General features: G+C 34.3%; 1 long non-coding RNA gene across 1 annotated transcript; it reads left to right on the forward strand.

Annotated features, from left to right (window-relative positions):
• Positions 1-42,670: 42,670 nt before the first annotated feature.
• On the forward strand, positions 42,671-51,053 carry LOC149227355 (uncharacterized). Its single transcript, XR_016247126.1, has 4 exons — positions 42,671-42,817; positions 43,125-43,230; positions 43,349-43,407; positions 50,933-51,053. It is a non-coding gene; the product is annotated as an uncharacterized LOC149227355 (long non-coding RNA).
• Positions 51,054-72,089: the final 21,036 nt, after the last annotated feature.

Raw genomic sequence — 72,089 nt, forward strand, 5'->3', positions numbered from 1 at the left:
GAGACTATTCGCATTATTTACCTGGCGAGGGGTTTGGGATTCCTCCCTTGGTGGTTCTTCCTTTGGTATTTCTTCCTATTGTCATCTCTATTGTAGATTGGCTACCTTGCATTTTGAGTCGCTCTGCTTCCTCCTCCCTGGCTGCTTTGTGGGTCTTCCTGCCTGCTTTCTTCGAGGGTCTCTCATAAGACTCTTCCTCTAAGGAGTCTGAAGGTTCTGGAAATTTTTTCTTCTTTGTTATATCTGCATATGAAAGCCTGGAGGGCCTGCCATGAGGAGAGCCAAGCGATGCTTCTCCACCTCGCTCTTTATTTGCCTGTGGTTCTTCGGCCTGTGCTGGTATGATCAGTTCCGTTTCTGGGGGTTCTGATGGAGAGGCTTCTTCAGAAAGTGGGATCTCATCCGTTTTCTGTTGGGTTTCATTTTCTTTGCTGGGTTTTCCTTGATTATTCCCCTTTGTGGCTCCTTTCCCTGTTGCTTTTGCGTTGCCCGTTTTCTGGATTGTAGTCCATTGATCTCCCTTGGGGGGATGGCTCTGTTCTTCCGTTTTTTTCTTGCAGTGTTTTGCGAAGTGACCATAGCCATGACAGTGTCTGCATTTGAAGGGGATCTGCTCATAATCCAGCTCCTGGATATGGGACCATCCTGCCACTGTGAGTTTTATTGCTTCAGGTAGTCCTTCTTCCAGATCTACTTCCACGCATATTCGGGCGCAGGAGTATTGGTCTTTCCTTACGGCCTGATCAATGTATTTGCCCAGAGAGTTGCCGATGATTTGGAGAGATTTCTGGCTCCAGCAGTGTAGGGGGAGATGGGGGAGCCGCACCCACACTGGAACCGCAGAAGGGACATCCTGGGTCGGATCGAAATCTGGAGACCATTTATTTAAGTATAGTCCCTGTGGCCCCATGAAATATGGCCCGTTCCTGAAGATGAGGCTCCGATCTTCTGCTGATTCAAAGACAAATACAAAGAAACCTTTGCCTACGAAGTAAGATTTAATTCCTTCCTTGATCAGAGGGGTCTAGTTTCTCTTGATCCAGTCTTCTACAGATTTGGGCGATGGCCAGAGCCCAGTGAACTGTCCTATGAGCCCTCTATCTGCTAGATTCAGAGCTGAGCGGCAGGTTTCTTCCTCAGGGAGAGCCACCGTGGGAATGCAATCTTTTTTCTTGACGAATTTCTGTTGTTGAGCAGAAGGAGGGCGTCTGTTGCATGCTTCGATTATTTTCTGAAATTCTATGACTTCTGGAGGGAGGGGGGGAGGATCCGCCTCCCCATCACCAGGCATGGCTGCCAAGGGCCGCAGCTGCTTAAACGATCGCTGCACCAGATCAGGGACGGCGCAGGGGCTAGGTCGCGCTGTGGGCTGCGCGGGTCCGATCCGAGCTTGTCGGAGCTCAGAGCCAGCGTTCGTAGGGGAAAACAAAACCTCTTTTTATATTTAGTCCATAACCCTCGTTCTATTTATGAAGGCTCAAGAAACAGGTTTTATTTAAGTGATTCCTATGGGCCAAATACCATATTTGTAAAAGAGGTATGGTAAATTAATAAAAATATAAATAAACGAGAGGTATGGTAAACAAATAAAACATTTTTTTTATATTTACTCCATAAGTCACCTTATATTTACGAACACTAAAAAAATGGGTTCTATTTAGGTGAAACCTATGGCCAAATACTATGGGACAAATACCATGGACTAGATTGTTATTAATACCATGCAAAAAACCATTATTAACCCTAATATTAGAATTAATAAAAATAAAAATGGCACATGGTATTGACCCATGGTATTCACCAAAATGGCACATGGTATTGACCCATGGTATTCACCAAAATGGCACATGGTATTGACCCATGGTATTCACCTGGAATGTAGCCTATTTAAATGGGGGAATTAAACCAGCATGTAGCCTATGCTAAGATTCACTAGGACTTTACAAAGTTTTATTATTTAGTGAAAGACTCGCCAAGATCTTACAAGATTTTATAATTGAGTAAAATATTTGCCATGCCTGGTGAGAGATTTGCCAAAAAATTATATATACATATTATATTATTGATAAAATCGCCTTCCATTTTTCCTATATACCATGGATATTCGCCCATTTATTATATTTATAAATTTAGGGGGGTTCTTAAAATTTTCCCTGCTCTTTTCCCAAGCTAAACTAGTTTTGGAGTGAGTTTGAATGATCAGCAGGACATCTATAGCTTGTAGCTTTCTAGTGTATGTTTGAGGGAGAACATTGTTTTTTGGTTTGGTTTGAGACTAGAGGGAAGAGGCCTTAAAACTTCCATAGCTGGGGCTATCCATGAAGTGCTAGCAAAAGTGTGGGAACCCATATACGTCAGAGGAGACCAGCAACATCAAGACATTGGTTGTAATCTCTTTCTGATTTATATGAATACAAATATTGATTGATTTCCTACATGAAGTGTTATTTTACATATTTATGGCTTAATGTTCCTTGACCTATTAAGTAGGCTAAATACAATATTGTATGCTATCATGTTTGTTGTAGTTGTTTGTTTGCTTGTTTCAGGTATTCGAAGGAAGGAAACGGAAGATAGTTGAAGTGAGGAAGCAAGATCATCACCAAGCAGAATAGCATTCTAAGAGGTAGGCCCTCTTAATTGATTCTAGCTTAAGTAGATTTTCCGTAGATTGTTTATTTTTGGCTAGACCCACTCTCTCAAGCTAGACGAATTGTTTGTGTCTGCACTAAGAATTTACCTGCACCAAAAATTGGCGAACATAACAGGGAGCCAATCCTTCTGTTTGATTGATTGTCATTTTATGGTTTTGTGTGAAATTTTCTAGTATCACCATATCCCTTTAGTGTTCTCTGCTTTTCCTGGTTTACTACTCTGAGCCTGAAATTTACAGTGGCAAGTATGGTTTTAGCCTTTGAAATATTTTATTTTTTTCCTTGAATCCTTGGTCAGAGCATTTATTTTTCTGATAGTCATGCCGATTAGCGTGAGTTTTTTAAAAACAGTCATGTCAACCCGTATCTAGCACTTGTTGTCAGTTAGGCAGTCACGTCGATTCCTTCTGATTTCTGTCTCTCAGCATATTTTGACTATGTTCTCCCTAACTGGTAAGCTCTTTTAGTTTGGTTTGTATGCTTGTTTGATTTTCATTTTCTTCACTTGGTTTCTTGAGTTCTTGGATGGTGTATAACCCTAGGGTATCTAGGTCATCACCCATTCACCTGTTTGCGTGCTCAGCAAGTCAAGTCGATAGTCAAAGTTGCTCCTTGCATTTCATTTGTTAGTCCTTTTATTGCTTTGATTTCCACTTAACAAGTTTGAAAAGTTCTGTTTGTTGATTGAGAATCTCTTTTCAGGCATAGATCACATTGCTCATCTTGTTTTTGGCTGAGTCTTTTCTTCACTAGTTTTAAAGGAATTCTCTTTTGTGCTTTGCATTTGCTTGTGATTGATTGTATTGGAAATGTCTCATTGAAATGTGCAATGTTTGTGGAAGATTCATTCCATCATTTCATTGAAAAATACATAATTCTAGTTTGCCGAATCAATATGTTACATTAGTTAGCATCATTTAAGACTAGAGTTGCATAGTCATTTGCATTGAAAAAAAAATTAATTCTCTTTACTAGTGGAAGGACTGCTTGAAGTGCGTTTGATAGGAAAGATAGGAATTGGAAAGAGTTTGTTTTTCATTATTTTGTTTTCAAAAGAGAAATAGTGAAAAGGTCATTTTGCTTTCAATTGCTTGTTTTGTTGCATTTGAGTGTGTTTTCTACTCTCATTAGTGTAGACAATTCATCGAATTGAAAGGGTCTTATCTCATTTAGCTGCATATAGGTGTTTTTCGAGTCACATCAATAAGGCTTGAAAACTGAGACATAATTTCAAGATAAACTCTAAAATGTATTCAATTAACATAAGGTGAATTTGAAGCCTAATGATCACATTTTAGAAGGTTTAGGCTAGAGACATGTTCAGGCGTCTTTAAACCTAGTAGCTGTCATTCACTTCGGCACTAGAAAACACTAGTATGGACTTGTGCTCCTCATATCGTCGCCGATATAAAGGGAGACCCCACTAGGTCGCAATCCTTTATCCATAGGAAGCCGATTCTACCACCTTGTAAACATGATACTCCGAACACAACATTCAGGGAGATTGCCTGCCTGTATTTCTCGATTCGCTGGGAGGTATTCTGCAGTTCACGGTTACCTAGTAATCATTTTTTCCTAGATCATCCTAAGTAGTCATTTTGATATTTTTGACTCCCTAAATATAAAATATCACCTGAGAACTTGTCCTTTCGAGCTCGTTTCAAACCGAAAGTGATAGAGTCACCTTTGCTTCTTTCTCAACTCTAAAAATATGAAAGAGCATTAGTTTGTTTAAGCATCTTAAAAAATTGTTGCCCATGATTTTATAAAATTCCTGTTGGTCTTTTTCTAAACCATATCATGAGTACACCTTTAAATACATTTTAAAGCCTTGAAATCAATCTCTCTTTTGGTTATTTGAGACAAAGTCATCGTGGCGGAACCAGCTAGTTCGCCTAGTTCCTCTTCCTCTCCTTTGTCTGAAAGATTGTCTGAGGAGCCTTTTCCTGAATTTCTGCAGTCGCTTGAGGACCAAGGTGTTGAGCTTGGAATTGTTCTGAGCATTCAACCTTTTTCATCTCGTCCTCCCCCTTCAGATATTGGGTCACTTTTTGACATTGACCCGGAATCTCTAGATAATCCTATCAAGACTCTTGAGAGTCCACCGACTTCTAAAGGTCATCTTGGAATGGTTGTTTATCTTCTGAATCCTTTGTTCGATCCTTCTGTGATATCACCTCAGCGTCCGTATTCCCTATACAATCAGCTAATTATTCCTTTTGAATTATCCCCTCGAACATCTTCGGTCGTCCGTCATCGCCTGTTTTCACCCATGGAATTAGAAGGCAAAATCCTAGTCTCCTCTCTGGGTCACTCGGAGGTTTCCACTCCACACATAGTCGATGAGCAGGAATATCCTTTCCCTCCTGAAGTTTTTCCTTACACGAGAAGCATTCCGACCAATGTTCCTCCTGATTTACCGCGTAGTTACGTGACTTTAGCTCAGTTGGTTTTAGGCACTCCTACTGCCTCATCACTATATCACAACCCTATTTGGGCTTCTAGCACTATTCTTACCACAAGTCCGTTCATTCAGAACCTGACCTCCCAACAGACGATGATTTATGTAGTTACTTCAATCCCAGTGCAACCCACCATTCAAAATCCTCTTGTTTCATTGGTCCAAGTAACCCGTCTAGTTCAACCGACGATCTCAAGTCATGTCACTCTTAGTTCTCCGATCCCTCCAGTAAGTGGACAAGTTGTGCCACCGCCTAGGGGGCAAAGTCCGAATGTGTCTATGATGTCTGGTATAACCAATGTGAGTGGGTCACAACCTCACATGGTTGGAATGAGCCAACCCTCTTCGGGTGCCATTTTAAACCCTGTTGGTCCTCTTGGATCAAGTAATGTCCAGTGCCAACAGTCGAATCCTATTGGCTCGTCTGGGTCAAGTAACATCCAGTACTAGCAACCTAATATGGCTCATATTCAGTACCAACATCCTTATGCTCCATATGGTTCACAAGTGATGGTTAATCTGCCCTACATCCCTCAACCTGGACCTTATGTCCAACCTGGTCCATCCGCCATGTCTGGTGGGTATGGCCAAATACAATTCAGGAACTTTCAAGGTGTCATTCTAGGAACTGTTCAAGTACCTTTGTAGCAGCAAGGAAAACTCTTGTAGCAGCAAGAGTAACCTTTGTTGAAGCAAGGGCCATCCTTGCAATAGTAAGGCTAGATGATGTTGCAGCAAGGACAACTGCAACAACTGCAGGGGAAACCCTTGCAACAGTTGCAGCAAACCATGTAGCCACAAGTGTAGTATGAACCGCAATCCTCCCAACCTATGCCTTTGCAAAGTCAACCTTTGCAGCTGCAAGGTTAGCCCTTGCAGCAACAAGGTTAATTGGAGTAGCAGAAACCCTTATACTCATATTAATAGGTCCAACCCTTGCAAGGGAAAGGCCAAGGTCAAGTCCTGCAGCAGTAGGTGCAAAATCCTTATGTCCAAGGGCAATAGGTTCATCCTCCTTTTGTCCAAGGACAGTAAGTCCAAAATTGTTATGTCCAAGGGCTGCAAGTGTAGAATTGTTACATCCGAGGGCAGCAGGCCCAAAGCCCTTTCGTGCAGGGGCAGCAGGTCCAAAACCCTTATGCTCAGGGACATCAAGTGAAAAATCCATATGTCCAAGGCCAGTAGGCTCAACAACCTTTTAACCCATATGTTGCTTATCAACAGCCTATGGTTGGGCAGTTTTAAAGCTTTTAAGGTCAGAATCCTCCCTACAGGCAAGATAACCTACAATGGGGGTAAAATCAAATTCCATATGGACAAAATCCTCCACTATGGGGACAAAATCCTTACCAGCAAGGATGGGCCCTACCAGTTGAGCCCCCTTATCAACCTCAAATGCCTTTGAATACCCAATTGTCATTCTTGGCTACACTGGAATTGCCAGATGTGTTTAGACTCATGAATGACACGATTCTTCATTCACCATACTGGCCTCTAGTTCCATCCAAGATTCCAACCGATTGTCCGAAGTTTGAAGGAAAATCGAAAGAGGATCCCTAAGCCCACGTGATGACATATCACCTCTACTACTCCTCGAATTCTATGTTGATGATTACATTCGTCTTCGGATTTTCCAACAACTTCTTATAGGTGCTGCAACTAAATGGTATATCGAGCTACCTCAAAATACCTATCATGACTTTAACACTCTCACCATGGCCTTTCTCACACATTTCCATTTGTCGGTTCACTATGAAACTGGCACCCATCTGCTAACGTTGCTCAAGCAAGACAATGTGACCCACATCTCTGATCACATCCATGAATGGAGATGTAGGCACCGTCTGATTAAGTTTGAGATTTCTAATCAGTTGTTGACCGAGTGTTTCACCAGATCATTTGTCAACAAAATTGCTGAGGACATTGCTATGGGTGGATGTGTCACTGAGGAACAAGCCATCGTGTGTGCCTAGTATCTAGACCTCATCTATTCACAATCTGGCACGTTATATGATGTGTTACCCGATGCACCTATACCATCATCTGATCTGATGAAATCTAAGTCTTCAACTACAACTCTTGTTGATGGAGTAATTGGTTCAATGACTCAGACCCCTGCAAAATCTTCTTCCAAACAGAAGTCGGTCTCCAACACTGCTCCCAATGATTCCTCTTGCAATTCATCCAACCCTAGTAAAACCTCGGAGGTTCAACCTGTCCGGCCTATCGTAGCGGATAAATCCTCTAAAGGTAAGAAGAAAGGCAAAGGCAAGGGTAAAGTTGATGCCTTGAAACAGGGTCCTCCTAAGTCATCTGCTGGTGATGCTTCCCAACGGAAGCCCGAGTATCCATGCCTCATCTGTGAGGAGGATCAATATACTAAGGATTGTCCCAAACAGTCCGAAGTTAGTCATTTTCTCAAAGGGACCCCCGCTATCCTGAAAGAGCCCTTTCCGTCCCAGCAGACTCATATGGTAGACCAGCCTCAGTCATCCGCTTCCACAAGTTCAGAAGTGTTCATGATGAGTACCCTGATTAACATGGCTACCAAGTCAAAAGATTATCAAACTCCTACCTTGACAGTAGGGAAAGAGAAAGAAGGTACTCCTTCTTCTTCTGCCCCGTCAAGTTTTGGTCCTCTCCATATAGAGAGACCTAATCCCGATTCCTCCATTCAACCACCTTCTCGAGTTGTGCTACGAAAGTCCTCATACAATCCCAATGCTCGATCTGGTCAACATTATAACATTATTGAAGATTTGGCTCAAGCGCAATCAACTATGTCTGTTCTTGAGGTCCTTCAAAGCTATCCTTCTCAGAAAAAATCATTACTATCAGCTATTGGGGGTATTGATACAGCTGACTCTAATCTCATCTATTTTGACCTAGAAAACCATGTTCCACGTTTACCTCATTAGATTGTCTTTCTCATTCAGGTGATCATAAAAGAGAAAACCATTCATAGGACCGCCATCAATTAAGGTTCTTCTACCTGCATCATGTTTGTCACTTATTGGAAGGAAATTGGTTCTCCTACTCTGAACCAGTCCCCTAAGACTTTGGATGTTTTTTACGGATGTGATTCGGGACAATTCGGTGTCCTTCCCAACCTTGCCATTACTTTGGAAGGCAAGATAGTACACGTCGAAGTAGATATCATTGATGCTAATCTTAACTACAATATTCTACTCGGACAGAGTTGGACCCATGTCATGCATGTTGTAACCTCCTCCCTTTTCCGTGTCATTCATTTTCTCATCAAGGGAAGATAGTCATAGTCAACCAACTATCATTCTTTGCCTCTTCCCCCTCGAATGGCAATGTTTTGTATGTCAAGCACACTGGTGCTCTTTATGAGAGTGTGGGGGCAGGACTCTTTATAGATCCTTCCTTGATGGGCATTTTTACGCTCACACCTCCTCATGTTTCCTCCATTAACATGATTTCGTTCAACTCTAATCCTTGGTTCATTCCTTCGTTGGTTCTTGTTGATACATGGGGCGAGGTTATGCCGTTAAGTCTCATCTAAATTGATTACATGGAAATTGTTTTGGCTTCACCTTCAGTATCCTATGATCATCCTATTTCAATAACATCTCTCGATGTGTATTCTAAATCCCTGTGGTTTGGTTCTTCAAAATCTCCCAATCCCTTAGCTGAGGCTTTCCTTTCTGACAAGAGTATCATGGAAGTAATGTCTCTGGAGGAAGTAACTTGGAATGACACTCATCATCATTCCTCATTCTTCCCTGGCCCGGCGGTCATGTCTATGTGTATTGAGAAATTTGCTTCTCTACTGCCTATTGACATGTCATTTTATCCTGACATAGTTAAGAGCTTTCAACTAAGGGAACCTTTATCTCTTCATAGATTCAGGTTGTTTCTCCCTCCTCGCATTTTTCTCGATTGTTCATTATTGCAATGGGTTTGCCATTTTATGACTCGTAATCCTCCCTCGCCTAGGGGGCATGGGGGCACAACCTTATATGAGTTCTACTCTATTATTTGGACGTGTCGATGCTTACTCATCATGTCAACGGTAAAATCCCAGTTTTCATATGTGTTGATTAATTACCCGAGTCCGAGCATGGACTCTCTCAAAAAGTACTATGCTTAGGTCATCTTGCATGGTTATGTTTGTACAATAGTGTGTTATTCACTTTTGTACAGTATGGTTTTGTGTGTTTTTTTCAAGAAACTTTCCTGCTTATTATATTTCTACCTGCTTTGCAGATGTCAGTGTCCCCTCACATCGATTTCGCTAATGCTGCTTGCCATAGTACCCGAAATCTATCATCCGCGGAATTGGACATTTATGACCCCCATGGTGATTTGATTAATCTTCAAGGTATTTGTCTAGGTTGGACAACTAATAACACCGCTGAGTATAGCACAATTATCGAATTGTTGTCAGAAGCTATCGCTCTTGGCATCCGAAACTTGTTTGTCAAGCTTGATTCAAAGCTTGTCGTCCTTCAACTCAACAGGCAATATTCCATCAGAAACCCTCAGATATTGAGAATGTATCTACGTATTCGTCTACTGCAGATAAAGTTTGATTACATTACATATCATCATATTCCTAGACACATGAATACATTAACAGATGCATTAGCTAATTATGTGTTGGATAAACATTTGCGAAACATGTAAAAATGCAAAATACAATTTTTTTACCATATTAATCAAGGGAGTATAGCATATATATATATATATATATATATATATATATATATATATAGATATAGATGTCGATAATGTTTGTCATACATCAAAACCCCAAAAAATAATATGTGTATTCAAATACATCGGTGGCTCACAGAACTTATACATTTGTTGTTCGCAGGCCTCAAAAATGTGGAATTCTAGACCTATGCACTAAATAGCATGATGTTCATGATAGCATGTAATTGCTCGAACTATACGACTTAGTAGTCGGCGGATCCGATCTAATACACCCACCATATGCCTCTAATACTAGCATGGGACATCACCCATCCGGGCATACTCTGGGATACCATGGGTCAATCCCTCAAGGTTCCACGTGATATGCTCCTCATTATCGCTTCCTTCCTAATAAGGAGTGACATCAAATTGCCTAGCAATGCGCATGGAAATTTGGGACATCCTGGCAAGGTGTTCTAGTCCAACATCTGCATTTATAAAAGCCAAATGTCATGAACACATATATCTCAAAAATAATTAAAAATATCAAAAATTAAAATTGTTTATTTTTACCTCCATCAACATAATCCTCCTCCTTTAGGAGAGGAATATCCGGATCACCGCGGAAGTCGGTACTACTATAAGGTCAATCCTCCACTATGATCAACTGTCGTCTTAGCCACAAGAAGAAGGCGGGCTTATAGGACATCTGTTGGGCCCCAGTAATCTTGGGAATCAGAACATTCCAACGGACCATCTGTGGGTCTTGCGACAATGGTGGTTCCACCTTAGCTAGTTGGTAGTGGAACAATAGAAATCGCTCCAGGAAAAAGGTCACTAGAACAGACCCATATCATAATTGCTTCAGGTTTCCCACCTTAGCTTTGATAGTTAGCGCTTCATGTTGACCTTCATAGCTTCTGCCTAGTTGAAGATAGTGGGCATCGTATAGTAGATAGCATACTGAAACTTCGACTTGTTGGTCTCATGCTGTGCTTCAGCCTGAGCCACTCCTATGGTTAACAACAACACTCTCAGCATAAGATCCTGAATAGTCATGATCTCAATCTTTCCACTTTTTGATTTGAGTGCTTCTGGGCAGTGTTCCACAAGTAACATGGTCACACTTACCCCAATCGGCCTTGACCCATATAGATTGACTCGCTCCCCACTTTGGGACAGTCATGTGATAAAATAAATTTCTAAAGTTTCCAACTCCATCTCTTGGTCACGAATCATGAAAACTTCCCAATTCATGTCCCAGAGACTAATCAGATACCATATCAATTCGAGTTGAGCCCGTAGACCTGGCGTAAGGAAGAATTTGAGGAGCCCACAGTTCCTCAAAGTATTCAAGCAATTTGGGTCAGCGACTGCTGAGTGTCAATATCCTCATGCTCGCGTTCCTTCCAATCCACCATTTTTCACGATTTTTTCCCTAGCAACAAAAACCATATAATCAAGTCAATAAACATCTTTGGCCAGAGAAATTTGGATTAAAATGGATAAATTGGGCAAAAAACTGGAAAAAAAATCATGATGCCGACACGAATATTTTAAAAATAGTAGCACCAGCAGCGCACTTGACAGTCTTCATAACCCCCGATCAGCGCGATTCTGTGCCCGAAAATTAGGCCAACTGAGGGCAATATTTTTTTGACAAAACCTCCTCAAAAAATCCAAAAAATGCTTAAAAATAGGTAAAATAAGTATGAAAATGGAGCTTAAGGTATTTTCTCTTACTTGCAACTAACCGCTCGATGGATGTCCTCCCTGATCTCCCGCAATCTGCTCCAGAAAAACTAGGGCACAAGTGGGTAAAAATCTCTTCACACAAAGGTAAAATGGTAAATGGTAAAAAAAATTACTTTTTCCTCCTTTTATTCATTTTTTCATGAAATATTAGGGGTTTTGAATTATTTTTGACCTATTCTGCATCAGAAGCTGGATAATGCATTTACCATTTTGTGCAACAATAGGTGATGGATTATCGTTGATGGTATTGGAGTCATGTTTAAGCTCTATTCTTGACTCGTAAAACTCAAATGAAAAGCTCGCCAAGTATTTCTCCCTTTTTAACTCGTAAAAGAGAATAAAAATGTGGGGTTCGCTTTCAAGCTCTTTTCCAACTCTTTAAATACGAAAAGTTTTCTGAGCTATTGTTGTTTTGAACTCGTTAAAGGATGCGAAATGTCATTCACCTAGTATATGTTTACCCCTTTTTGGGCTGGAATGAACTATTTACCAAAAAGGTACTCCTTGACTGAAATGGTCAAGCGGATCTCTCAAGTATCATTTTCTACCTTTTCGGGCTCGAGAGACACAAATGTATGAAAAGGGACCATGTGGGGTTTCTTTTGTGTCTTTTTCAAACACCCTAACACATGGAAAAGATGCCGAGTTACACCTTTTTCGAACTCGTTAAAACATTAAACAACATTTGATTCATTGCCATGATGAACGTGAGCTTCTCCTTCCTATGGCTCATTAAACTTACTAGGTCGGATTCATCTGAAGGAGGAACTTACAGTGCAAGCACATGCTATCCCCTTCAAGATTACGATAAAAAATAATTGGGGTACCGCCAGAAATGGTGGGGGAAAATTGGAAATCCTATCAGTCGTGTTGGTAGCTCACCCTTGAACATGACACTTTTTGTCTCGTGTCAGGGTGGGATATCCTCCTTTTAATCATTGACCTTCCTAGGTTAGGCCATTCATTTTTTCCTTCCATTTGATCTCTGCCACATCATCATGACCACCGATCCTATGGATCCAACAACTGTCAAAATCTAGAGTTGTGTCGCCGATATGTTCAAGAGTTAGTCCTTTTGCAGTTACACTTGCTCCTGATTCTCTGTATCATCTAAAATCATTTGCATCCCTTTGTCTCGTGTCAATGATGTGGGATACATCATGTCCCTCCTTTGACATGGTCACTTCCTATTGACTTCAGCTCATTATCTAGGAAGCTAGCCCAGAGACTCCCTTCCAGTACCTTAGAGCTTGCATGCCCTAATGGCAAGTTCTTTGCACTTGATGACAAGCTCACATCATTGGATTTCGATTGGGTTATTTCACGAGTGTTCAATGTCAGTTCCTTTATTCACATTCTGTGAACTGCGCTGCTGGTACCTTGAGATCCACGTCATTATTGGTGGTTTCTCTCACGCTTTTTAACAGCTCACATCATTGACTAGTAATCAAGCAACTTTCTAGCATGTTCAACTTCAACACATTCATTCGCTAGGATTTGTACTTTGGTTGAGTCGTTTGGAGCGCAAGACCCTGGGCTAAGATTACACAAGTCCAGGTTACAAGGCGATGTGACATGATCATGTTGATATACATCTCTCTTTCAGATGGATGGTTACGACCATACCATGAGTTGTTAAATGTGATCCTCCTCATTATTGGACGGTTGCGACCATACCTTGGTTTCATTATGATCCTCTCTATTAGGTGGCTGCATCCATACCATGATTCATGTATCACTTGTCATAGTTTTCATTGATGTATATGTATCTATGCTTGCTTGCAGGTTTTCTGACGATGGACTCCGGTTCTCCGCATCCACTTGTAAAGCATTTCACCCCTCACTCTAGTTTGGCCTTCACGCTTTAGGGGGCATCTGTTACATAGCTTTTTGTCACTCTCCCTATACTCCCCATCCATGATCCTGGAAGACCTCTATAGTGAACCCAACATTCTTTCCCATCATGCAGAAACTCCCAATATGTTCCTCTTCATGAGCAGAATAATTCCCCTTTGCATCATTTCCGAAGAATCTTCCTTTTATCCCAGTTTACAAGGATGGTGCTACTAACCAATTTCTTCCTCGCACCAATTTTCAGACACTAAAACTAACCCTATCTCCGTAAGGAGTGACTGAGCCCTTCGCCAATCGCGCCAATCCTCTTTTGGCAAGTTTTTTAAATATGGAGTCGAATCTTCCTGCTCTAGAAGCTTTGTAACAGAAGTCTGGTAGATGGTTGGGTTAAATGGAGCCAAGGAAGTTAGTTTGGGCTCCTTTCCCCTATTAGTATGTAACAAACTCAAGAGATAAGACTTTCTCCCATGATGAAAGGAACCATCTCCCATCCATCCAAGCTATATAAACCTCTCTTTTCCCAAGCTAAACTAGTTTTGGAGTGAGTTTGAATGATCAAAAAGACATCTATAGCTTGTAGCTTTCTAGTGTATGTTTGAGGGAGAATAGTGTGTTTTGGTTTGCTTTGAGACTAGAGGGAAGAGGCCTTAAAAATTCCATAGTTGGTGTTATCCATGAACTGCTACCAGAGGTGTGGGAACCCAGATACGTCGGAGGAGACCAGCAACATCAAGGCATTGGTTGTAATCTCTTTCTGATTTATATGAATACATCTATTGATTGATTTCCTACATGAAGTGTTATTTTACATCTTTATGGCTTAATGTTCCTTGACCTATTAAGTAGTCTGAATACAATATTGTATGCTATCACGTTTGTTGTTGTTGTTTGTTTTCTTATTTTAGGTATTCGAAGGAAGGAAACAGATGATATATGGAGTGAGGAAGCAGGATAATCACCAAGAGGAATAGCGTTCTAAGAGGTGTGCCCTCTTAATTGATTCTAGCTTAAGGAGATTTTCCATAGATTGCTTGTTTGTGGCTAGACTCGTTGTCTCGGGTTAGAGGGATTGTTTGTGTCCGCACTGAGAATTCACATGCACCACACTGATGACAAAGGTAGATGTGAACCTGTGTACCACAATTCTAAGACTTTGGGAATACTAGGAAAATTTCTAAGAAGGTGGTCACCCTTACATAACGTGAAAGGAAATTTCACTTTATGGGGATGATTGGAAGATTTTTCTACATCGGTTGCATCCATAGAAATGGTTGCTTGGTTGCCCCCTTACTTATTTTTCTTCTTCTTCTTCGTCCTCTTCTTCTTTTTCTTAGCTTCCTAGTTACTAGAATCCAGACTTTCACTAGGAGAAGAGGAGGAATGGGGTGAAAAAATAGGTGAAGAAGGTGAGGGGTCAACTTTAGGATCAACATGAAGTTGATGTTGTTTAGGTGGAGGATAACTTGGTTGAAAAATAGTTTGGGCACTCGAAATTACTGAGGTCGAAAATAACCAAACCGGAAAACCAATGGTAAAACCAGGAAGGGAGAAAGTTGCCATATAAGGAGCACTAACATTTCCAAAAGAAGGAAAAGGACTAGGATTCTCGTCACAAGGGTTTCCTTGGTTCATGAACTCAAGAATTGTTGCCATTAGTCTCAATCTAAGATATAGTAAGGATTATTTCAACAGTAAGGATGTTTTTCTGCGATAACCTCACACCTACAGGAATAGGAAACTTCAACAATTTACTATCCTGCATATTAAACCTTGCAGTATTGTCTCGACATACTTCCTCTGGTTTAACCAGAGCTTCTTCTTTTCCTGGTCTCTTTTAATTTCCATGCCCAAAATATAGCTTGCAGCACCAAGATCTTTCATGTCGAATTTGGAGGACAATTGGGTCTTCAAATCCTAGATAATTTCTTTGTCATTTCCAACCAGCAACATGTCATCCACATATAAGACCAGATAAATAACATGGTCACCAATTAATTTAAAATACACACAATGATCTACTTTTCTTTTGGTGAAGCCAAGTCCTTGCATAAATGTATCAAATTTTTGATACCACATCTTTGGTGACTGTTTTAACCCATATAGAGACTTCTTTAACTTGCATACCATTTATTTCTTACCCTTCACTACAAAACCTTCAGGTTGCTTCATGTAGATCTCCTCTTCCAGATCCCCATGAAGAAATGTTGTCTTCACATCCATCTGTTCTACCTCAAAATCAAAAGTAGCAACAACAGATAAAAGTAATCTAATAGAAGCTACCTTGGCAACAGGAAAAAAATATCACCAAAATCAATTTCTGGCACCTGGGAATAACCTTTTTCTACCAACCAAGATTTGTATCTCTCCACCTTTCCTTCTGTATTTGTCTTCTTCTTGAAAACCCATTTGCTTCCAATGGGTTTCCTTCCAGTTGGAAACTCCACGAGATCCCAAGCTTCATTTTTGTGCAAAGATGCCATTTCATCAACCATGGCCTCTTTCCAGAGTTTTCCATCCTTTGAATCTACTGCTTCCTTCACATTTTTGGGATCATCATCAGTAACAGATAAAGCAAAATTTTAATAGAAAGTAGATGGACTATACCTTTTCGACTGCCTTCTTTCTCGAACTGATCTTCTCACACCCGGAGTTTGTGGCTCTTCATCTTTTGATTCCTCCTCTGTTGTAGAGTCTGATTCTTCCTCCTTAAGCTAAAACTCTATCTTCTCAGGTTCCTTTGGTTGGACTTCATGTTTAATAACATATATCACCTCTATGAACACCACATCTTGATTGTACACAACCTTCCTTGTTCCTGGGTTCCAAATCTTATAACCCTTTAAACCATCCTTATTCCCAATAAAGATGCACTTTTTTGATTTACTATCCAACTTGGTTATTTTTTCCTTTGGAACATGTACATATGAATCACATCCAAATACATTCAAATGTGAAAGAGGGGGTTTCTTACCAGTCGATACCTCTTGTGGAGTCTTATCCTCCAACGCTGATGAAGGTGATTTGTTGACCAAATAACATGATGTCTCCATCACCTCTTTGTAGAATTATTGTCCTAACCTCGCACCACTAAGCATGCTTCTTGCCCTTTCCATCAACACCTTGTTCATTCTTTCTACAACTCCATTTTGCTCAGGTGTGTATGGAGTAGTCTTTTGCTGTGCTATACCACACTTCTTACAGAATTCTTCAAATTCATTGCTGCAAAACTCTCCACCGTTATCTGTCCTCAACTCCTTTATCTTCTTCTCTGTCTGGTTTTCCACCAGAGCCTTAAATTTTTTAAACCTGTCAAAGAGTTCAAATTTCTTATTAAGGAAATATATCCATGTATTCCTTGAGAAGCCATCTATAACTGATACATAGTACACAGCCTTACCCAATGATGGAACCTTCACAGGTCCAAACACTATGCACAAGTTCTAATATATGTTAAGCCCTCTTACCACTAGAGGGGAAACTCACCCGATTCTGCTTCCCATATAGACAATTTTCATAGAAATCAAAATCCAGAGGACTATTACTCATACCTTCTACCATAACTTTACCATGAAGTATTCGAAGGCCCTTCTCTCCAATATGTCCAAGCCTTTGACGCCATAGCATGGTATTCTCTCTAGAGACCACTAGATTTTCTGCTCCACCTTTAGAAACCACAGAACTGTTGCACCCATAAACAATAGTGCTACCTTACAGTTTGTACAGAGTTCCAATTTGAACTCCCTGCATCAATACCAATGCCCCCCAAACCATCTTGCGGGTATCCTTCTCGAACACTGTTTTTACACCTGCATCATCCAGCTTGCTTGCAGAAATCAAATTTCTGGCTAATGCAGGAATATGTAGAACACCCAGAAGTGTTCTAACCCTTCCACCTTACAACTTCAACATTATTTTTCTGCAACCAATGATTCTAGCCTTCTTGTCATCCCCCAAGAAGACATCACCAACATCATATTTCTCATACTCGCACAACCATTCTCTATGGAGAGTGGAGAGAAAGGATGCACCTGAGTCAATCAACCATGCCTCATGATCTACATGTGTACTTGAAGAAGCCAGGTACACATCCCCTCCTTCATTTAAGGTGGTTTTCGCCTCTGCAGAAGGAGCATCATTAGATCCATTTCCTTTATCAGGAGCTTTAGATTTACAGTCCCTTTTGTAGTGCCCTTCCTTTCCACATTTCCAGCACACCACCTTTACAGGTTCTCCTGGAGATTTAGATCTCCCACTCGATGACTTATTTTTGTTTCTATTCTGGGACCATCCTCGTACAGACAAGGCATCACCATTATGGCTCTCCATATTTTTCCATCTCATCTCCTTTGTCAGCAAGGATGAGACTATTTCATCAAACTGCAAGGTAGTTATATTGCTACCTACTGCAATAACCAGACTATCCCACGAATCTGGTAGGAACACAACAAACTAATGCACTTACCTTCATCTGAAATTTTAATATCAACAGATAATAACTGACTTACCACGGTATTAAATGCATTTAGATGCTTTGTCACCAAGTCTCCATCTTTCATCCTCATGTTTTACAGTTTTTCCATAAGAACAGTTTATTCATTAAAGACTTAGATTGGTACAAAGACCCTAACCTGTCCCACAAAGCCTTCACTGTAGCTTCCCCTAATACATTCAGTACTGAATCTGAGACACACAATCGCATTGTGCTCTTTACCTTCTAATCCAACTTCTTCCATTCTTCATTGGACACTCCTATTGGTTTAGTACCCAGATCTACCACGATCCACTGATCTTTATCCACCAACAGATCCTCCATCTTGAGTTTCCACAACTCAAAACTCTGACCATTGAATTTCTCTATCTCTATCTTTCCACTACTCGCCATATTCTTTCACCACTAGAATCGATCTTGCAGATCTCCCACTAAACAGGGTCTACCACAAGCCCGAGCGAAACCCCTCAGCAAAAAAGGCGTCCCGTTGAAGCCAAAACACCTCTGATACCGAATGTAGGTTTTAACCCTATACAAAAATTACCTACATACGAATTCTAAAAACACAAAAAATAAACAATGCAAGAGCATAACACATAAAACACATATACATAGAGATTTTCCCCTGGATCCCAAAACTGGGACTACCAGCTTGATTTTTTGTTATATTCCTTTCAATGTTACAATACATATTTATAGATGCTAAAGCACCCAATACCATGGACCGAAAACCATCGCATCCAAAACCATGGATCGAAAAACCATTGCGTCCAAAACCATGTGCGAAAATCAAGCACAAAACCATAGGTAGGTCTGCCCAACCTAATATAGGGTCCAAAAAACAAAATTTTGAGGGGGATTACCTGCACCCCTCAAACAACTTGTGACCCCCACGCTGCGTAATCGACGCAATGAAGGGGGGGCTCCGCCCCCCCTCTAACCCCCTGGTTAACTACTTGGGCTAGTCGTGGAAAGAATATAACACAACCCAACAAGGAGCACAGCTTCGTGTTAGGATTATGTAATGCATAACCATTCAATGAGAGCATTTCCATATACTTACCATACATGGAGTGCTTGCGATATACCCGAAAGTACTGGAGAACGACCCTATATACTTTCATACATGGAACGACATTTCACCCCCAGGATACAATGTAGATAGTTAACATCAACTGTTAGGTTTATGGATGTTGGAACATGTCTCTAGCCTTAACCTCTAAACGTTTGTGTTAAGTTCCAAATGCTCCTTAGGTTAATTGAGTAAATTTTAATGTTTTTCTTGAATTATGTTTCAATTTTGGGCTCAAAACAATGTCACTTGAATCCCTAAGATGAAACTATATGAGAAAAGGAAAAATTTTCATTTCAATGAAAGCTAGACTAATCAAGGGAAGAAATTTCAATCAATAATGCATCCAACAACATTCCTTCCACTAGCTCCCAATTTCGCTTTCAAAATGAAATGCCCAAAAGTAAAATCGATTTCCACTTTTCACTATCCTAAATGAAACTTATCGAAATAAAAATGATGTTTACTTTACTAAGATGCACTTATGTAAATGATGTTTTTCTTTAATTTTTGAATACTCTAATGCAAATGAAGCACCAACTAAAGAAAAATTAGTATTTCATTAAAATTCTCTAATGAAACTAATGCATTAAACAAAGCAACACCAAATCCAATTCAAAAGCACCTAAATGAAAACATTTTCACTTTTCTCTTTTGAATGAATAAGAAATGCACTCTTTTCATCTTGTATCAAACAATGTAATCTATGTTTGATAATCAACAAAGATGATTTTTCAAGTGCAAGATGACCTAATGCAATAAAAAAACAACTTTGCAAAAGACAAGCCAAAACTAATGAAAATTGACATTTTGAATGATTTTAACAGATAATGAGATCTAATCAATCATCAAACTACAAACTTAGTGACACTTACAAGATGCAAGTGACAATTAAATGACCTAAAATCCCTAGAATCAATCCAATTTCACTCCAAACACTTGAAAGCTCAAAAGACAAGAATTTTCTAATCAAATAAGATAATAAGACAAAACACCAATAAATCCAATCACAATGGACAAGAAAAAGGACCTCAGGGGCTAAGACAAACTGGATTTTGACAGAGAAACCCTAATTTTCACCAATCTCTGAGATCAACGTAGATGTAATGGCCAAGCTCATGTTGAACAAGGGTTTAGTGTGACTATTTTAAAGGAAAGTGCACTGGCGGCACGATTATCTGAATCAAAAACGAGTTGGGCAGGGAATAAGGAAAAAAACAAAAAAAAAATCAACAAACACTCCAGACTCAACGCTCTAAGGTAGTAATCAGTGACAGTACAGACCTATACAGGCGCAAACTAACTAAGAACTCAATGGTCGGTCAAACTGATCAAGAGATAAGATCGAAAAAGAGATTGAAGATGTTATAGCTTCTCCAACTGAGTCGTCATTCTGTTGTGAAGGAAAATCCCCAATGCAAACAGAGGTGATATATCTAGCCCAATAAGTGGGTCTAGCAACAAATGAAGCAAAATAACATACACTTTCCTAGCTTATGTTAACAAATGAAGAGAGAGAGTGACCTACCTCACTTTGATGCTAATCACTCAATCCTTTGGAGATGACCTTGATTCCTTCGCTTCCAGGCTTGCTCCTTAATTGTTCTGCACATCCGAGTACCTGCAAGAAATATCAAAGAGAAATACAAGGTACAAGAGCATATATGGCATACATCAAACATAAACTACTTAATAGATCAAGAAGTATTAATTAGCTAAAAGCATAAACATTTACACAATTATGGAAAAGTGAACATCAAATGTATATATTAATAAGCTAAAAAGGGAAGCATACAACCTATGCCTTGATGTTGGAGACCTCCTTTTGGTGGATTTCCAATTCGAAGCAAAGACTCTTCAAACACTCCTCCAAGTTTGAATGTGCAACATTTTGACATAATTTCAGTATAGGAATGCAAGCAATCAATGACCAATGATGTGGGGATGGAAGGGAGTTGATTTATAGGAAGGGAGAGGGAGTTAGGGATCCACAAAAGAGGGAAGAATGTCCACATATCAAGGAGAAGGCCCATAATGATAAGATCAATAGATCCAAAAGGGAGAACTCAACCATATCTACAACAACCAATATCTAGCTTGTTGTTCTCAAAGTTTCTAGCATATGAAGCTTCTCCCCCATTTTGGGAAAACCTGTCAAAAGAGGTTCAGTGTGGTTTTTCATATCAAACCCCACGCTAGCAACGCTAGGGTAAACTAGTGTAACCTTCCATCAGCATGGGCAGGTAGTGAAGCAAAGAGCGATAGCCCTAAAAATTAGGGATTTAGCTAACCTTCTTCAGAATTGACTCAGGACAGTTTTGGTTTGGCTTTTCAGGGATGTTTTTATCTATGTATCATGACGGATATACTTCACAGTTGTCAACATTTTGGCACTTCAGGATATGGAACAGGAAGTGAATAGGAGGTGTGACAAAATATTGTGTAACACTAACAACCATGTCATAGTCTGTAATCAACTCATAGTCACTAGTCATAATGCTACAACTAACACCTACTTGCACTCATGTACATATGATTTGTCTCAGCATATAATATGTTAGTAAAACCGTTTTAGAACAAGATCATTCCTTCATGCAATATTATAGACACATACTCATATCATGTAATTAATCAAACATTCAGGAAACCTGTAAACATACCATGTTAGATAAACTCAATAGACAACATAATCAAAATCATACCTCAATGTATCTCAGGGGAGGCTATTACACTTGAAAACTTCAGTCTAGATTAGTATGACACAACATCACAAATATATCGACTCATACTCGAATATCATAACCATAACTATCTGAATAGACAAATCTAGATTAGCATGATACATATAACATCAAGATCTTAAATTCAATGACCACAATCTTCATGTGTATGATTGCAATGCATATAACAAAAAGTTACTACCATTCATGACTATCTAACACATATGCATATGGCCACACTAATAAACTAATATCTATCATGCATGTTTATGAGAGATTTTTTGGCGTAAATCACATGATATTTCATTTGTTGACACATTTCGAACCAACTAGTGTTGTTCATCGTTAGGACAAGTTGAAGAATCAGATCTAGATTGCATGTTAAATAGTTAGAGTAGAACATCCAATAGCAAACATTTTTGACCTAGAAACAACTATGTTGACTAACTAACGGTTAAATTTGACTAGGAAACGGCTAGTTGGACCAGACCGAGGAAAAGGGGGGGCATAACACTATATTTAATTAAAAATTAAAAATTAAAATAAGTTAAAGTTATGGATTTAAATAATTATTAAATTAATAGTTAGTTATACTATTATTAATTAAAAGTTCATGGGACTATGAATTCACATAAAAGGTATTAACTATTTTGTATTTATTTTTAATTTTTATTCTAAATATACATATAAATATTAAAATAAATTAATTTCAGTATTATATAGTAAGAATAAATCTTTAATATTTTAAATTATCAATTCCCAATCCAACCGTCCAACTTTTGCTTCATGGGAACATCCCACCCCTACCATCTATCCAACCCAAACACTGAAGGTTCAAAAGGTGTCCCTGACAAAAATGGTTGAAATAAGGAAACACGAACTATGCTACTACTATGACGACAAATATTCCCTGAGACATAAATGCAACTAACCAAAATTCTTTCAAATCGACGCCACTGACAATAGCTTCATAGAGAAGGTTCAGACAACTTAACTAAATGAGGAGGAAGAGGGTGATCCCAAAACAACCAGAGACATTGTCACAGATACTACAACTACACTAAATGAGTCATTTGTCTCACCCCATGCCTTGGTAGACATTTCTTCTCCACATACACTCAAAATTAGAGGTTTTGTTAAACATAGGCTAGTAGTGGTGTTGATTGATACTGCCAACACACATAACTTTTTCCATAAGATGGTAGCATAGGCCATTCATTATATTGTTAGGACGGTATCTAATTTCCAAGTCCTTATCGCCGATGGAGGGACCATGAAATGTGAAGGATGCAGTGAAAATGTTGAGCTTTAGATGGGAGATTATCACCTTAAAACCCACATGTTTTCCATTGAAATGGGTGGTTGTGACATTGCTCTTGGCGCCAAATGGCTTTGCACACTGGGCTCTATCACCATGGACTTTGAAGAGCTCTATATGAGCTTTAAGCAGAATGACCACTCTCATACACTACAGGGACTCTAGGTAGGTGATCCTACTATCATAAAGTCACATCAAATGGAGAATCTTTTAAAAACGGCCATCATGGGGTGATCATGCAATTCAAAGCCATCCACACCATTGAATCCACTATTGCTAACATTTTTCTAGATATGCAACAATTATTGGATTACCACCAGCGGTTTTTTGACAAACCCAACGAGCTTCCACCCTCTAAGGGTGAACAAGATCATAACATCCCTTTTCTTCTGGGTACCCAAGCACCCAATGTTTGCCCCTATAGATATCCTTTTGCAAAAAATAATGATATTTAAAAAATTATCAAGGAACTCCTCAAAGAAAGTGTTATTCATCCCAACACCAACCCTTATGCATCCCCAGTGGTCATGGTTTTAAATAAATATGGTGAATGGTGCATGTCTCCAGACTTTCATGCCCTCAACAAGCTCACTATCAAGGATAAATTCCCTATCCCAATAGTTGATGATCTACTTGATGAACTACAAGATGCCAATTTTTTTACCAATTTGGACCTTTTCTCGAGTTATCACCAAATACGGATGAAGGAAGATGACATTTCCAGAAATCCTTTAGAACTCATGAAGGCCATATGAATTCTTGGTAATTTCATTTGGTCTTTGTAATGCCCCATCCACTTTTCAAAGCCTCATGAACCACCTTATGAAACCATATCTCATAAAGTTCATATTGTTCTTTTTTTATGACATCCTCATCTACATCACAACATGGGACACACATCTTCAACATGTTGACAAGGTATTGCAACTTCTATAGAATCACGAATTAATTTTCAAACTATCCAAATGTTATTTAGGCATGGAAGAAGTGGCATACTTGGGACACATTATGGGCCACCCCGAAGTAAGAGTTGAACCTAAAAATATTTAGGCAATGCAAGACTGGCACCAAGTAAAGACCTTGAAGATCTTGAGTGGATTCTTGGGTCTCACAGGATACTATTGCAAATTTGTCATCAATTATGGATTCATTTCTAGGTCCTCACTAATCTTCTCAAGGAAAATGCATTTCCCTAGACCGATGCATCTCAGCAAGCCTTCTTGGCTCTCAAATAGGCCATGTGCTGCACACTGATATTGGGCCTACTAGACTTCACAAAAACTTTTGTGATTGAATGTGACACTTTAGGTATGGGAACTGGAGCAACATCAATGCATGAAGGTCAACCACTAGTATTCACTAGTAAATATATTAGTGGTAATAATTTGTTTCAATCTATGTATGATAATGAAATGATGGATGTATTACGTGCAATAGACACTTGGTGACCACACTTATTGGGGAGATGTTTCCAAATCTACAATGAGAATCATAGCCTGAAGTGTTTCTTGGAATAATCTCTATTGTCTCTGTAACAAAATAAATTGCTCACCAAAATGTTAGGCTATGATTACGAGATAGTATACAAGAAGGGACGTGACAATGTTGTGGTCAATGCCTTATCTTGCCAATTTGAGGAAGATGGAACCCTTTCTCCCTCTCTCCTACCCATACCAACTTGGCTTGAAGAGGCCCATCATGAATGGTTCTTCGACCCCTCTCTATCCTAGCTCATCAATAGATTACGAGTAGACCCTAATCCCTCAGAGGGTTACTCTTGGAAGGTTGATATTCTTTGCTATAAGGATCATGTGGTGCTCTCCTTGAAATCCAAGTTCAAAACTCACATCTTAGAAGAACTGCACTCCTCGCCCGTTACAGGACACTTAGAATTCCAGAAGACTTATGCATGTGCATACCTCTATTTCTTTTGGCTTGGAATAAAACAAGAAATTCTCACTTTTGTAGATGAATGTGAAGTCTGCCAATGCAACAAAGGGGAAACAATCAAGGTACCAAGCACTTTACAACCCTTTCCGCTACCTTCTTCTGTCTGGACAAATGCATCCAACGATTTTATTACATGTCTCTAAAAGTTAGGAAACAAATCAATCATCATGGTGCTTGTTGACATACTTTCCAAATATGCTTATTTTTTGCTTTACTGCACCCCTTTATCCCAACATTAGTGGCTCAAGTTTTCATGGATCAAATTATCAAACTACATGGTAAGCCGACTTCCATTATGTCTGATCAAGATCCCACTTTCACCAGCAATTTTTTGCAAGAACTGATCAAGCTATAGTGAATGAAACTCCAAATGAGTACCACTTATCATCCCTAGAAAGATGGCCAAACATAATCATTCAACAAATGTCTAGAGACCTATCTATAGTGCTTCACTTTATACAAGCAACATCAATGGGTACATTGGTTGGGCACTTTATCTAAATGGTGGTATAATACTAACTATCATGAAGCCACCAAGATGATGCGATATGAGGCAGTGTATGGCCAACTTCCACCTTCACCCATTTCTTATCTCTCAAGATCTTCTAAAGTGTAGGCACTTGATATGCTCCTTCTGAACTGTGCCACCATGATCACCCATCTCAAAGATAATCTCCATCAATCTCAGAATCTGATGAAGAAACAAGTTGACCAACACTGTTCAAAGAGGTCATTTCAAGTGAGTGAACATGTTTCTCTATGACTCTAGCCTTACAAGTAAACCTCTCTCAAAGAAAAGGGATATTAGAAGGTAGCCCCAAAAGTATATGTACCTTACTAGGTAATTCAACATATCGACGCAGTCGCTTACAAACTAACATTGTTGCCCACTTCAAAAGTTCACCCAGTCTTACATGTATCCTGCCTCAAGAATGTCATGGGGAACAATTGTAGGGTTTAGATAATCTTGCTAGAAATGGATGAGGAAAGTTCACTTTGGCTTAGACCTGAACAGGTCCTTGATGCTCGAGAAAGACATCTTCGTGGCTAAATGATCAAGGAAGTACTCATCAAATGGAAAGACACCTCTAGAGGATGCGACGTGGGAGCCAACCACTATTCTTAAGTATTTTCCACAGCTTCAAGCTTGAGGACAAGGCTTCTTTTGAAGGGGAAGGGCATGTTAGGGGCCAACCCTAACCCCTTAATTTATGTAGTAAGCCCAAGTGGCCTCATTAGAGTCATAATTAGTTATTCGAGTCAATAAAACCCATAAGTGATTATCCACATTAATAATGGTTGTAAGTGGTTGACCCACATTATAGAAAAGATACCACAATTAGTTATAAACATGCCATAGTTAATCAATAAGGTGGTTAATCATATTGTGCAAGGGACCACAAGTAGTTAAGGTTTTGGATGTCATGAAGCTATATATAGTCTTAGATATCAAGGGAAGTCTCATCGATTTTTATTGTAATTGAGATATCCTTTGTTAGAGGTTGCCCCCTTGAAGAGGAAAGTGAACATTGCATTCTACTTTTGAATTAAAGAATACCTTTGTAGTTTGTCTCATTTCATGTGTTATTTCTATGTTTTTAGCAATATTGTTCTCGTATTTCTGGAATTCTGATATTCTTCATTGGTCAAGTGCATAGCTAAATTTCCTCATTGAATTTATTGATCTCTATGCTCGAAATTCTCACCATTTCCTTTCACCATAAAAATCAATTCTATAAATCTCCCCTATAACAAGGTTTTCCACATGACTGGACCAAAACCTTTAGCCACAAAGGCATCCCCTTGAAGTCAAACTACTATGATACAAAATGTTGGTTTTATCCTTGTATAATTAATTGCTAAAAATAGATCCTAAATAATAATAGTAATAAGATACAATGATGCTCGCACATTCACACACACACATTTAACAAAGAGATTTTATGGTAGAAACCTAAAACTAGGAAAACCAAAAATATTTTTTGATATATATATATATATATATATATATATATATATATATATATATATATATTGTGGCATCCATAAACCACCAAACAATTAATCCCATATTAGAATACATTTGTAGATGGCTTGGCGGTTTATATATATATATATATATATATATATATATATATATATATATAGCTAGAGAGAGAGAGAGAGAGAGAGTTATCCTTAAACTTGCAAACCATTAATCCCATATTAGAATAAATTTGTATATCCTTAACTAAAATTACAAAACCATGGGCTAAACCATTATGCACCACAAAGCTACTAAAAGTGTTATCACTAGCATCTATGATGTGGTTTAGAGTGTTACCATTCATAAGTAAGAGGGGATGTTTTGGTTTAGAGTTGTTGCTACATTGAAAATAGTGTGCCTATTGGCTTATGTCTAATGGGATGTGCTCGAGCATAGTATGAGCTAGGATGAGGGTTTATTGCATAGGAATGCCCTACTGGAAAGGGTGGAGCTGAGAGAGGAGGAAACAGGAAAGGTAATGAGTTAGGGGCTAGCAACCCAACTCAATTTATGACAACAAGATGAGAAAGCGGAGTATAAAATAACAAAAAAGAAAAATCATGAAATGATTACCAAGAAGGGAGTTGAAAAACCTTTACTTGGTATAGTTGATACTTTGTTTTGTATATGACACATGGCACAAACATGGAAATGTGTCTATTGAGATAGGTGATCTTATTGCAAAAGAGAGAGGCAATATAAAATATGTTTAATTATCAACGAAATAGTACCTTTTATAGATAGTTTTACATCATGGTCTAAATTTTTGCTTCATAGTGAAAATAAAAGAAAAAAATTTTGCCAATTGGATTTTACATCCACCAAATTTTGCAAAAAACTGTCGAAATTGTAAAGTATTATTTCACTCCAAAAAACTAATTCCCAAGAGACAATTTTTTTTCTAGGCAATTGTAAACATATACATGTAGAAAAGTATGAATTTTAAAGTGATAATATGTTGGTATGTTCCCTTCTATGAAGGGCCTGTGATAGTACTCATATGTGGTGTTTCCTTGAAACTCCATAACCTGCCAACTGTCCTACTCAAGATTTAAACCATCCTTTGAGAGTCGATCCTATTGTGAGTTCTTCTCCTTGTAGATATGATAACATGCAAAGATATCAAAAAAAGTTTTTAGTCTCAATAATTCCGTTGGAATTGGAATAATTAATATATTCCTACATGTTGTGTATCATTGGTCCAATTTATCACTAGAATTGAATCACCTAAAACTTGAATGTGTGCACATCATTTTTCTTTAGCCAAAATCAATAAATTTTTCTTGCCAAGAGTTCTCCTATATTATTTGTCCCTCTTCCAAAACCTATGTTTACTTGGAAGAAATGATTCCTAGAAAGGTATAGGAAAAAGCCACCCCCATATTTTTTATTTTCCTTTTGTGATGCCCCGACAAAATATGCCCATGGCTTTTTCACGTCGGATTTTTCTACAATGAAGCAATGAGGTGGGGGAGAGTTTTTGGATTGTGGAAAGTATGAGAAGATTGCAAGGCCTTTCGATGCCACTCAAATAGGAATGTAGGATATATCCTTAAAAAATGATTTGTTCCTAGTCAACCATACCCCCCGAAAAATGATTAGATGCAAAGCTCTGAAAGATTTAGTGTTTGGGGATGAGAGCCATCATTGCCAAGAATCCTCTAGTGAAGTGCATTCCCATGTAACAATTTGTCTTGTTCCACACTGGTTTAGTAAATGAGCAATTTATGAAGAGGTGTGTGGTAGATTCCTTGTTCATTTTGCATAGAACACACCAACTTGGACCAATCTTGTCTCTTTCCTACATAACATCCTAGGTTGTGATACACCTCAGTATTGCACCAAGAATGCTGCAACTCCCAAGGCTGCCGACTTTAACTATCAACCCAGGGTTCATACAAGGTTAAGAGGTGTCGGCACTATATGTGCGGCATAGAATGTGTCCTTCCTTTGATGTCATAATGTAATGAGTACATGTATTGAAGTCAAATCCTAAACTAATTATAGAAAATGGAATGTTCGAAATGGAATCTTAACCTATTGAAAGAAAGAAAGTATAAGGAAAGAGACAGAAATTCAATGCTAAATCAAACCATTTCCTAATTAACTGCCTATAAACTATTCTTTGCAATAATGCTAAATTATCATGGACCAAATGCTACTATCTAAGCAAGGAAGTGAGAAGCGTTAAACGTTACTAATGTACAAGTAAAGGGACTAAAACAAATCTGTTTTTGTCTTTTTCATTTTCATGCAAAATCAAATATGCAAACTAATTTCTTTTGGTGATATGGCAGGTGAATTAAGAATGTTGGAGGTTGGATGGAATGGTTAGGAGATGGTTGGATGGTGTGAGAGACCCTTAGGAGGCTTTTGGTGACTTCCTAGAGGTTTTATGTCAATTTAGCCTCAAAACAGGCCATTTCAGGAAAACCTACAGGATGTACTAGAAACCTACAAGATGATCCTGTAGGAATTACAGTGAACCTACAAGATACAAACGAGAGAAAAATGTGAGGTGTTGGAGGTGATGGAAAGCTTAGGGAAGGTAGTAGATGGGTGGAATGGAGTGAGAAAATGCCTAGGATCACTCAGAACTCAAAACCAAAGTTGGGAGATGGATGGATTTGTTCAAAAAACTTGGTAAAGTTTCCTTTTGAAATGATGAAATTGGTGAGGGTTTAATGACCAAGAAAATCAAGTCCAAATTCAATGAGACAATTTTTTAGTAACTAGGATGTCTTAGGTCCCTATTCCAAGTGGAATCACTCAAAAGCCCTTTGTTACCCCATGAAAAATAAATAAAAACATTACTAATCGAAAATCTAGAAATTCAAGAACTAGTGAGCTAGTAAATCTAATAAATGTCTAACCAAATAAAGTGAAAATTCAATGGGATAATTTTTTTTATGAACTATAATGCTTTTGTGATCTAATGCAAGTGGAATCAATTCGATTGAAGCTCGTTAGCATGCTCTAAAAATAGCAGAAATTTATTGTTCTTTGCTAAAAAGGAGGTCCAACAATCTAGATTTGAGAATAAGAAGATTAATCTAAGCAACTCAATGATTCCTATGAGCTTCCAAAGCTTTTTCAAGGATGAAATAATGCTTATGATCCTGCAAAAGAACTTACATCAACCATTTAACTCAATCCTACAACAAGAAATCATTAATTCTAAATGCAGAAATAGAAAGAAATAAAAACAAAAGATGCATGTGAATAAGCAATGAAAAGAAGGAAAGAAAATGATACAAAAGGGCTCTGAGGTTCCTGGGATGGCCAAGTTCAAGGAAACTCAGAGACCTATGGAGGAGAACAAGATTTAGAAGCTTAACATGACACCAATCTTTATTATTTTCATCAATAGAATTACATCCCTGCAAAAAAATACAATGGAGCTGCAAAAATACAAGTTCTCTCCATAATAACACTAATAAAAATATTTTTCACCAACTCTTCATAATCTACCCAATATTCTCATAATATTCCACAAAAAAGAAAGAAAATATTAGGCACAAATATTCAATTATTCATAAACCTTCCTAATGAATACATTAAAGTTAAAAATAAATTATCTAATGCAAAAAGAGAGGTTTAATGTGTTGAAGGATTGTCATAGGCCTTAATCTATGTTTTAAATTAGAGGCATGGGCCTTAATTTATGTCTAATTTAGAGGCCCATCATACCCCCTTCTGAAAGTGTTGTTCATCCTCTGAGCAAGTTAATGACCTTATTGTGCCTCATCCATGGCCTTGGTGGCCTCTCTCTTGTGCATTAAGAATCTTGGCTGTAAGCTCTGCAAGGACAAGCCCAAAAACATATTTGTTCAAAGAAAAATCATTGTTTCTTGAGACCATTAGCTTTCTTTCTTGCCCTTATTCAAGATGAGTTATTGAATATTTTTTTTATTTGATAAGGTCTTCCACACTCTTATCAACCTTCTACTACCTTGTCCTGCCATTTGGACACCTCTTGTAGGATTTCTGGGTCATTGTAATTCCTATAGGATCATCTTGTAGAAAACACAGTCCTTTTGTAAACTGAAGTAAGGGAGTGGGAAAAATGACAGAAATGGTGGAGGAATGAATGATAATGAGTGGTAAAATGAAAATATGAATGACAGGGGTCTCTTTGTGATCCTCCTTTCCTCTTTGACCGTCCTTCTTGCTGACATGCAAATGGAAATTTCATGAAAACGGAGAGGATGCTCTCTTTATTGTTTTTTTTTTTTTTTGACCTATGGAGGAGAACAAGATTTAAAAGCTGAACATGACACCAATCTTCATTTTTTTCATCAATAGAATTACATCCCTGCAAGAAAATACAATGGAGCTGCAAAAATACAAGCTCTCTCCACAATAACACTAATGAAAATCTCCTCCTCCAACTCTTCATAATGTGCCTAATATTCTCATAACATTCCACAAAAAATAAATAATATTAGGCACAAATATTCAATTTTTCATAAACCTTCCTAATGAATATATTAAAGTCAAAAATAAATTATTTAATGCAAAAAGAGAGGTTTAATGTGTTGAAGAATGGTCATAGGCCTTAATTTATGTTTTAAGTTAGAGACATGGGCCTTAATTTATGTCTAATTTAAAATCCCATCAGGTGGGTGCTTTATTCCCCACGATGCACCACATAAAGAGCCTAGCTTTTATTGGACACTCAGATCTCCAAATAAACATCCACCACCATTTTGGTTCTTCTAGAGCTCTAACCCTATTCAACTCTAACCATATTCAACTGAATGCGCGCTCATTTTGAAATGTAAACACCAAAAGAAGAACAGTCTAAATTATATCATCCTCTATATCTAATAGCCTAACTTGTCCTTCTATGAAAGCCTCCAAGTATGCATTCCCAACTCTTATGAAATCATTTTAACTTGTCCTTCTATGAAAACCTCGAAGTATGAAATCATTTTATTAATAACGTTATTTTTTATCATTGTTGTTATAATTAAATTTAAAAAAAAAAAAAAAAAAGATAACCAGAATAATAAAATAACAATAAAATGATAAAAATTGATATTATATTAGCTAAATAGCTCTCCAGGTGAGATACCTCAAGAACAACTTAGTTCATATAGGCTTTCTCTCAATCAGGGTGGTTTCAACCACTCCCTAGATAATAGGATCTCAATCCTATCTAAAGAAACAAACACCTAAACAATAATCTAAGTTTAGCTTTCTCCATTAATTCCAACACTCCCACTTAATGGAGAAAGGGTACTGAACAATAACATATGCCTGCTGGTCTCAGTCTCAGCTAGGCTTACAATTAAAACATGAAACGACTTGGTAACAGAGTTTTCATTTTAGTCTTCTTGCAGTAGAGCCCATACTTGTTTATCTTCAATCGAGGCTTCATCTTTTCTTTCCTCACCATGAGGTAGTGATATCTCTTCACCTCATTTCTTCCCTAGAGACGTAATGCTTGAACTCTTATCCTCCTCGATCTTGATTGTAGGTTGGTAATTGATAGTACTTCAGAATGTACAGGCTTGGTAGGAGAATTTTTCCTCTCACTACTTCCGATGTCCAACAAGTGAACGTCAGTCATGTTATCTTCAACATTCATGAGATCATGATAATTTGAATTCTTTCCAGCTTTGTCTTCTTTTGCCAAGTCTTTGCAATTAGCTTGATGTGGCTCGTCCAATTGATCTTTCAACACTTTGTTCCTCTTCACACCCTTCCTATAGAACAACTAGTGAATCTTGCTCAACAAACTGTGCCTCTTGATTCTCGTGGTCATCAGCAGAACCATATTGTTTTTCTGAAATTTCTTCTGACTTGAACACACTACCCATGCTAATTCCAAATGCCAACATAAGAAAATCATCATCAGCAGAATCTCGCTTTAAAATCTCATGAGCACTTTCCAACTTTCACATCCGCCAGGAATGAGGCATATTACTGCTAGCACATGCCTTCTCCTTTCCCAGGTCCCTCCATTGTATGCCCAAGCTCTACCTCCATCCCACACTTGGAAAGTTGCTTCCCAAGAAGCAGAAGCCTTAGACTGTAAATCAATAATTCCCACAGCACTGTTTTTGACACCCAAGGCCTGGTCTATCACCAACAGTTCAGCCTCAAAATCTTTCTCACTAATACGCCCTGATTCATCAATGTAAAAGTTTTCAATGACATATAGGCAAAATTCACCTATGAGAAAAATCCCGTCATGTTTGGCAAGTCCAAGAACACGCTCACAATTGTACCGAAACCTTATCTTTTCACCAGGTTCTAAATAAGGCCTAATCAAATGCTGGCCATTATCATGGACTTCTCTTCCAACTAGAGCAGAAAATGAATCCCCATTTTTGAACTCCTCTGCTTCATCATAAAAGTATTCCTGTTCCTCTCTAGCAGTATAACTTAACTGTTTTTTATTGGCACGACCAGCAGATAAGAGATGGAAAAATGAATCGTAATCAGGGTCACTCATATCCATGCTAAATCCAATCTTTTTAGCTGGAAATATCCTGTCTACTTGAAAATTTTGAAGCGCATTCCCGATTGAGTCTACTTTTACCTTCAATCATTCACAGAAGATTTCTTCATATGCCATATTCCACGTTCATGTACAAGCTGTTGAATATGACTCTGCCATTCACTTTCAGCATGAAGGATCCATCCATATTTTTGCAATAGTTAGAACCTCCACTTTTACTGTACCATCAATTGCTGGCTGCTGCAATCTTTTAACTGATCACACCTTCACTCGGATGAAATATCCTATGCATTTGGTTACCACAAATGGCACCAACAGGTCTCGACTCTACCTGTGTGGAGGACCCAATCGTCAACAACTTGGCCCTCCAAAAGACGCCCGCAGGTCTTCATTGGCAACAGAGTTTACAACGTCCTGTATACGTTGGACCAGAGCAGCGGCGTGCTTAACAACAGGTGGTTAAAAAACTGATGGACAAACAATATACACTAAACTCTTTGTTTCCTCAGCCCAGGATGGGCCAAGCCCATAAGGGGCCAGCCATCTGGCTCTGATACCATGATAAAAACTGATATTATATTAGTTAAATAGCTCTCCAGGTGAGATATTTGGAGAGTGCCAAAACACTACACATACAATACACAACTCTACACTACAAATACAATACACAACTCTACAATCAAGAGAACAGCCTAGTGGTTTCAACCACTCCCTAGATAATAGTATCTCAATCCTATCTTAAAAAACAAACACATAAACAATAATCTAAATTTAGATTTCTCCATTAATTCCAACCTAAAACCTATGTAGCGATAATAAAAAAATAAAAATGTAATCACTTAGAGCATAATCATAAACAAAAGTAAATAAATTCTCACTGGTACATTGATGTTTAATCTTACTATATTTTCTCTGATCTCGATAATAGAAAAGAACACAAGGTCGGTGATCACCATTGCTTAGTGCTCGTTTGGATGAACATGGCAGTTAAGTGGGCAAGAGGATCTTATGGTGTGGATGCGACCAGCAGCACTTCCAACCTTCAGGAAGCTCTATGGACAGATTGAGGAGTCAAGAAAATGATAGCATGACAGTGAATTTGTTTAATAATTACTTTTGAAGAAGGCCGTACTTCCTACCATGAATTTTCTAGGAGGGAAGCGCAACTTTCTCGGGATAGCTTATCTCAGTGTTGGAGGTCTATGCATGTTTTTGGCGATGGCCAAGGTACGTGATTTTATTATGGGGTAGAGTTTATGCGAGTCATTTAATGTTGAGTACATGCAGCGAAAAATGGGTTTGGCGTAGCATTGAACACTGCATGTTCTTCTTATAGCTATTAGTTAAATTTCAGCCCCGATTCAGTATGCAGAATTAATTTAAGTATGAATTCAATTGATGGTTGATTGTGAAATCTGATAAAGAAAAATGATATCAATTTTTCTAACCTCTCTTTATATTATAGAGTATTTTTAAAATTGACCATATATTTGTTTTTGGGAATATTTCCAAAATAGACAATCTCACTTTACTCTATATTATAGAATATTTTTAAAATTTGACCAGTTTTGGAAATATTTCCAGAATGGACCATCAAAATAAAGATGATTATTTATGTAAAAATAGACCATTTTATCAACTTGATCGTAAGTGTAATTTTGCTGGAGAGTTTCCCCCAGTCCTCAGAAGATGCCAGGCTTCGTTTCTTTTTCTCACAATAATAGGAGTGGTAAAGAGGCTAACGTTGATTATTTTTGTTGGCAGTCCTTTCGATGACACTGCTTATTTATAATTGTACGGCCTTCATATATGATGCTCTATATTTCAATGGATAACAGTTGCTAACATATCTATGAATTCCACACATGGAAAACATTAACCAATATCATATTTGCTGTAACGAGTCTTTTCAATATATATGAATTGAAGATAAAGATTCAAATCCATAAACTCTGACAGCTTTAATATTTGAAACATACATGGCATGCATATATGCTTTGGGCACCTCTATGAACATAGAGATAACAGATTCACCTGACCTTACCATACAATATGACTTCCATAATGCTTTAGGCACCTCTATGAACATAGAGACAGCATATTCACCGATCCTTAACGTATTGACATGGTGAATCTGTTATCTCTATGTTCATAGAGGTGCCCAAAGCATATATGCATGCCATGTATGTTTCAAATATGAAGGATGTCAAAGGTTATGGATTTGAAATTTTGCCTTCAATTGATATATTTATATATATGTAATTAAAAAACTCTTTATCACAAGTAAAGACATTGCTTATTGTTTTCTAGGTGTAGAAATCATAGATTTGTTAGAAGCTGTTATCTATGGAAATTCATGAGCTTAAGTCGATTACAAATTCTCAGAATATTCGGGAATCCCACAGAAATAGGGTCGGTCAAAAAATTGACAGCGTTCATGTCGGTAAAATTCCCAATATTCCGGGAATCTGCAATTGACTTAAAAATGGCCCATAGAAACAAATGGCAATCCTATGCTTCGGCTAAATTTATTACTAGGATTTTGGTATCAGTGTTTACTCGTGAATGAGTACACATCGGTTTGTAAAAGTTCTTCTACCTATTAAAAGAAAAAGTATTGTAATTGTTATTTTAAAACTATATGCGATGCAGGAGTTTGTGATTGGAGACTCATGAACGTAGGCATCAAAATGAAGAAAACATTGTGCTTTTGCGTTTAGAAAAACAACGCTACCAACCATTGTAAGTTATGGGAACAATGATAAGTTATTCAAACAATGGTGTTGAATAATTGTAAAGGGTGTAAATTGTTGATTGAGTTTTAAGGCTTTTCTTTCTAGACTTATTTGAACACAAACCATAGATGTTCGATGTTATTGTTTGGAATTTTGATTTTTGAATTTAAATAGAGTTTAAAAGTATTTTAAATTTTTATATACAAATTATGTTATTATTATTAAAGTTAAGGCTATACATTTGTTTTTGAATTTTTATATACAAATTATGTTGTTATTATTATGAAAGTTAAGGGTATACATTTGTTTAAATTTAGAGAGTAGAGTATGTATATATTTATAGAGTTTAATAGTCAAATCATTGTGCTCAGATGCATCCCTTGTTTCACAAACAAAATGGTATCATAAATCACTACACCAATTTGTTGTATGGTTTGGCTACAACCTTAAAATTATATTATTATTACTATTATTATTAAGGATGAATAATTTTGTATATAAATATTGAGAATTAAACAATTAAGACAATTTTTTGGTTTCTTAAATAAATTTTATGTGCATTTTCAAAAGACAAGCTCATATAAAATATTAAATTACAATAACAATATATCACTTTTATGTAACCTAATTTCATGGAGCAATTTAACATCATAAAAACCTTATAAATGCACTTTAACACTACAATTCTAAGAGGCTTATGACACACTTTTCCAAGCATATATCTTATTACAACATATTATAATAACAACAAACATGTTCCTTTATTTTCATAATTAGTGTTAAATCACTTAACCTATTAAACATATGTTATGTCAAATTGACATTAACAAGAGATCAAGCATAAGAAAACTTGAGCCACCAAATCCTATAAGCTTGTAATCAATAATCAAGTTTATTATTTCACTAGACATGCTACCATCACCATCAACATGTTCCCTTAGCACATGCATCCCACAATTGTATAACATGTCTCCTTCTCTTGTCTTCCATAATAAGAATAACAAGTAATAGTAGGGTTTCCATATGCCACAAAACCCATGCCTTCTTCTCTCACAAAAACTACAAATAAAATGTCTGCTTTGCTCTTCTAGGTGTGTGGGTAGATATGAAGCGACAAATTGCAAATATGACGTGTGAGATTCCTAAAAGAACAAATTCTTGATGAGGAAGGGTAGATCTGAAGTGACAAATTGCAAATATGATGTGTGAGATTCTAAAAGAACAAAGTCTTCATAAGGAAGGCTAGATTTGGCTTTTAAAATTCCTGAAAATTGTGGATCAACATTAAGCAAGGGAAATGCTTTTAATTGAGAAATAGAAGGTCTATTTCTAAAAACGCCACTCTCTTTATACTTAACCAATACGATCTCCAAGAGATTATGTTAATCTATGTTAGAGATCTATAATGGAAAGTTGCATGTGGGCTTCAATATGAGAGAAAGCATGAAAATTTGAGATTTGGAAGGGCATAAATGCCTCACAAAAGTTAGTAAGACATTTTAGATAGATACATTCTCTTTCATAAAATGAGAAGGGGTTTGTAAATCTTTGTTATGATACCATGAAGATGTTGAGAAGAGAACATCCCATAAGTAGAAGCCTCTACAAAACTAAATAGAGCTTCCACAAAATATAAAATGTTGCATCTATAGGATCTTCTATATTGAAATAAAAATGACAACCCTCTATTTATAGTGAATTAAGAGAAGCCCAACATTTAAAGAAGCCATCGTAATAGAAAAAAAAAAGAACAACTTGAACCGTGACAATGGATTAAAACTAAGCAACACCTGGAAACCTTTATTTGAAATCCTAAAGAATCAATGATTAACTCATATCCCTTATAATAATTTAATCCCTCCTCTTTCATATAAAATAAAAATTAATCTAACATCCTCTTCAAAAAATAAATAAATAAATGATCATCCTATTAAATATATAATTTTTCTTATAATAAAATAATTCTCAAGTTAATTAATTTCATAACTATTCATTTATTAAAAATAAAAATAAAAATTTATTTGAATAATATTTTATTAATTATAATATTATAAGTAACCTATGAATTTGAATTTAAAAAGGGGTGTAACAATTCAAATTGAGAACAATTGAGAACTTAACACTAGAATTTATATATTCTAATAGATTATAGTGAATTAATTAATTAAATCCTTAATGGTTTAAATTCAATATAAAACATCAACATAAATTTCATAATTATTCATTTATTAATTTAAAATCAAAAATTCTTTAAATAAATAAAATAAAATAAATAAATTTTCATCCTACTAAATATATAATTTTTTCTTATAATAAAACAATTCTCAAATTAATCAAATTTCATAACTATTCATTTATTAAAAATAAAAATCAAAATACTCATATTTTATTAATAATCTAAGAATTCATATTAAAAAGTTGTAATAATTCAAATTAAAAACAAATCAAAACTCATTAAACACTATAATTTATATATTCAATTAGATTATAGTGAAGTAATTAATTAAATCCTTAATGATTTAAATTCAATTTAAGACATCAATAGAAATTTCATAATTATTCATTTATTAATCTGAAATCAAGAATTCTTAAAAAAAACAAAAAAAAATTACATCATAATCATATTTATTAATTATAAGTAATCTATAAATTTAAATCAAAAAGGGTAATAAAGCTTTCATAATTCTAATTATAAATAAATCTTAACTAATTAACAAATAGATTATAGTGAATTTAATTAATCAAATCCCTAATGTTTTAAATTTCAATTTTTCAATATATTACCAAATTAATCAGATTTTGGCCGACTAAATTTCTTATATTATTCTTTTCATAATCCATATATATACTCTCAAATTTAGCTCCTGGATACATCATTAATATCTTCTTAAATCTATTGACGCATCCCCTGATGATGGACTCACTTGGTAGTTCGAAACGTTAGGTTCATAAAACTCTATAACAGATCATTCCTCCTCTATTTAGATAGTCATCTAATTTGTCAACCGAATACAAAATGAAAAAATTATTATTTTCCTATATATTAAATTCTCAACACAACCCAAGTAAGCTAAGTTGATAACCCTTTCAATTTTTTAAAAATTAAATCCTTTTCATCTTGATGTTACTTCTATAGTCTTGAATCTTTTAAATTTGATTAATGATTTACAACTATTAAAAATTTTAAACCACTCATTAGAATCGTCATTCACTAACTCATATTCAATTTTATAGTTTGAAAGAAGCCATTAAAATCCCATTTCAATGGTGTTATAATATTTTTATTCATCTCATAATGGTGTTATAATATTTTTATTCATCTCATAATGGTGTTATAATATTTTTATTCATCTCATAATTTTATTTTCTCACTTGTATCATATACCATGCTTAGTTTCCAGGTTTCACTTTCAAAATTTAATTGAATAAGAGTATGCATAGCATTACCTAAGCTTATTGAAGTTTTCTAACATCTTTTGCTGACCTAAAATTGTGTTTGAGGAAGAATCAACGAGTTTGTCAATTAAGTAAAAACAATGGTTTAAATGAAACTCAGAGTCATAAAAAAAAGCATGTGTGCATTTTCCTTTCTCATATAAGCATTAACCCTTGGAATGGGATATAAGTAACCTTTGGAGGATTACAAACTCATCACAATTTTCATAATCCAATTCTAAGATCTACAATTTTGATAACTCGTAGTTTGACTCCTTTGAGAATGAATCATGTTGTGATTTATTGATTAAGAACACCTAGAACATTACATTGAAGTCGACATTTCAAGTACCCACGTGCGTTTGGTGAATATTAACTTGATAATAGAGTATTTTGGTTATACTTAATGATATATTTATCATTCATGGTTTATGGACCCATGGCGTCACGTGAGCCATGGTATTACATTTAGAGAAACTTATTTAATGGTTTGGAATATTTCATTATAAAATGTGTCAAGCAACCTTGTGTGTTTTTTTTTTCCTTACCCTAGTAAAACAGATATATGTCTAAAGTTGTGGTTTTCTTATTTAAAGGGTTTTGAGGACAGATATTTGTCTCTATGTCTATTATGTTTCTTGTGCTTATTTCTTATTGTATTTCTCTCTCTCAATTTTAATATGTAATGTTAAAGCTAGGCAAACCCTGGTTCTTAATTGAGAGTGGTGTGACACTAAGATCCATGGAGTCATACATAGGTTTGTAGTCATACATAGGTTTGTGTGAAATGTGTAAGAATATGGGAATGCATTACAAAGATTGTATTGGAATAATAAAATTGAGAAATATGTAATCAATGAAAGTGTGTTTGATTTGGCTCTTTGTATTTGATCATATATGTAAAATGGGTATATGGTTGTAATAATTTTTTTTTTTTTTTTAAGCATATGTCTCCATAGGTTGAAAGTTTACCAATGTAAAATCTAGATATAGACTTAGGTGATGAGAAGGTATGTTGTATTCATGCACAAGGAGTTCACTTTGTTGAATAATATCTTACAATTTTCATTTATAAAGGGGACTGGTTTGAAATCTGTGAAACATGGTGGATATTTATTAAAAATAAGAGTTATTTTTATTAAAAAGATTCATTGAGAGCAAATTTTAACAAAAGTATTTTAATAAATAATGAAAGTAGAGGTATTCAATAATATCCCAGAAATGTAGATGTTATGACATAGGTTGATTAAGTAAAAACCTCCTATATTTATAGAAATTTACTTAATAATTTTTCAAAAAAGTTGATATTGAAGTTTGATTAGTTCTTTATATATCATCCAAAAAATTCAATAAAAGTTGATATTGAAATTTGATTAATTCTTTATATCACACCCAAAAACAATGAGAATCTACATAATAAAGATATGATTGTTTGAAATTAAATAATCCCCATGATAAGTAAATAAACTTGAAATTATTTTATAATTTTTTTAAATATAACATAAATATCTTTTTAAAATTTTGTCTATTATAATTTTCATAATTTTTTGTTTTTAATAATAATAATAATATTATTATTATTATTATTATTTTAATTTAATAATGTTACATCTTCATCAATATATCACCGTGATTAAACGGGAATTAAACCTCTATCAAAACCTTCAAACAATTTTTATTAAATTTTAGTTCAAACATTAAAAAAAGAAAAAAACTCAAAAAAATTACCGCAAACACACACATATATATATTATAAACTTTGAATATACTTCACTGAACATTGGTTAATTAAAATTATTAAACTTTGAATATACTGAGGATTGGTTAATTAAAATTCCTCGGAGAGAATATTTTACATATTGGTTTGTTTAACTATTTTACGTTTAAGTTTTTAAAAAATTAGATGAAAAAAGTAATTTTAATTTTAATCTAAGGAAAATAAATAAATTTAAATCAACATTTTAATTTACGGACTTCTCACATTTTATCATTAAAATTATTATTTTGAATTACATATATGCAAAAGCGAATAAAAGTAATTTTAATTTTAATCTAAGGAAAATAAATAAATTTAAATCAACATTTTAATTTACGGACTTCTCACATTTTATCATTAAAATTATTATTTTGAATTACATATATGCAAAAGCGAATATTTGCAATGAGGAAATGTTTACGCGAGATTTAAATAAGAGAATTGGTTTCCAAATAGATCTTAGCAATGTATATTAAAATCTAAATTTGCAAAAGAATAACTTATTATTAATTTCATATTTTTAGTTATTCACGTGTCAAATTCTAGTCTCTTAACTATATCTAGACAACAATAATTAATGAGGTGAATATGTTTATAAAATTAATTAAAAAAAATTTACTATCACATTTGTGTCAGGTTAAATAAATCCATTTTTATATACACCGTGAGAATAGAGATTAAAGGAATTTATTGCTAATAAGATAAAATAATATGAATCTGATTGATTTAAATAGGTAAAATTTAAATGATTATAATTATTATAAATAATGAGGTGAATATGTTTATAAAATTAGTTAAAAAAAAAATGACTATCACATTTCTGTGATGTTAAATAAATCCATTTTTATATTCACCTTGAGAATAGAAATTAAAGGAATTTATTGCTAATAAGATAAAATAATATGAATTTGATTGATTTAAATAGGTAAAATTTAAATGATTATGATTATTATAGCCCTATGATCTTCTATTGAAGTTTATATGACAATATTTTGTGAATTATTTTTTTTTTTGTAATTTTAAATAGTAATGGTGATAAGGTAAGTGCAATATGTATAACTCTTTAAAACATATATAAAAAAAAAAAAAAGAATTACTCTATTTTAATTTAATTATTTCAAACTTTATCGTGTTATTATCTTCAAAACTATATTATAGCAACTTAAATATTAGAACGATATTGATTTTGGAGGTAATTAATGTATCATAAATATATTTGAATGAAATTTAATGAGGCATCCTCATTACATCTCATGCGCTTTAACCCAATCTTAGAGTGGTTGATCGAAGTATCGAGAGAGTTTGGTCGAATACAAGTGGGGTTTCCAATATTAATATAACGATGTACATCCATTTGCAAGCAGTTAGGGTTCTGTTCCAGGGTATCGGTAACCTCAGTTGGTCATTTGCCTATCTCATTCCCGAGAGGCCGCGCTCTGCAACCCAACACCATTGAAGGTGTAGTTAAGGGTTTCTCCATGCGATTTTGGGTGTTTTATTGTCAGCGTTGCAAAGCTTGCAAGATATTTCATCAATTCTATGACCTAATCTTCAGTAAAGATCATGGGTTGCTACATCTGTCTTCCAATTGTTCTGTTCTTCAGAAAATTTCGACCTTATGGTCTCTACAGTTTTCTGGCAAAGTTATTGAGAACACCCACTTGCATAGCTAAATGTTGCTTAAGTCTCTTCCTCTTATTTACTATAACCTCAGGTTCTCTGATAGTTTTCTAATTCTTTTATGGATTGCATGATACAAATTTAGGCACCATGCTTCTGGCACATTCGATTTCTGGGTGCACAACATTACCAGATCTAACGAATTGGGGTGACATATCCAGGTTTCAGAGAGCTGAACTCCTTGTTTCTAGGTATTTTTTTGCCTCTCTTTGTCTTCCTTGTAATCATACACATGATTTCACAATTTTGTTTGCTGGTATCCTGATACCGCCTAGGGTTTTCATTCCGTGCGTGTTTTTCAACTTGTAGGTAAGCTAGCGTAAGGGTTTCAAATGGTGTTTTCACGGTTCCGATATCCTATATACCAGGTGCCTTTCTTCTTGTTTTGGTGTGTAGGGTTTAGGAATGGGGCTTTCTGAACCCTAGCTTCTACTGGTTTGTTAATTCGAACATGGCAATACTGCCAGTAACTCCTTAAGTGCTCTGGAGGTTTAACGTTTGAAAGGAAACTGTAATTTTTGTAATGTAATTAAGTATAGTATACGCTTTGTTGAGTTCCCATTGAGGTTTATTTTGCTTTGTCTTTCTGTAATCGGTTTACCCGATTAACCCTGAACCCGTTACCTTGGGCAACGGAGTTCGGTGTGTTGAGACAGTTATTTATTTCGCTAACTATTATTATTAGACTGCCTCTATTTTTAACCAGTTACTTCTGGTCATTTTGAACATGAAGTCCTTAATTATAAATTACAATTTCTGGGTTAATATTCATGTGTTTAATTCGGTCCATTTGTAAGGAAAAATTTATTGTTTGGAATTAGCTTGAATCTGCTCATATTTAGAAAATGGAAGTCTCTAAACTATGATTGTTCTTACTGTATTCATTGAATCTCATTGGTTTCCAGTGATTATGTTTTACTGATGAATGATATAATGGTTCATAATTTTGCTCGAAAGACAGTTAGTCTGATTGCATATATTGAGTAATTGAAATTTCTACAGGCACCGAAATTGGTTCGATTCTTTATTCTGTCTCTGTTTATTCTCTGTTTTAACCTTAAGGAATCTTACTTTAGTCTATTCCATTCACATCAAGAGTCAAGAGGACTGGACTTGGTAGTTGTTACCAGCAGTTTGGTCCCTAAAACCCTAAGCCCTCTTCATCTAGTTACCGTAACTTTTATTTGTAAATAGAATACATGAGGGGTTCCAGGGTTGTTATTACTCTATTTTTCTTGCGATATTTTTAAACTGTATTTTTATTTTATTATTACACAGACATATTCACGTTCCAGTTCCCTTCTTTGGGTTTAATTGCCCCTAAATGTTACCAAATAGGCCCTTCTCAAAATAGCATTTAATTACTCAGATAAGTTTATTACTCATATAATAAAACATCAAGAATTTCATATAGGGTTCCACGAACAAACTACTGAACCTACTGTGTCAAACACATTATTTAAGTTTGATGTGTTTTTCATTAGTACGGCTTATAGAGTTATTTTATCTGCATAAGAACACATGTAAATAATTATATTCACATTATTTAAGTTTGATGTATTCACATTATTTAAGTTTGATGTGTTTTTCATTAGCACTGCTTACACGTAAACTAAAGGTAGTTACCCATTCATAAATTCAAAGTTTGAATTAAAACAATTCAAGAATACTTATTTGTCTCTGTTAAATAACACGAATTCAACAAGGGTGAGACCTTTTCCACCCAACCATGATAAGGGAAATGACGTCCACTTCTCCCCCCGAGCTCCACTCCAAGACAATAGATAACAATATTTTTGTCTTTGAATCAGGTAAAAGACATCCTCCACTCCAAGACAATAGGTAACAATATTTTTGTCTTTGAATCAGGTAAAAGACATCAGGACTACACTTCAGTATTTTAAACCACAGATTCCTATCTATAACAATTCCACTAGCTCAAGTCCAGCACATGATATCTTCTCTTGTTAATGTCACACGTATCTTTCTTCCTTCCTTATTTTTCCTCAAACAAAATACTGAACCCCTTTCTTTCCACTGAGATCCTTTTTTATCTTCAGGAATGAAAGGTATAAATGTCTCTAACTGTTCCTAACTGCTTGGAGGTTGGAATTCGTTTTTGATCTCCCCTCTTGTATTTCGAGATTTTCATAACCATAAAATAATATTATTCACTATTCAAGTGATCATAAAAATGTCATTAGTCTTTAATGAGTCTTATTTACTATAGTCTTTAAATAAAGTAAAGTGATTTTTTTTTTTGTTATCACGGAGGTATTACATCTTCCCCCCAGGAAAAACACCATCCTCGGTGTTTACTGTACCCCACGAAACAGAGTAGGATAAGCTTGTCTCATGAGATGTTTGTCTTCCCAAGTGGCGTCCTATGGGCTAAAGTGCTTCCACTACACTTAACCTGGAGGATAACTCACTTCTGCAGTGTTGTTTCTCTCCGATCGAGAATACATAGTGGTTCTACCAGAAATTCCCTATCTTAGTTCGACCTGTCAAAACATCATTATCACCATTAGTTTATTTATTTTAGCTTTGATATTATATAATTCAAATTTATTCATTCTTACTTACACATCTTGCCAATTAATAATGTGTGTGGGATCATACACATATTTCTTTAATAGTGACACGTGAAACACATTATGCACTTTCATGTGGTGAGGAAGAGCAAGCCGATAGGCTACTGGTCCTATTCTTTCTAGGAATTGGAAAGGACCACAATAGTGGGGTGCCAATTTAGCACAACTACTCCACTACAAAGTGTTTTTCTTGCATCTTACCCGGACATAGACATGGTATTTGACCTGGAATTATTTGTAAATTCCCTTTTTATCTGTGTAGGCTTTTTGTCTGTTTCGAGCCGCTTGCAATTTTTGTCGAAATTTCCTTACTTCTTGTTCCATCTCTGCTAGCATGTCGAGTCCTAAGATCATTTTGTCTTCTGGGTTTCGCCAATTGGCTGGACTCTTGCACCTTCTTCCATACAAAACTTCATAGGGGCTCATCTTTAATGATTCATGGTAGGGGTTGCTATAAGTGAATTCAAGCAAATGAAGATAATATTACCATTTGCCTGGTTGTTACATCACATACATTCATAACATATCTTCCAATACATAATTGACTCGCTCTGTTTGTCCATTTGTTTGGGGGTGATAAGAGGTACTAAATTGAATCTGAGTATCTAGCCCTGTAAAAAGAGCTTTCTAGAATGCAGAGTAAATTTTACATCTCTATTTGAAATCACTACCTTTCGCATACCGTGCAATCATAATATTTCTTTCATAAAAATGTCTGCGATTTCCACTGTTTTATAAGTAGATTTTAGAGGAATAAAATGAGAATTTTGCTCAACTTATCCACCACCACCATGATGGAATCATGTTGTTTCTGAGTTCTCAAAAGTATGGTTATAAAATCTAATGTGATCATTTCCTATTTCCACTCAGGTATAGGGAGTGGTTGGAATAATCCATCAGGGTGTTGATGCTCATATTTAACTTGCAAACATTCTAAACTCTTCGCCAGATATATCATGATATCCTTTCTCATTCCAGGCCAAAAATACCCCTTCTTAATTCCAGAGAACAACTTCTAATAACCAGGGTGAGCGGCATAATGGTTGCAGTGAAACTCATCTAACAACATTTGCTTAAATCTTATTTTATTGGGAACATACACCCTCCCCTAAAAATTAGTAAATTTCTATCATCTCTACCATACTCAGATGGTTTCCCGGAATTTTGCATTTGTTTAGTTTGCTACCATAAAAAATTATATTCATGATCCTTAAGGACAACTTCCTTGAGTTGTTCTGTCACATCAAACTCTATGTAATGATACTAAATTTCATACACAAATTGGACTTTTCTACTTAAAGAATCTGCTACTCAATTTTATATTCCCTTAAGGTGTCTTATATCAAAGAAAAACTCACTCAGAAATGTTGTCCATAGAGCTTGCCGTGCATTGAAATTATGTTGTTTAAAGAAATTACTTAAGATGTTATGATCTGTCATTAGAAAGAATTTATTTCCTAACAAATAATGGTTCCATACCTTCAATGCATGCATTACCGCAGTAAGTTCTAGATTGTAAGCCAAATACCTCTGCTCATGCTCTTTGAGATTCCTAGACTCACAGGCCACCACTTTACCATCCTGCATCAAAACACCTCCCACTCCTTGCTGACAGGGATTCGTGCAAACAATAAATTCCTTTTCCAGGTTAGCCACTTTCAATATTGAAGTGAATGTTAATAAATGTTTTAATTGCTCAAAGCTGAGTTGATACTTAACTATCCACTTGAAAATTCTCCCTTTCTTCTGTAGAGATGTCATGGGGTAAGAGATCATAGAGAACCCCTCTAGAAATCAACGGTAATAACATGCCAAAACCATAAAGGAATGAATATCTACTACATTTTTAGGGATAGGCCAATCTAAAATAGTCCTAATCTTCTCTAGGTCAATAGTTATACCTTCGGAGAATATCACATGCCCCAAGTACTATATTTGTTCCTTAAAAAAATCGCATTTACTGAATTTGGAATAAAGTTGATTTTTTCTTAAGGTTTTATGGACAATCCCCATATTCTCTTTATGTTCTTTTTCATTTTTCGAATAAATTAAAATATCATCAATGAAAATTAGAATGAACTTGTCCAGATAGGGGTGAAAAATCCCATTCATTAAACTCATAAAGGTTGCCATAGCATTAGTCAGACCAAAAGGTAATACAATAAACTCATAGTGGCCATATCATGTTCTAAACACTATTTTACAGACATCTTCATCCTTAATTCGGATTTGATGATACCCCAATCGCAAATTGATTTTGGAGAATACGGTGATGCCTTTGACTTGATCAAACAAGTCATATATTCTTGGCAGAGGATACTTGTTCTTGATGGTTAATTTGTTCAATTTCCTATAGTCCATATAAAGTCTCAGCATTCCATCTTTCTTCTTCACGACCAATTCAGGTGCCCCCCAAGGCGACACACTTGGGCGGATGTACCCTTTGTTGAGTAATTCTTGTAGTTGCATTTTGAGTTCAGTTGACTCAGGAATACTCATATGGTATGGTGCTTTTGACACTGGGGAAGCTCAAAGAATGAGTTCTATAATGAATTTAATGCTTCTTTTCAGAGGTCATCCTGGTATCTCTTCCGGAAACACATCTATAAATTCTCGAAAAACAGGTATATCTTCTAGAAATGACAATTTATCTTTTGAATTGGCATATTCAACTTACACCACATATATTTGGAAACCTTTCCCAGTGCATTTCTTTAACTAGTTAGTAGCGATCAACCACAACTTAATATTTCTCTGAATACCTTGTATTTCCTATCTGTTTCCTTCATCTGTGAGGAAAGAGATAGTTTTATCCTTACAATTTACTAGGGACCAATGTTCCTCCTGCCAATCCATTCTAATTAACAGATCATATGAAACTAAAGGTAATTATATTTAAGTTTACTTCAGTGGATTGACTTGGAATCTCTATGGGACATCTTTGTATCTTGGCTATCACTCTACGTTTTCCCCTGCGTTTAATTTCACTAGCCATGAAATCTTAAATTTCAAACTTGAAAAATGACATTTTTCTACTATTTTTGGACTAACATAACTAAGAATTTTTCTTGGGTCAATCAAAATATACACAATTCTTGGGTCAATCAAAATATACACAACCTGGTTAGCTATCCTACCTTCAAACTCCACCATAGTGGGTTGATACTCTGCTTGATGATCTTCCAAAGCAACATTAATCCTTGGTATGTTCCTAGACACATTTGCCACCGTAGAAGCTTTTTGAACACTTGCTATAATTTCGTTTTTGGAACGCTGAGGATATTTCTTATAGTAGTGGGGTTCTCCACAACCCCAACATTGCGGGGGTGGTTTTGGTGGTTGTCCAAGTTCCGTCTTGTTGAAAATTTCAATTGTTTTTTCTTCATTAGGATTCCAGTTTCGCTCTTGATTTTTCCCCAAGGTTCCTCGCCCCCACCCCCCCCCATTTTTTTGGGTACAGATTTCATCCCACCTCATCTGGTGGCTTTGAAATTACGCGAAAATCCTTTTTGTCCCTTTTTGTTTGGCCATATCTTATTACCTTCACCTTTCTTCTGCATCTTTTGATAACAGATTCGAGCCTTTCGAATAGTTTCATCCATTGTTTTGGGGTTGATGAAATCTATTCATTCTTTCATACGAGTAGGTAGATTGCTTAAGAAGCGTCATAATTTCTCTTTTTCTTCTCATATGTATGGAACATAACGCAGCAAGGAAGTGAAATTGGTTATAAATTCATCCACAGACTATTGTCCCAAAGTGAAGTCATGGAATTCCTTAGCCTTCTCATCATAGAATCTTTCTGTCAAGTATTTATCCTTGAAATATTTGTGGAAGGTATCCCAAGTCACCTCCTGCTTGTCAACATTTCAAACTATTTTAACCTCTTCCCACCAAAGGGTAGCTTTACTTCGCAATTGATACATAGCTAGTCGAGCCCTTAAGTTATCATCATATTCGTAAATCTAGAAATACTGGTTCATATTGATCAACCAAGCCTCTACAACCTTTTCTTTTTCTCCATCGACTAAGGGAGGCTTTATTTTCTTAAATCCCCCCTGTATCTCAATCTTTGGCTTCTTAGCCCTTCTACCTCCAAAAGTATTTCCTGACTCTTCGTCATTATTCATTTGAGTTTCGTCTGTTTCTGAATGACCTCTCTGTTGTTGCCTTGACTACTCTTTGTTTCTATTATCTTCACTAGGATCTGGGTCCCTTAGGCTCTGTCGATCTGAGAGGATTTTCAGGATTCGCTCATGCTTTAATCTAAGTCTCTTGTTGTGAGTGTGCAAATTCATCATTTCTGCTTGTAATTGTTGAACAATCTCTAATAGCACAATATTCTCATTTGTTGTACCTTCCTCCAACTAGACCCACATATTCGGATTAAATCCCACGCCACAGGGTTGGGTGACTCCGCGCCCCCTCTTCATACTATATCTTTTCTCCTCTTAGTGCATTTAAATATTTTGGTTTTTAACAATATTTTTTTTTCTTGCTCAAGGCCACAATGCTGAAACCTATGGCTCTGATGCCACTTGTAACATGTATAACTCTTTAACACATAGATTAAAAAAAGGATTAATTACTCTACTCTAATTTAACCATTTCAAACTTTATTGTGTTATTACAAAACCCTGAAAACCATATTATAACAACCTATGTATTAGAACACTATTGTGTAAGGAGGAAATTAATGTATCATAAATATATTTGAATGAAATTTTAATGAGGCAACCTCGTTACATCCCATGTGCCTTAACCCAATATTTAGAGTGGTTGATCGAAGCATCAAGAGGGTTTGGTGGAATACAATTTGGGTTTCCTATGGCATACAACTCTATATCTTGCAACCGTTGATATTTCTAATACTAATCCAATGATATACATCCATTTGCAAGAAGTTGGGGTTCTGTTCTGGGGTACCTGCAACCTCAATTGGTCATTTTCCTCTCTCACTACTCTGAGGCCACGCTTTGCAACCCAGTGCTAATGAAGTTGTTGTTAAGGGTCACTCCATGCGATTTTGGGTGTTTTACTGTCAGTTTTGTAATACTTGCAAGGTCTTTCATCAGTTCTATGTTTTAATCTTTAGCAAATCTCATGGGTTGCTCCATTTGTCTTCCAGTTGTTTTCTTCTTCATAAAATTTCGACCTTATGGTCTCTACAGTTTTACAGTAGAGTTATTGAGAACACCCACTTGCACAGGTAAATGTTGCTTAAGTCTTTTTCTCTTACTTACTTTAACCTCAGGCTCTCTGATAGTTTTCTAAATTGTTTATGGATTGTATGATACAGGTTTAGGCACCATGCTTCTAGCACATTCAATTTATGGGTTCACAACATTACCAGATTTACTGAATGGGGGTGGCATCTCAAGGTTTCAGAGAGTCAAACTCCTTGTTTCTGGGTAATTTTTACCTCTCTTTGTCTTCCTTGTAATCATACGCATGATTTCATAGTTTTGTTTGTTGGTTTCCTGATACCGCTTAGGGTTTTCATTCCCTACATGTTTTATAACTTTCAGGGAAGCTTTCACAAGGGTTTTAGATGACAGTTTCACGATTCTGATATCCTAATTACCAGGGGCCTTTCTACTTGTTTTGGCGTGTAGAATTTAGAAATGGGGCTTTCTGAACTCTAGCTTCTCCTGGTTTGTTAATTCAAACATGGCAATACTGCCAGTGACTCCTTAAGTCTACCAGATATTTTATGTTTGAAAGTAAATAGTAATTTTTGTAATCTCATTAAGCATTGTATATGTTTTGTTGAGTTCACATTGAGGTTTATTGTGCTTTGTCTTTTCGTAATCGGTTTACCTATTTAGCCCTAAACTCATTATCTTCTGAAACAAAGTTTGTTGCATTGAAACAGTTATTTATTTCATTAACTATTGTTATTAGAATTCCTCCATTTTTAATCAGATACTTCTAGTCATTTTGAACATGAAATCCTTAATTATAAATTGTAATTCCTGGGTTAATATTCATGTGTTTAATTTGTTCCATTTGTAAGGAAGAATTTACTATTCGAAATTAGTTCGAATTTGCTCATATTTAGAAAATGGAAGTCTCAAAACAATGATTTTTCTTACTATATTCGTTGGATTTCATTGTTTTCCAATGGTTATATTTAACCAATGAATGATATAATGGTTGAGAATTTTGCTTGAAACACAGTTAGTCCGATTACATATGTTGAGTAACTGAAATTTCTACAGGCACTGAAATCGGTTCAATTCATTATTCTATCTTTATCTATTGCTTTTTTTAACCTTAAGAAACCTTAATTCAATATAGTCCATTCACATCAAGATTCAAGAAGACTGGACTTGGTAGCTATTACCAGCAGCCTGCTCTAAAACTCTTCATCCAATTTCCATAACTTTTATTTGTAAACATAATACATGAGGGGTTCTAGCCCCAAGGGTTAGCTCAGTTGATCAAAATCAGTGCCTCGTTGTTTGGGAGGTCACAGTTTCCATTTTGCCTAAAGCCCTTGCGGTTAGGCCTTGCTAGTGGGCCGCGGGGCTAAATCCCTTCGGGGTTGATTAGCCCATATTTTTCCGTGAATGTAGCGACCACCCGTTGACCAAGGTGTCCGTGAATCACAACCCAAAAAAAAAATGAATAAATACATGAGGGGTTCTAAGGCCATTATTACTCTGTTTTTCTTACAATAGCTTTAAAATATACTTTTATTTTATTATTACACAGACATATTCACGTTCCAGTTCCCTTATTTGGGTTTAATTCCCCCTATTTGTTACCACATAGACCCTTCCCAAAATAACATTTTATTACTTAGATAAGTTTATTACTCAAATAATAAAGCATCAATAATTTCATATAGGGTTCCAAGAACAAACTACTGAACCTACTGTGTCAAATACATTATTTAAGTTTAATGTGTTTTTCATTAGTACTGCTTATACAGTTCTTTTATCTACATAAGAACACATGTAAATAATTATATTCATAGACTACACCACAAACAATAAAGTTAGTTACCAATTTATAAATTCATAGTTCGAATTAAGACAATTTAAGAATACTTATCTATCTGTGCTAAATCCACAAATTCAACAAGGGTGAGACCTTCTACACCTAACGACGAAAAGGGAAATGATGTCTGCTTCTCCCCCCGAGCTCCACTCTCGTATAGTAGGTAACAATATTTTTTTCTTTGAATGAGGCAAAAGACATCAAGACTACAATCCAAGCTTTTAAATCACAGAGTCCTCTCTATAACAATTTTATCCATTCACTCAAGTCCAGCTCAGAGTATCTTTTCTTGTTAATGTCACACAAATCTTTCTTCCTTACTTTTTTCTCCTCAAACAAAAGACTTGTTAGAAAATTATATATTACAGAGCAATGAAGCACATAAAATATTGCAGAAATATAAACACTAAAAACACATAAAACAAGAGAGACACAGATATATGTGGTTCACCCAATTTGGGCTATGTCCATGGAGAAACAACGAGTACTTTCTTTTATATTATCTAGCAAATTAAATAGATACAACCTACAATAGATCTGATGTAATTTCTTCTTTGCTCTCACATAATATTCTCTCTCTTTTTCGCTCTGAATACACATCTACATAGATGCAATACAATTCCCTCATATATAGTGAGGGGTTGCCTTCTAGGGGAAAAACCCTAAATTAAGCATAATTTCTATCGTTAAATTTTTGCCTAATGAATGACCGAGATTGACTATGAAATTACAACATTTAACAAGGAAATTTTACATCTATTTTTAGCTTCGAGGGCATTTCCCCTGATCCCCCACCATGGGGGCCTCCAAATAATCATCCTTGCCCCCTGTGGCGAAGCACATAAATAGGTGGCATTGTCGCTACATTACGAAATGGTGTCCAATGCGGTGATACCTTCTAATAAAGAAGGTAATCGGGGTCCACACCCAACAAGACTGAACCCCTTTCTTTGCACTGAGATCCCTTTTTATCTCCAAGAAAAAAATGTATAATTGTCTCTAATTGTTCTTAACTGTGTGGAGGTTGGAGTTTGTTTTCGGTATGCCCTCTTAAGTTCTGAGATTTTCATAACTGTAAAATATTCATTATTTAAGTAATTATCAAAATGTCATTAGTCTTTCATAAGTCTTATTTACTATAGTCTTTAAATAATGTAAAGTGATCTCAGTAACCTATTCAAACTTCTCTTTTTAACCTTACAAATGTGAATAGTTGATTACAATATCTAAATTAATTTTTAATTTCAATTTAGAAATATTACAATTAGATAACTTTTCTATGAATATCTTCCATCTTAAAAACAAGAAATTAAAATATAACAATTATTTTTTTACTAATTTTTCTTTAATATTAAATAAAATATAATATTTTAGATTTAAATAACCTTCTTATGAATATCTTCCATATTAAAAACAAAATATTAAAAGATGACAATTAATTTTTTACTAATTTTCTTAAATATTGATAAACTATATTTTAAAACTAAAATATTAAAACATACTAATTAAGGTTTTTTATTTTTTTAGAAATTCCCACTCTAGATCAACAGATTATGCAATATACTAAAGCAAAATACTAGATCTACTTCTACAATCAAACTTTGCGAAACCTTAATCAATTTGAGATAGATCAATCAGAACAAATATAACAGAGAAGAAGAAATCATACACATGAAACACAGAAGAATACTTTGGGGAAAGCCTCGGCTAAAAACTCCAATTTTTGTATTATCATACAAGTGGAAATATGTTCAGATTACAAAAAGAATCAGCTCACAAGCTATCCTTCTCTCTTTGCAATCCAACTGCTGCTTATAGACAATCAAAGGCTTCTCACAAACCTTCTCATCTACCCTCCAAGCCTCCTATTTCCTTGTGCAGTTTCTCCTGGGTCCTTAAGATGCCACCTATGTGTAACAATCCCTCACACACTGCTCTGACCTCTGAAATAACTGCACAAACCTGAAGGAGATAATTCTTTCTGCATGGATGAGTTTCCTATATAGGAAAATTCCTCCAATTGATAGTACACTATCCCTTCCTCTGATCTCAACTGAGTTTCTAATTGAACTAACATGCATGAGTTATTTATGAAAGAATATTTAGTTATCTGAAGTGCAACAGTCATATGCATGCATGCATTAACTAACTGAATTTACAATTAATTCTACAAACTGTTGGAACTAATCTAACTGGACTTAACTTAGTTAACTGAGCTAACTAATTACAACTCAATATTACAACTCATACTTATCTTTTTAACTGAGGGATAAATTCCTTAACCAATGGAGAAACTATTGCATGTCCCCACATAGACTTCATGTTTGATTATCTACAATTAAATAACTCAAGATGAATTAATTAATTATTTTTCAAACATCTAGTGAGACTAAATTCGAATTTTAACTCCCAATTTTAATTCAGGGACTAGTTAAAATTGGAATCTATCCCGAAATGTTGTTTATAGCAATGCTATTTTTAGCATTTCTAATTTTTTTCTATTTCCAACAGAGATGGAGTATATCCTAAAATGTTATTTTTAGCATTTCTTCTTGTTATTTTCAACACTCCCTCTCAACAAGAAAGGCATTCAACTCGAAAATGATCCTGAACCTTTGGAATGTTCTGCATGCAAAACTTCTCCCTAGTGTTGTTGCTCCAACAACTCTAGAAACAAAAAAATATTCAACCTGAATTAGAATGATGCTTTTTTCATCAAAGTCTCTTACTGCTATTTCCTCTATCGACTGAAAATTATGCACATCTGTGCTCTTCAGTATTTGACTACTCTAGTCTCTGTCACTTTGATCTCTCACTGCATCAATCACACTGATTCCTCCTACTGCATCCATGCTACTGCTGGTCCTATCTCCGAGTACTACATCCACAATGCATCTCCTCTAATCATGTTGCATCGTGTTGCCCACTGCTACACTGCAACTCAGTTACTGAGAAGTAAGTAATTGATCTCCCAAATGACCTCCCTGTTGGGCTAGAAACATTCTTTGATGCTGAAGCTTCCTCTATCGCTCCACTCGCATCTGTCTCTACCCACTCAGTCAGTCCTACTACTCCTCGTCAGGGCTCCCGTAGCAAGGTCTAATCCAATAGGGTGGGTACCTCAAGGATCTTGCCCCTATTTCAGCCTTCTTGGGACAATCACTTCACATCACCCCACCTCACACCTGGAGGTATGGCTGCATGTGATCTCTTTGTCCAGTTGGCTCGAAATTTCCCCTTACTGGAGGTCTATGCATGAGTGAATGCCTCCACTTGGTCTCCTCTCGGCTTCTCCAATTGTGATTGCTCCACAACCTCCTAATGTTTCTTCACTAATTGTGGCTCCTCCATAATTGTCTGAGACTTCTTCTAGCGCTGCATGTTGAGAGGTAATGTACTCTCCCTCTCAACGATCAAGTCTCCAATAGTTTCCTTGCTCCTCAAAGCTTTGCATGCATCTTAAACCTCAAGATCAAACAGGTTCTTGGCTAGCACACCAGTCTGTTTCATCTTTCCCAATGTCACGTAATTTTCTGGAAAAAACGCTGATTTTAAATCAGTGATATCTCCCTCATCCAAATTCTGATTCAACCAATTTTTTTTGTTTGAATTTGGGTATTTTTCGCAAGAAATCCATATCTGCTATTTGTTTCTGAAAATTTTGCACAAAAATTTTCAGATCCGCTCTGCAAACTCAGGGCCCAATTTTTTTTCTTACTTCGAATTCTCTTCTTCGTATATTTTTCACTGTTATGATCACCTTTGCTCTGATACCATGTAGAAATTTATACACAGATCAACTATCTCTGATACCATGGAGAAATTCCCACTGTAAATCAACATATTATGCAATATACTAAAGCAAAACACTAGATCTACTTCTACAATCAAACTTTGCAGAAGCTTAATCAATTTGAGCTCGATCAATCAGATCACATATAACAGAGAAGAAGAAATCATACACATGAAACACAGAAGAATAATTTGGGGAAATCCTCAGCTAAAAACCCCAATCTCTGTATTATCATACAAGTGGAAATCACAAGTTATCCTGCTCTCTCTGCAATCCAACTGCTGCTCATAGACAGCCAAAGGCTTCTCACAAACCTTCTCATCTGCCCTCCAAGCCTCCTATTTCCTTGCGCAATTTCTTCTGGGTCCTCAAGCTCCCACTTATGTGTAATCATCCCTCACACACTGCTCTGACCTCTGAAATAACTGCACAAACCTGAAGAAGATAATTCCTTCTGCATGGATGAGTTTCCTATATAGGAAAATTCCTCCAACTGATAGTACATTGTCCCTTCCTCTAATCTCAATTGGGTCTCTGATTGAACTGGAATGCATGAGTTATTTATGAGAGAATATCCAGTTATCTGAAGTGCAGTAGTTACATGCGTGCATGCATTAACTCACTGAACTCACAATTAATTCCACAAATTGTTGGAACTAATCTAACTGGACTTAACTCAGTTAATTGAGCTAACTAATTACAACTCATTATTACAACTCATCCTTATCTCTTTAACTGAAGGATAAATTCCTCAATCAATGGAGAAACTATTGCATGTCTCCACATAGACTTCATGTTTGATTTTCTACAATTAATTAACTCGATATGAATTAATTAATTATTTTTCAAACATCTAGTGAGACTAAATTCGAATTTTAATGCAAGGACTAATTAAAATTGGAATCTATCCCGAAATGCTATTTATAACAATGTCATTTTTAGCATTTCTAATTTTTTCTATTTCAAACAGAGTTGAGTAAATCCCGAAATGCTATTTATAGCAATGCTATTTTTAGCGTTTCTTATTGCTATTTTCAACATTTTTATTCTTATTTTAAACATTAAATGAATTATTAGGTGAAACAACTCCCATCAATATAGGTAGAACATATTATCATAATAAGCTTTATTTAATATTCCATCTAACATCATCTTAGTTAGTATGTGTTATCCAATATTTCTCTTACTTTCATTTTTAGATATAAGATATCTAAGAGTAAAAGTGAAAGAAAATATTGAATGAAACATATTATTATAATATAAGCTTACCCAATAACCTTCATATATTAACACAGAGTAGAATGGTTATCAATATTATTATAACATATATTATACTTATATTATCATTATTTTATAGTGTTTATCATTTCAATATATTTATAATCTATTCAATTATATAAACAATATTTATTTATTGAATTTAGGCTTCTGTGAATATCAATGTCTATTGAGAAGGTTTTCAGCGATAATCATATCAAAATTCATATCATCTTGTCCTGGCTCAAAACACGGAAAACCTTTTCAATAAATATTTATTTATTCATTATTATCATCCATATATATAAAAATTTACTTTCAAAATATCATTTTATATAATTTTAAATAAATACTCAATAAATAAAAATAAAAAACATTTAAATGTTTATCCTCTTAATTTTTTTAAACACATAACATTTAAACTTACTACTATTTTTTTTCCTTTCTTTATTTTTTAATTTAAATTTAAATTTATAAATCATTTAATAATATAATCACCAAAAATTGACTTTTAAAATATCCTTTTATATAAAAAAATTAAACAAATACTAAAAAACAATCAATTAATTAAATAAATTTAAATAATTAAATAATTTTAATTTAAATAAATACAGATTTAAACTTAAATATCTCTTTTGATAATGCAAAATATTTAAACTTTCATCCTTTTTTCTTCATTTATTATTACTATTTATATTAATTTAAATTTGTAAATTATTCAATAATGTAATTACAGAACACTACGAGTTAACCTTTAAAATATCATTTTATATAAAAAATGGTTCACTCTTAAAATATCATTTATATAAAAATTAGAAAAAAATTAAACAAATACTTATAAGTGAAAACAGAAAACATCTCAATTTTGATTCTATTTTATTATTATTTATATTTATAAATTATTCAATATTGTAATCGCTGAAAGATAATCTGACCTTCAAAATATTATTTTATATAAAAAATTAAAGAGGTTTTAATTAATACGCAACCATGCATTTCAACTTTCATTTTCATATTTTAATTATTGATTTGAAAAAGTTGATCTTCATAAATATTATTTTATAGAGTTTTAAATAAATACTCAATACATTTAATATTTTTTGAGTTATTTTTTTGGAAGTTATATAAAAAATTAAAGAGGTTTTAATTAATACGCATGCATTTCAACTTTCATTTTCATATTTTAATTATTGATTTGAAAAAGTTGACCTTCATAAATGTTATTTTATCGAGTTTTAAATAAATACTCAATACATTTAATATTTTTTGAGTTATTTTTTGGAAGTTATTTTTTTGGGTTTTTTTGTCAAATTTTTTTAAAATTTTGTAATAATTTATTGAAATCATAAATTGTATAAGTAATATTTGCAAAATCAAAATGTCTTAGGGTTTTTATGGTTAAAAAATCAATTTAAATAACACAAATCAAGATTTTATCTCAAAATTTTCAACAGATTCTCACACCAGCAAATCCAAAAAATCACACTAAAAACAATTTCATTTTTCCCGACTGTTCTGACTCATAAAAATCACAGGTTTAATTTTAAAATAATAAAGAATGTGTAAGGGAAGATGAACCTGTTAAAATGACAAGAGCGGAATAGTGTTGCCCGAGGCAAGGCTCAAAGAAACCTGCTCTTCATTTTAATTGTAGCGTTCAGTGTCTTGGTCCGTTATTCCCACCAGTTTCTCGTTGAATAAAACCAAACCTTCACTGCAGTGGTTAATTTCTTTATCCTCCGTCCCCACCGGCCCAGAATTGCAGGTTCACATTAAATTTGCAATTTAAAATTTTGGGTTACTTCGAAATAACGCTCAATTTATTAGTTTTGAAAGAAATAAAAATTTCAATTTTAAGAAATTTAATTTTAAATTTTAAGAAATTAAAATTAAAATTTTATTTATTTATTTATATATAGAATAGATAGCACAATTATATTAATAAATGTGGTTGGTATAGATTTATAGAAAGATATATTAATCACATGTACACTCATATTAATAAATATAATTGATATTAAGAAATAAATACCAATAAATATAGATTTAATATTAATATTAATAAATATATAATTATAGTAATAATAAAAAATAATAATTTTAATATAAAATATTATTATCATTATATTATAAATATGATAATAAATATAAGATTTATAATGAAAATTTATAATAATAATTATTATATTTTAATATTAGTGATATTATCAATAATATAATTATTATTGATATTTTTAACTAAAAATTTTATTAATATTATAAATCTAATGTATTATAAGTCTCTGGAATAATATTAAACACAAAAGATTAATATTATAAGGCATTATATATCCATGAACTAATATTAAATGTAACAAAAGATTTATATACACAAGATTAATATTATAATGCATTATAAACCCAATAACTAATATTAAATACAAAAGATTTATATTATAAACCCAAGGGATTTATATTAATCCTTAGGGTTAATGTTATAAACCCTATGAAACCTTAAATTAATAAACCTAAGGAATTTATATGATAAACCCAAGGAACTAATAAACCCAAGGGATTAAAACTAAAACCTAGGGAAATAATATTATAAACCCAAAGTATATAAACCCTAAGATAAACAATTTAAATCCTAAGATAAACAATTTAAACCCTAAAATAAACATGGTTGACCATGGTTTATTTTCATATCGAAACAATATTTTGTCAAAATGCGACATTGGAGCAGGATAGATTTCTATATTGAGAAAATATGTGTCACAATATGACGTTTGACCATGACTGACCATGATTATAAACCCAAAGGATTTATATTGAACCCAATGATTAATATTATAAACCCTATGAATAATATTATACCCTAAGAATATGAACCCAATGATTAATATTATAAACCCTAAGAATATGAACCCTTAGATTAATAAACTCAGGGGATTGATATTATAAACCCAAGGAATTAATACTAAAAACCTAAAGGATTATAAACTCAAAGGAATAACATTAAACCTAAGGAATTAATGATGATGATGATGGTTAACGTCCACCAAGACCAAACATTGATCTATCGGACCCAAAGAAACAAATTATTTATTTTGATTTAAGATTTTATTCCTATGCTCGAAAAGCTTGGAGAGAAGCCTCCCAAACTCACTATAATTTTGATATCGTAAATAGCTAGGAAGGTTAGTATTGTAACAAAGATTGTGAAACTGAGATCTAATGTGGTTGTACGTGAGGCACTTTAAGATGAAGTGGGTTTCATCGTTGGAGAGAAGCCTCCTGAACTCACTATAATTTTGACATTGTAAAAGGCTAGGAAGGTTAGTATTGTAACAAAGATTGTGACACTGAGATCTAATGTGGTTGTACGTGGGGCACTCTATGAGGAAGTGGGTTTCATCCTCGATGTTCCTATTCTCACATATATGGTAGATCCTTTCCATCCATGGTGTTTTAGGAACTGCCCAACAACTTGTTTCACTATGGAGCTCATGAGAATTCGTTCTAATCTTTGCTATATTAATTTTCTTCTTTGAGCTAGTTAAAATAGAGAGATACTTTTGATCTTCTAGGGTGGGGTTGATATATAAACCCAAGGTATATATACCCTAAGATAAATATTATAAACCCTAAAACAAACATGGTTGACAATGGTTTACCATCATTGATTTTGAAGTTGAGACAATCTTTGTCACAATGACGTTCAACCATGGTTGATTTTCATATTGAGAAAATATTTGTTACAATGTGACATTGGACCATGGTTGACCATGATTGACGATGGTTGACAATGGTTCACCATGATTGATTTTCATATTGAGACAATCTTTATCATAATGTCATGTTAGACCATGGTTAGCCATGATTATGAACCAGAGGGATTTATATTAAATCCAAGGATTAGTATTATAAACCCTATGAATAATATTATACCCTAGGGTTATGAACCCTTAGATTAATAAACTCAAGGGGTTGATATTATAAACTCAAAGGGTTAATATTAAAACTCCAAAGGATTATAAACCCAAGGGAATAATATTTAACCCAATGGATTGATATTATAAACCCTAAAATAAACATGGTTTACTATGGTTGATTTTCATATTGAAACAATATTTGTCGCAATATGACGTTGGACCATGATTGACTATGATTTATTTTCATATTGAGACAATCTTTGTCACAATGTGACATTGGACCATGATTGACAACAATTAAACTTTATTTATTTATTATTATACTATATTCATATTCACATGATTATTATTTTATAGTATATATATTTTAAATATAAATTTATAAATTATTCAATAATGCAGTGGGCGACACGAAAAATTCACTTTTAAAATGTCAAAATTTTTAAATTTTTAAATAAATCCTTACCATATGAAAAAATAAAACATTTAAACTTTCATCTTTCTCATTTTTAAAAAAGTTAATTATTTAATAATATAATCATTGACGCAACAAGTTGACTATCCTTTTATAGAATTTTAAATAAATACTCAATAAATAGAAATAAAAAATATTTAAACTTCCATTTTCTTATATTATAAAAAAATTTTAAAATTTATATTTATAGATTATTAAATAATATAATTATTGATACGAAACGTTGATTTTCAAAATATCATTTTATATAAATATTTTAAAATATCTAAATAAATAATCCATAAAACATTTAAACTTTCATCCTCTCTTTTGTTAAATTTATATTTATAAATTATTTAATGAAGAAATCCTTAACCCAAAAATGATATCCTTCAAAATATCATTTTAAATAAAGATTTAAAGAATTTTAAATTATAATAAGTGAAAATAGAAAACACTTAAACTTTCATCATCTTTTTTTTTCGATTTATGTTTATAAATATATATTAATAAATTATGTAATAACATAAACTTTTACCTTCATATTTTTTTAATTTATAAATATAAATTATTCCATAAAATAATCATTGATGTTAAAAATTGATCTTCGGAATATCATTTTATACAAAGATTTAAGTAAATTTAAGTAGATACTCAACGAGTGAAGATGGAAAACATTTAAATTTTTATCCTCCTATTCATCCGCTCGAAGCGATATATTTAACTTCAAAATAGCAAGAGGAACCAACTAAAATAACAAGATCGGAATGATTACTACAACATAGAGGGGTTTTAAGATAATATATGAGACAATTTTTGGGGAAATTGTCTTAATTTGAGAAAAAAAAATTGTGCTTTGTCTTGAAGCAAGTGTCTCAAATTATTATCTTAAAAATTATCTTTATAAAAACAATATATAAGACAAACATTGTCTCTTAGGAGACAATTTCATTATTGCCTCCCCAGAGACAATAGTTAGGATTAAAGACATGTTGTCTTGATAGAGACAATTTGCCTTTAATCCTAGCTATTGTCTCTCTAGAGACAATAGAAAAATATATTTAAAGAAAAAATCACTTTTGTCACTTTAAAGGCGCTATAAAGTTATAATGAATCCAAAAAAATCTCTCACCATTGAAATAGGTCAATATTAAAAAGTATTTAATTAAAAATAAACTACAATATCATTGATTAATTCATTTTAGGGCATAATGGAATTGGACCACCCGCGTCCTACTTATAAGGTAAGTGCTCTTCCATTGAGCTAGCACCCTTTAAAGAATTATGTGAGGAATTATGGTAGTCCTTGAAATTTTATATATAGGCATTGATTTAAAAAAAATGTTTGATACATAATGGCATAATTTTTCTAAAACCTCGATTGATGCATCCCCTATTTTTAACCAAATAAAAAAAACTCAATGGATTTACCTCAATGTAACATCATTGTAGCATGACTTGCAGAATCTAATAAAACACAATAATCTACAAACAAAGTAATCTAGTCATACAAAGAAAAGTGACTAGAATTAGAACAAGTAGTACAAGAACCATCCAAAGAGCTACACCAACTTGTTAGCAAGTGCTCACAACACATATGATGTGCACAAGGAGTCACGACTGCACCGTCAACTAATTCAAGGAAAATTGGGCACTCTCCTCTTTCGTCGTTATGGATTTATTTGAATGAGAATATCCATCAACCTATAAATAGAAATAAATACCATATATTTTTTAGGTCGAACCAAAATCATAAAAAAAAAAAAACAAAACTAACTATGATATTTTTTTTCCACATATTAATAGAGATGTGCTTGCCTTAGATCTTATGTACAAAGTTGTCTGAAAATCATATTCAGCTTTCGTAAACTCACACTCAATCACGTGTACATTAGTTGGAAGAAGAACAAGAATGATCCTAAATATTCACGAACAAAGGTTAGGAATCACTCAAAGGGACTGAACATCAAAATCCAGATGAAAGCTTAATTCTAAATTCATACCTGCCTTCTTTGTTAACACTATTTTTTTCCCTTCATAACATTAATGGCCTTAAGATAACCTGAACTAATTTCAAGCCACGTTCATCACCTTCCTCAAAGGGTTTTTAAATTACTTTATACCACCTAGACATCATAAGGTATACTATTCAAATTATGGCATCCTAATAGAATTTATAAAATTGAAATTGTGAAATGAAATCAAATTTTGCAACAGTAATGTAGGTTTTAATGTTTTTGAACAATGCAACTACTTAATGCATTTTAGCACCAGGGAATTTGCATTCCTTACTATATATTTGCAAAACCCCCGCTACATTAGAAGTAAGGCACTTAACATTATGGTGAATTAACATTTTGTAGCAAGTTTTCGTAATAGTTCAATTCGAGCTGGAAATACTAATTTTGATTGTGGGTGCATGGAGATTCAATAAAGTTTTGTATTAAAGAACAACAATGGGCCAAAACACGATTATAAATTATATTAAAAAGAAAAAAAAAAAGTTATAATACCATTAACATCTTAGGTGTGAAGGTAGTTTTAAAGGACTCACTCCTTATAAATTATATTAAAACGAAAAAAAATTATAATACCATTAACATCCTAAGTGTGGAGGTAGTTTTAAAGGACTCACTCCTCGTAGAAATACACAAGATAATCGTTTTAGACTTCAAGCTAAAAAAATTTCAAATAGAAATAAATCCTTATTAGCAAATCATAAATAAATCACACAATGCATACAGTAAACAAATCCTAGATAACAAGGCAAAAAGAAATTCAGATACAAGCAACCATAATTTTATATGCAATTTTGAAATTGCAAAACAATGTAAAGTGAAATATATGAATACTTTCAACCATTATAATATAAACAAAGCAAGAGATATTTGTAAGTATACCCAAGCCCCACAAAATGTGAATGGGGAAATTGCATTTCCATTTGAAGCTCTGATACTAAACATTTATGCAATTGAAGCCATCCATGTTATCCTACTTGCTTCACTTTTAGAAACCTTAAGGGAATGTATTAGTCATATGAAAAGGAATGAATAGATGCATGTAGCCGCCATATATTCATAAATATTTTTCCATATTGATGATATTTACTAGTGAGTTTTTTCTACGTATATGGTCGTGCTTAAACATAATGTAATGGCAAAACAATCAAGGTAGAATGTGAAGTGTCATAAAGGGCCAAAAATACAATTGGTTGAAAATAATCATGAAAAAGGGAAGTTGCGAGGCAGCAAGTCCTTGCATTGAGTGGGGTAGGATTCTTTTCTGCCCTGGCGCGACGAAGCCAGTAGGATGAGTGCACAGAGAGCTTTCTTTTCACCCAGAGTCATGTAAAAACAAATCAAAATATATGCAAAGGAGTTAAATGAGACTCAAAGCAAAACATGCATAAATAAAACATTCAATGTATTGGGTAGAGCCCATGACACTAGATCGCTCTTGTACTGGATGAAATTATAACAACTTGCACACCTGCAGATGCTCTCCAAGAATATATGGTGCCTGGAAAATTGGATGTCTAATGGCATACAACATGGAGAAATGGCTCTAAGCTTAGATTTATTTGAAGTACAATAAGAAAACAGTAATTGAGTTTATAAATTCACTATGGACTCCAAGTACGGAAAGTCATCATGGCAATACCAGTGAAGCTTAGTCCCTACAGCGCAATACCTAGCAGCCTGGAGTTCCAAAGAGATTCTCTGGGATTTGTAAAGCCCTTGTGGGCGAAAGCCTGCGATGAGAAAATGGGTTATGTCTTTATAGCAAGGAGACTGTTTATAGAAAGCTCTTATTTAGACTTATTCTTTTGCTTCCTGGTCATCTTCCCCATCAACTTGGACTATATTAATGTTGCTTGTAGATTCAAGGGCCTTAAATACTATTTTTGAAACTATAATTGATCGAGTTCTGAAGTCATTACAAAGCCAGGGTCAAACTTTAAGGACTTGAAAGAAAAAATAAGGGAAGGGGTCTTTTACTTGGTTGAGAGATACATGGCTCAATGTTCGACCCTATAGCCAAAAAGGAACAGCATCAATCCCATATATATAATGGTTCTTAGATTTAAAAGAACATTTAGGCCCCAAAATCATAAAACTCTACTAATAGTTATGAAACAAGTAATTCTTTGTAATCAAATCACGACACAAGAGTGAACTAACTAAAGAAAATAAGAGATTAATATATTATAAATTTATAATCTTATACGATATAGTACACAAACAGAGAACCATAATATAACTAAGAGAACCCACTCACTTATATCATTTAAGCCAAAATATATAGCAGTAACAGAGGAATACGAACCCTCAGAAGGGTTAACTCTCTTCAAAAGTAAAACAAACGAATAATGATGCCAAGTGTATGCATTTAGACAGAGTAACTAAATTATGCAACCAAAAAAAAATACCATTCTGACTTCCTAAAAAACTGTGAGCCAAGAAGTATGGCTTAATTACAATATATCTTGACAATAGGCAGGGCATGAATTGCCTGAATATAAGAAAAATACACACAAATAAAGTGGCAAGCTGGCATGACCATGCATAACATAAAAAACATTTTCAATGCATGACCTTTGAGCAGCAACCTCACTGGTGCAATCCAATGCAATGCATGCTAAATTAGAAGCCTCTTCTTTTGAGTACTCCTTTCTGAGAGTTATATCAATGAATTCATCCGGCCTCCCAGATTGTACAAGAGGTCTTATTGAAGAAGAGTTTATCCTTGTTTCTCCTGTGAGAAGCTATAGTAGTATGATTCCAAAAGCATACACATCACTTTCCTCTGTAAGATGACCAACTGTGGTGTATTCTGGGGCCAAATGTCCCATGCCTACAGAAGATTCCAGGATTGAATAAACTATGTCATCCGCTAAAAGTTTATGCAGACCGCAATCTGGAAGAAGAGGATTTAAGTGTTGATCAAGAAGAATCTTCTCAGCTGATATGTTTTGATGCACAACAGCTTTGCTTATGCCTTCATGCAGATACTCAATGCCTGCACAGATTGATACTAGATAACAAAACGAAATAGCGAGTGACTATCAACATAAATAAACAACATGCTTAAAATATACCATACCAATGATCTATCTATCTCATTTACAAGTTATTTTATCAAAACATGTTCATTTCGTGGAGAATTTTGATTAGAAATGTAGGCAATACTCCAAGTACTTAAATGTGGGTATGTTTTCCATGAACTTCTGGAGTTGGTTGCTACTCAATATTTTTGTGCCCTAGACATCTATCAACACTTCTTGTTTTTTGTATGTAGCCCTGGTGTGAATGTGGTATTATAAATATGTTCTCTATCTAGTTATTATATACAGGGAGGTAATGTCAATCTCATTTTTTTTCCTCCATAGGATACGCTTACGCTTTAAGCAGTTGTAGGAGAACATTGAGATTAGCACCTCGAGAAATTTGATATCTTCGGGCATGTAACTGATCAGACAAATCTCCGCCAGTTTAAATAACCTTAAATACCACCAGTTTAATGATTTCCAGAAGTCCCAAAGGCCTGGGAAATGTGTTTGAAAATGTGGAACATTGGTTGAACATGTTTATATGATGATGCACCATCATTTGCTTGCCTGCACTACATATGTGGCAACTTCTCTTTGTGAGGGGAATTTTGTATAACATTCTGCTAGTTAGTATTCTTATGATCAAAGAAAGCTGGTTGTGGCTTATGCATATGCCCAAAGCCTATTTTCATTAGTTGGTTCACCCAGAGAAATGCAGTGCGTTCTATAGCTCTGGTGAGTGTGAGATAATTCATTAACTCCTTGATCGTAAGTGTAATTTTGCTGGAGAGTTTCCCCCAGTCCTCAGAAGATGCCAGGCTTCGTTTCTTTTTCTCACAATAATAGGAGTGGTAAAGAGGCTAACGTTGATTATTTTTGTTGGCAGTCCTTTCGATGACACTGCTTATTTATAATTGTACGGCCTTCATATATGATGCTCTATATTTCAATGGATAACAGTTGCTAACATATCTATGAATTCCACACATGGAAAACATTAACCAATATCATATTTGCTGTAACGAGTCTTTTCAATATATATGAATTGAAGATAAAGATTCAAATCCATAAACTCTGACAGCTTTAATATTTGAAACATACATGGCATGCATATATGCTTTGGGCACCTCTATGAACATAGAGATAACAGATTCACCTGACCTTACCATACAATATGACTTCCATAATGCTTTAGGCACCTCTATGAACATAGAGACAGCATATTCACCGATCCTTAACGTATTGACATGGTGAATCTGTTATCTCTATGTTCATAGAGGTGCCCAAAGCATATATGCATGCCATGTATGTTTCAAATATGAAGGATGTCAAAGTTTATGGATTTGAAATTTTGCCTTCAATTGATATATTTATATATATGTAATTAAAAAACTCTTTATCACAAGTAAAGACATTGCTTATTGTTTTCTAGGTGTAGAAATCATAGATTTGTTAGAAGCTGTTATCTATGGAAATTCATGAGCTTAAGTCGATTACAAATTCTCGGAATATTCGGGAATCCCACAGAAATAGGGTCGGTCAAAAAATTGACAGCGTTCATGTCGGTAAAATTCCCAATATTCCGGGAATCTGCAATTGACTTAAAAATGCCCCCATAGAAACAAATGGCAATCCTATGCTTCGGCTAAATTTATTACTAGGATTTTGGTATCAGTGTTTACTCGTGAATGAGTACACATCGGTTTGTAAAAGTTCTTCTACCTATTAAAAGAAAAAGTATTGTAATTGTTATTTTAAAACTATATGCGATGCAGGAGTTTGTGATTGGAGACTCATGAACGTAGGCATCAAAATGAAGAAAACATTGTGCTTTTGCGTTTAGAAAAACAACGCTACCAACCATTGTAAGTTATGGGAACAATGATAAGTTATTCAAACAATGGTGTTGAATAATTGTAAAGGGTGTAAATTGTTGATTGAGTTTTAAGGCTTTTCTTTCTAGACTTATTTGAACACAAACCATAGATGTTCGATGTTATTGTTTGGAATTTTGATTTTTGAATTTAAATAGAGTTTAAAAGTATTTTAAATTTTTATATACAAATTATGTTATTATTATTAAAGTTAAGGCTATACATTTGTTTTTGAATTTTTATATACAAATTATGTTATTATTATTATGAAAGTTAAGGGTATACATTTGTTTAAATTTAGAGAGTAGAGTATGTATATATTTATAGAGTTTAATAGTCAAATCATTGTGCTCAGATGCATCCCTTGTTTCACAAACAAAATGGTATCATAAATCACTACACCAATTTGTTGTATGGTTTGGCTACAACCTTAAAATTATATTATTATTACTATTATTATTAAGGATGAATAATTTTGTATATAAATATTGAGAATTAAACAATTAAGACAATTTTTTGGTTTCTTAAATAAATTTTATGTGCATTTTCAAAAGACAAGCTCATATAAAATATTAAATTACAATAACAATATATCACTTTTATGTAACCTAATTTCATGGAGCAATTTAACATCATAAAAACCTTATAAATGCACTTTAACACTACAATTCTAAGAGGCTTATGACACACTTTTCCAAGCATATATCTTATTACAACATATTATAATAACAACAAACATGTTCCTTTATTTTCATAATTAGTGTTAAATCACTTAACCTATTAAACATATGTTATGTCAAATTGACATTAACAAGAGATCAAGCATAAGAAAACTTGAGCCACCAAATCCTATAAGCTTGTAATCAATAATCAAGTTTATTATTTCACTAGACATGCTACCATCACCATCAACATGTTCCCTTAGCACCTGCACATGCATCCCACAATTGTATAACATGTCTCCTTCTCTTGTCTTCCATAATAAGAATAACAAGTAATAGTAGGGTTTCCATATGCCACAAAACCCATGCCTTCTTCTCTCACAAAAACTACAAATAAAATGTCTGCTTTGCTCTTCTAGGTGTGTGGGTAGATATGAAGCGACAAATTGCAAATATGACGTGTGAGATTCCTAAAAGAACAAATTCTTGATGAGGAAGGGTAGATCTGAAGTGACAAATTGCAAATATGATGTGTGAGATTCTAAAAGAACAAAGTCTTCATAAGGAAGGCTAGATTTGGCTTTTAAAATTCCTGAAAATTGTGGATCAACATTAAGCAAGGGAAATGCTTTTAATTGAGAAATAGGTCTATTTCTAAAAACGCCACTCTCTTTATACTTAACCAATACGATCTCCAAGAGATTATGTTAATCTATGTTAGAGATCTATAATGGAAAGTTGCATGTGGGCTTCAATATGAGAGAAAGCATGAAAATTTGAGATTTGGAAGGGCATAAATGCCTCACAAAAGTTAGTAAGACATTTTAGATAGATACATTCTCTTTCATAAAATGAGAAGGGGTTTGTAAATCTTTGTTATGATACCATGAAGATGTTGAGAAGAGAACATCCCATAAGTAGAAGCCTCTACAAAACTAAATAGAGCTTCCACAAAATATAAAATGTTGCATCTATAGGATCTTCTATATTGAAATAAAAATGACAACCCTCTATTTATAGTGAATTAAGAGAAGCCCAACATTTAAAGAAGCCATCGTAATAGAAAAAAAAAAGAACAACTTGAACCGTGACATTGGATTAAAACTAAGCAACACCTGGAAACATTTATTTGAAATCTTAAAGAATCAATGATTAGCTCATATCCCTTATAATAATTTAATCCCTCCTCTTTCATTTAAATTAAAAATTTATCTAACATCCTCTTCAAAAAATAAATAAATAAATGATCCTCCTATTACATATATAATTTTTCTTATAATAAAATAATTCTCAAGTTAATTAATTTCATAACTATTCATTTATTAAAAATAAAAATAAAAATTTATTTGAATAATATTTTATTAATTATAATATTATAAGTAACCTATGAATTTGAATTTAAAAAGGGGTGTAACAATTCAAATTGAGAACAATTGAGAACTTAACACTAGAATTTATATATTCTAATAGATTATAGTGAATTAATTAATTAAATCCTTAATGGTTTAAATTCAATATAAGACATCAACATAAATTTCATAATTATTCATTTATTAATTTAAAATCAAAAATTCTTTAAAATAAAATAAATAAATTTTCATCCTACTAAATATATAATTTTTTCTTATAATAAAACAATTCTCAAATTAATCAAATTTCATAACTATTCATTTATTAAAAATAAAAATCAAAATACTCATATTTTATTAATAATCTAAGAATTCATATTAAAAAGTTGTAATAATTCAAATTAAAAACAAATCAAAACTCATTAAACACTATAATTTATATATTCAATTACATTATAGTGAAGTAATTAATTAAATCCTTAATGATTTAAATTCAATTTAAGACATCAATAGAAATTTCATAATTATTCATTTATTAATCTGAAATTAATAATTCTTAAAAAAAACAAAAAAAAATTACATCATAATCATATTTATTAATTATAAGTAATCTATAAATTTAAATCAAAAAGGGTAATAAAGCTTTCATAACTCTAATTATAAATAAATCTTAACTAATTAACAAATAGATTATAGTGAATTTAATTAATCAAATCCCTAATGTTTTAAATTTCAATTTTTCAATATATTACCATAATCAGATTTTGACTGAGTAAATTTCTTATATTATTCTTTTCATAATCCATATATATACTCTCAAATTTAGCTCCTCGATACATCATTAATATCTTCCTAAATCTATTGACGCATCCCTTGATGATGGACTTACTTGGTAGTTCGAAACGTTAGGTTCATAAAACTCTATAACAGATCATTCCTCCTCTATTTAGATAGTCATCTAATTTGTCAACCGAATACAAAATGAAAAAATTATTATTTTCCTATATATTAAATTCTCAACACAACCCAAGTAAGCTAAGTTGATAACCCTTTCAATTTTTTAAAAATTAAATCCTTTTCATCTTGATGTTACTTCTATAG

This window comes from Pinus tabuliformis, chromosome J (assembly GCF_031772625.1).
Source record: "Pinus tabuliformis cultivar Carrire ecotype Pingquan chromosome J, CPIR1, whole genome shotgun sequence".
In the NCBI taxonomy this organism is placed as follows: domain Eukaryota; kingdom Viridiplantae; phylum Streptophyta; class Pinopsida; order Pinales; family Pinaceae; genus Pinus; species Pinus tabuliformis.